This window comes from Cupressus sempervirens, chromosome 11, assembly GCF_028749045.1.
Source record: "Cupressus sempervirens isolate cs-2001-9-10 chromosome 11, ASM2874904v1, whole genome shotgun sequence".
Classification (NCBI taxonomy): domain Eukaryota; kingdom Viridiplantae; phylum Streptophyta; class Pinopsida; order Cupressales; family Cupressaceae; genus Cupressus; species Cupressus sempervirens.
In genome coordinates this window covers 13560706-13631317 of record NC_143128.1, presented here as the reverse complement: position 1 = coordinate 13631317, position 70612 = coordinate 13560706, and the positions used below count along the sequence as shown (strand labels likewise).

Below are 70612 nucleotides of genomic sequence, written 5' to 3'. Positions count from 1 at the left end.
CAAAAAACTCTCCAAAATCAAAATAGATGGAAAATAATTGTCGTGTTTTCTTTTCTATTTTTTCTTTATGCTCACGATGGCATCACAATTAGGACTCCAATGTTGATATTGTGACAATGTCAGTGACAACTGCAAGAAAAACATGAAAATGACCACAAATTACACCGCCGTCACAATTGTCATAGCAATTTTACCAAAAATATTGTAGTGATGTAATCTCAATTCATATGCATATGACATCAAGTGGAGCTAAATAAAACCTAACAAGTTTGCATTTTTGTTAGAGGTTTTCATAGACCTATTAAATAAATATAAATGTGTAGGGGTTTTTCAGCTCCTATTGTCCATGCATATAGAATGCAACTACACATGCATTCTCGATTTAGAAGGGTAAAATCTTATTTTGGATGTGACAAAAAAATGACATGCATGAGAAGATGGGAAAATGATGTCACTTTTGAAGGTCTGGAACCTTTTTTTAACTTTAAACATTGATTCTTTCTTAAATATTTCAGATGTTAATGAGGAATTCAGATGTTGTGTGAGGAGGGGGGAGTGGGGAATGAGCTTCCACCTTCACGTGGTTTCCCCTGATTAGTAGAGAATATTAAACTATTCTTGAAACCAAGTGAAGTTCAATATTAACCTATGATTGCATAATAGCTATTCAATGTTTGCCGCCAATTTCTCTATATTAATACAACACGTCATCAATCCTTCCACATACCCATGTCAATTGCAATAGATAATTCCAATGGCTTGTCGTGGGGCCCATAACATTTATGTCACAAAGATGTCACAATTGCGACGATGTCTTCAATAGATTTCCATCACAATTGTTATGGTGAAAATGAATGGTTTTCCAGAATGTTAGCTCAATTTATGACACATGTAGTTGTCACAATTACAACGGTTGACCTTGCTGTCACAACTTGCAACTACAAAATTCTAACGCCTATCTAAAGGGAGCCAATTATGACTAATGTTAGTTGGGCGACAAGTTATCATAGTAATTGTGATGCCTTGCCATCACAATTGGGCCCAAATGTAGTAGTGCAATATTCTAAATCCATCCCCATATCCAAAATGAGCATACTCAGGTAAGGGTTTCAGATGGGGTTAATTTATAAATGATTCAATAATGAAATTCAATTTTCTTCTCAAATAAGGGTTTCAACCCAGATTAAATTCTAAAAATTGATTCATCCAAACACAAAGAAGAGAGAGATATTTCAAAGAGGAACTACTATGCAAAACTCACAAGATCCTTTTGATGCTAACTGATCAAATGCTCAGAGGTCACAAGAAAATTATCTTCCTTTCAGAAACCCTCTTTCTTAGAAATCAGCTCCAACAAACCTGTATGTGAAGAAATTAGCTCTAATTTCTTAATAAAGAGCTTTCTCCCTTTAGGGTTTCAGTTTTACAATCACGCAAAACCTTTTTCCTTAATGTTTAATTTTATTTTAATTTCATGTGCAAACTTTGTATTTTAATTAAAATAAACTTCATTAAATTAATTCCTTCTCTCTCTTATTAAATCACAAGACATCTTTAATAAAATATTTATTAATTTAACTAATAATAATATTTAGATTTTATTATAAAAATGGAACTCCTAAATAAATTATTATTAAATAAAATAAATATAAGTACGCCAAAATTAGAACTATAATTAAACCTTAAAATTTAATTCTTTTATTTAATTAATTTCTCAATTAATTAAATATTGATTTTTCTTTATAATTTTTTCATTAAACTAAATCATTTAATAATATTTGATTTGATTTAATTATAATTGAAAATCACAACATACCCACAAAACTAAATAAGAAAACTCAATATATAAACAAAGTACTGAATCAACTCAAGGGTCAAAATCATGAACTCACGTCACTTGACGAATTCAGAAGGTTAAATAACTCAAATACTTGTCCTACTTTCTAGGATAATTGGCTTAGGGTAGGATTTGGACTCAAAAACTATCTCCCCTCTTTTTCCATTGAGATATTGTGATAGGGCATGCTCATCTTGGCAATTCTAGGAAGTTGATGCCCAATACCTACAAACTACACAAAATTCGAGCATGTACATATACATATACTCTAAACTAAATAGGCAATGATGAGAAGTGGTGCATCGTGTAGATTCCAACTAGTAGGTGACTATGACTCCCTCCCTCAACCATATTGGAAACATCAAACACAAAGTAAAACATACAAGTACACCATACACATGCAAGTATGGAGTAAGTAACCATGTAGAAAGTGCATATAAATCATCCATCTAATTGTCATCATGAAATAACTGAAATCGCTATATGAACATACATATATCATCATCAAAATAATCATGAACACATGACATAACCTAGTATCAAGTAGCTCATCACATATATAAACCAAATTTGAAATAACATCCAAATCAAATCAGGTAACCAAGTACCACAATCATTAAATACACAAAAAACGTTTCATAAGCATCATAAGAGACATAGAATTATTGATATGATAGATTTGTGTGATATACATTTGTGAACATTATGCAGTGAACAATGTTATGTGTATTGTATTAGACACATTAGAATCCTAGATAATAACTCTATAGTTAAATCAATTCAAAAGTAATGTATACGTATTCCAAAATTTATTGTCACTAATATTAAGACAACCCTATAAAATTAAATCTATAGGGCTTTGCTCCTTCAAAGAGCTCTTGGATTTATTTTTCCTTTAACATAGAGCAACTAGGTTGCTTTTTTTTTCCTCACAAAAGTGACTTGAATGAGTTTAGAAACAATAAATTGAGGTGGAAGTGATACATGCATGTACTTAAGCGTTAATAGAAATATTATGTATTTGTTGGGTTTTTATTTGGCGTGAAAAAACCTCAACTTCCCTAATAAAATTTTCCAACAATGAAATGTGGAAAAAGGATAAGCTTGTAAGGATTCTGTATTAAAGAAAATTAAGAAACAAAAAATGATAATGATAGCAATAGTTAAAATTCCTACCTAAGGTGAGATATTTGATAAGGATCCAAGAAAATTGTCACGTGGTTTAAAGTAGATGTCAATAAAACCGAATTTGACACTTGACAAATTGTTCCCCTTGAATAAATTTAACAAGCTTTCAATGTTTGAGGTCTTGCTTTGTCAATAGATATTCTTCCCACTCTAGCTCATCTCAATGGCTCTTCTAATGACCTCATTAACTTTGAAGCTAATGACACCCACCTAGATACATCTTTAGTACAACTGGATGGAAAAATTTTCATCATGTCCATTAACTCTAGATATGAGGCAATGCATCCCTCACCATAAATATAGAAACATAATGACATCCTTCTTGGAATCCTTACAAGAGTGTAGCTTAATGTGAACATGACTGTAAGAACATCTTCCAAAGCAAATATGGTGACTTTTTTTCATTTTTTTATTTTTTTTAATTTTATAAATTTGATATTATAATGTATATTGACCTAATATTATATATTTAAAGGAATTCAATTAATCACATATAATATACTTTGATCTTTTTAATCTAACCTTACCCATTCTCAATTGTACCAGTGAAGACAATTTATTATTATTATTATCTATACATCTATCTTTAAATCAAATTATAAATTAATAAATCATAATTTATCTATTAATGAACCAATAATAATAATTAATTAAGCTAAGAGGCTTCTACAATGGGAGCAGATTTTGTTGTAAATAATCTAACATTTAAAAAAAAATTTATAGGTAGCTGAACAGTTATACCATGTCCTTTATTGGAATTCCATTCTGACTTGACCGAAAATGCTTAACACTAATGGGATTCTCTCTTGACTCTTTACCTATTTAATACCGCTTCCCATTCCCTAATTAACCACACATTATTTTTTGTTTGTAGGCTTTGATATTTCCAAATGCTAAACACGTGTCCTGTGAGTCATTAATTACAAACGTCAGGTCAAGTCAGGTAATTCAATAACATTTTGTTGTTGATAGTGTCAAGAAACATTCAAATGTTTCTAAATATATTTCTTTGTCATTCACCCCAGCAACAAGAAAGCCAATAATTCATTATGGCACAGAAAGTGACACGTCTTGCCTTATGCTCCATTTTTAGGCATTACATGTTTTAGGTAAGATGTGTTTTCAATTCTTTGAAGCTAAACCATTAGGCATCGACATTATATATGGCAAGAGCCCATTTTGTTTTCTATTCAACATTGGATTGAGAAATAGGATCAATATTTTGAAAAAGATATATATTTATGTGTTTTGATTTCTTCTATTTTTAAAACTTTTATTGTGTGGTTTTTCCTTATTTTGAAATCTTTGTAGTTTCCTTAAATTTTCTTAGAAACTTTATTAGAATAGAAATTCTACTCAATTAAAAACATTGCAAATTTGTATTTTGATTTTTTCCATTTTGGAAACTTTTATTGTGTGATTTTTTCTTATTTTGAAATCTACATAATTTCCTTAAATTTTCTTAGAAACTTTGTTAGAATAGAAATTCTACTTGATTAGAAACATTGTAGATTTTTTTCTATTTCTTTCTCTTGACTCAAAACATTAGATTTTTATAATTTAAATATTATAATATTAATTAATGTAACTTTTTCATTAGATTATTTGAATCAATGATTAAATTCCTTTATCTATTATTAGAATAACATTACAAAGCTACTTGAAAATAGAAAACAAATGATAGATGATGAAATATATATTGAATGAAAAGATTATAAACTATGATCTAATTCAAAAATAACAATGATCAATAGTTCTCAAATGAAATAACCATAAATATATGCACCTGAAGCATGTTGGAACTGATTCGTATGATATGGTCTTGGAATTGGGAAATGTTATACTTGGATCTTGTGTATGGATTGACATAATAATTCTCAATAAAATCATTGCTGCCTGCGCTCACAATGAATATTGCTTTATTCAAAATTTTGTTGGCCTCCTCAAATCTTGCTATTTTCTCCAACTTTGTTTTGTACTCCTTGAAGAACTCAACTTCCTTCCACATGGGTATTACAGACTAGCAATTGCAAAGACAATAATAAAGAGAGTTAATTATAGATTCTCTGCATGCAAATAGTAATATTTATCTTTTCGAGAGACCTCCTTAATGTGAAAGTGCAAAAAGAGGAAAATATTATGAAATATATACTCCAAGTGGCTTTTCAGTAGGGAGGGACCTTAAATTTTATACTACAATAGCAGTAGATTTTATAGCCAACTATCTAATTGCATGCTAACTATTTTACATGATGATTTTGACATAGAGCTTTCAAAGTTTTAGGTTTTAACCATGGGATATATAATTAAGTTTCTAACATCCTTCTTTCAAAGCTAAAAATAGCAAGCACTAGTTTTATCTTTGTTAAAGCAAATTGGTGAACCGTCTTACTTTCATGGTGGCTTGGAAGTTGCTGGTGGGTGGCCAAATTAGGGTGTCTTTGATAGTTTAAGAATCTGGTAGGTGAATTAATAATGGTAATTGTTTGCAATTTTTTATAATTATATATTTTACAATTTTTTTTAATTTAAATAAATAATTTGTTGTAGAGAAATATATTAGTATAAAATTATGATTTAGTCAAATTATCTTTATAGAAAATTTTATATTCAAAATATTTTAACAAGAATAAAAAATGTAGTAGTAGATGGGTTCAATGTTGTTTTTAGATTTGACCTTGTAAGATTTTAAATCTTTATATAAGTGTTGCATTCTATGAACTATCATCATCATGTTGAAGAGTAGTAGATAGATTTTAGATCAACTAATTATATAGTATGGGTCATGTCAACTATTATCATGATGTTAAATAAAAGTAGAGGAGTTTTATATCAGTTATAGTTCCTACGAACTATTATTAAGATGTTCAACAAAAGTAGAAGAATTTTTAATCAACAAATTATATGCTATAGGTCCTACGAACTATGCTAATTATACTATTATAGGTCTTATCAACTATTATCATGATATTAGATAGTAGTAGAATAATTTAGATCAGCTCATTATAGATCATGAAGCAATTTAAATTAACTTCATCAAATTTAAATTTAGATAATCCATACAAAATTTAATAATAAATATGTGCTATAAATAAATATACTATTATAAAATTATATTTTAATTAAAATATTTTTGCATAAATCTAATACTTTAAAGAAACTCTTTAATAAAAACATGAGTTTTTTTCTTTTTAAATAGAAACTTGGTTTGAAACCAATCCATTATATAGTTGATCAAACATCCAAGTTTAGATAAATAAACATAGATACATATGTACAATTATAATTAATTTATATATTTATAATGCATGATACATTAATTTTTATTAACAATTAGTAATCTTTTTAATAGATAGATCATTTTTCATATATATAAAATTTAAGATTATACTATTTTTCATGTTAGATTGTTAAAATTCAGATATGCTCTCAAATAATTGATATTAGAAAACCTTTTAATTTGTTTTGATTTGTTTACTATATGGAGTAGGAAGAGTTGTGGTAATTTAGTTTTTAGGAAATTCTATTATTATTTGTCAGTTTGATACTGACCATTTTTAATTCTTACATTATAGATATCAGAAAAAAATTAACTATGGATGCTCAACAAAATAATTTTGAAAATACTATCACAAGTCGACTTCTTGCAGATGACTCGGTGCAATCAAATCAAATTGTTCAAACTTATTTGGATAGATTGGGAACAATCATTTTCGAGTCTTGTAAAAAAATTACATATGAAATTCATACTGTGAGCTTTCATGTTCGAGGTGTCCAAGATTCTCAAATCTTACAAATGTGACAATATACAAAGGAAATTCATGAGGCATGGAAGAAATCATTTGGGTTCTTTGAATTAATGAAAGACATCCGCTATGATGAAGAGCACATGGATGGCGACAACAACCTTTTCCTCACTAATGAATTCCACATGTTTTTGCATCACTATAATGAAATCTAGGAGTTGTATTATTTGACATTATCATTTTTTTATAAATTTGTATGTTTGACTTAACAGTTTTGACGAATGTATGTTATTTTTCCTTCCTCTTAAACAAATTTAGTATTATACATACATGACTATTTGGTATTTAGTATATTTGTAGATCTTCTTCTCTTATCCACACAAAAGGTTCCTTCTATATGTATGTGTGAATTGTTCAAATATTAATTAGAAATGAATAAATATCTATCTTATCTGAAACACAATGCCACTAAATTTATGTGATATTTTAAACCAATTTTATAAAAAAATAGTTTACTAGATCTACTATTTCTTTTAAATCAGAATTGAATATATCAAGTATGAATTTCTAATCGAATCAAGAAAGAAGACAATACCAAATGGAGCAATGAAGATCATACCAGAGAGAATACCATAGAGAGTATCATAGACAATGATGAGAAAAAATGACACAAGCTGAAAGAGAAGAAGAAAGAAGAAGGAACAATGAAGTCCAATGACTAAATTATGCTAGAAGAAGGGCATAATTGCCATTACAAGAATTGGAATTACAAAATAGGGATAGAATTACTTGTCACCAAACATCTGATGAAATATCTCATTTTCAAACACAAGGGACATGTATGAAGTTGATTTTGAATCAAGTGAGAGGTACAATCAAGCATTACTTGCATTTGTGGAAATGAGTCACTAGAATGAAAATTCAAGAACAATAGAGTGTGTTTCTAAAACACCTCATCCTACAAGCCAAAATAGGATAAATTTAGGTGGACAAGGCAATATAGAAAATATACAAAACCCAACCCAATTTCTTCAGGATAATTTCTATAGATTCCAAATGTAGTTTTAACAACAAATGGATAGCTTGGGAATGCCACATATGTGTTATATTTGTCAAGAATTCTATCTACGAATGAAAGTGTTATGTATGCCAAAAGGTCCATTATGCAATAGATGTTGACAAGAAAAGGAAAACAATAGTTTTTTGCTTTAAATAATATGGATCTAGGGCCACAACTTAAGGAGTTTGTGAACTTGACCCAAGTTGAGGAAATGCTAATTACACTTGTCAGCCCCATACTTCAAGTTACACATGCAACAAGTGGTCAATATAAATATAAAGGACATACAATAAGTTTCGCACAAAATATAGAACATGTTTCCAATATATTGCCACACACACTAGACAATTTGCCAATTATTATTGTTAGATGAAGACATCAATGTGGAACAAACTATTAACTTTATTGTGAATAGTAGTCATGTCTACAAAGCACTCAAATACAAAGTAGAGCATGATAAATTTTATTCAGATGTCCAAATTAATGAAAATGCTCTCAATGATCTACCTAGAAATGCAGATGAAAATATCTTTGCTAGATTAAAGATAGTCAATATGGAATTTGATTCAAATGCAAATGATATTATTTTTGTTGGCCCAGTCATGGAGTCAAATGGAGGAAATATAAGAGATCATACAACATCAATGGCTTCAAGACCACATAATGCCCAAAAAGAAATGGAACTTATTTGTGCATGGGTCAATAACCCTGATGTGAATCCAACATCATTGATAGATTGGCCAAGTATAGATGTATCTCCAATTAATGAATATGTCACATTGAGATTATTTGATATGGCATTTCCAACACTGTTTCTTGATGGAAATTGTGATTGGTTAGAGCCACGGTTGTGACAAGTTTATCTTCATGAATTTGTGAAACATCTGATGCATTATAAGGATCATCATTTTGGAAAACATCCCAGATTTAGATATTTTGTGTTGAACATGATAGTGAGACATCGTGCACAAAACTCATCATTATGAAAAGGAGCTTTAAAGACATGCCCATTACCATCCATGAGTTGCAACAACATATGGAAAACACACCCCACTCCAATCTAGCAAATAAATTGATGGGATTTGGGACATCATTAAGGGGAACATGGTCTTATTGGACTAAATCTTGTGTAGAATTGACAGATTTGCATCATCAAATTGGTACTCCTACAATATTTTTCACATTAAGTCCAATAGATATGTATTGGCCTAATTTGCATGAACTTATGCCAGGAATAATGCCAACTAATCCACAAGAAGCTCAGAATTAGAGAAGACAAAATATTATTGACTATCCTCACATAGTCATACACTATATGCACTTAAGACACTCAATGTTTAGAAAAGAGATTCTAGAAAAGGGAATGAATGTTAAGGACTTTTGGTGTAGATATGAATGGCAACATAGGGGGTCCCCACATGTACATGGATTCATATGGATCAAAGGAGCACTTGATGTGGATAAAATTGATTGGTCAAATGAGGAGGAAAGAAGAAGTGCTGAAAGATATTTTCACTCCATTGTTCATGCATGGAACCCTACAAATGATCCTCATCAATGAAATATATAAGCATTTTAATAAATATTTATATATATTCATGTAATGTGATATTAATTAGTGTACTTATTTTTTCTTACCTTGAATTGTGGGCACTTATCAATTTTCAACAACATCCATGTCTCAAAAAGACAAGACAACTTGCAGAGGTGGATTTGAATTGTGAATATGAAGAAATATTAAGCAGTGTGGATCGACACATAATATGTAAGGAGGGTGCATGCTTATGAAAAAGAGGGAAAGATGGTTTGCAGGTAATTATTTCATCCCAATGAATATTTATTAGATATATATAAATAATTACTACAAAATGGCAGGGCTTAATATAATATTTCTTACATGGATTGTAGGTATAATGCTCCCTGGCCATTAAACCTAGGGGGATCAAAATTATATGAAGACATGGAAACAGGGGGAAAAAAAATTGAACCAATGAGAAATGATGATAGAGTCAATTCACATAATCGCCACATACTACAATTATGAAGAGCAAATATAGATTGGCAACTTGTTCTTTCCAAACATGCTATGATAAAATATATCGCCAAGTATGTAGCAAAAGTAGAGAAAAGCTCAGAAATGTACCACCAAATGTTGATGCATCTATCCAATATGGAAAGTCCAGATGATTTAGCAACACAAGCATATAGGAGGCTTCTAACTGAGACAATTGTAGAAAGAGACATTGGTGCTCAAGAAACTTGTCATATGTTATTAGAGCTTCCATTGGTGGAGTGTAGTAGAATATTTGTCAATCTAAATGTCTCACTTGAGATGTTCAAATCTATAGCTCTAAATAATGAAAATGAAAATGATGAAGAGAACAATGAAGAACAAATAAAATCTTTCATTGATGGTTATAAAAAAAGGCCATTATGTATGCAAGGTGTTACATTAATTAATGCAGCTAGATCATGGATATGTAATCCTAAGAGAAAAAGAGACAACAAATGGGAGCCTAGGGAAAAATTTGCAATTGTTAGAGTATTTCCTAGGTTTGTATATATCCCTTCATATGAGTTAGGTAAATGGATTGAGTTTTTTTTATCAGAGTTACTTCTCTACAAGCCATTCTGTGATATTGAATAGGATATTGGTAACGATGGTGCCTCTATCATACAAAATTGGGAGACATTCAATTACAACCCTTGGCATGTTCAACGTACAATGTCTGCAGAAGATGTTGAAAACCCAAATGATTCTGAAATTGAAGACAATGAAGATGTTCATAGAAACACTATAGAACATGAATGGGAGATTATATCTAGGTTGCACTAGGGTCAAAATATACATTGCTTAGAAATAGACATGTTGGGAAGAAGAGACGTTGATAGACAAACAAATTGGTCTATTGATTATCAAGGAGAAGAGTACACTGCCAGAGCAATCAATTTCATAAGTAACATGAAGAATCATGGGTTCCTTATCTACGATGAAATTCCTCAATGCATAAACTACATGACCTTTGGTGAGAAACAAAAAAGGTAGGCAACATAATAATGACACACTACCACATAAATCAAAATGCAGAACCATTGTTTATGATAATTCAAGGAACAACAGGAACAGGAAAATCATATCTAATTGGTGCCATTAGTCAATCTCTTAAAAATGTGGCAATGCCCTCCCATTCTCCACTTCTATTACTTGCACCAATAGGAGTTGCAACATTCAATATAGGAGCTTCTACAATTCATTCAAAATTGAAGATACCAATAAGAGATTTTTCTTAACTAGAAGGAGCAAGACTCACAAGTTTTCAAGAAGAAATGTCACATATAAAATATATTTTGATTGATGAAATGAGCTTCATTGGTCAAAACATGTTGGAAAATATAGATTCATGATTGTGCCAAGCATTCCCACAATCTACACATATAAGCTTTGGAGGTAAAGATTCTATTTTTGCATCATGAATAGCTAACTCATGTGTGAAATGTACTATATTTGAATCAAACTTATTAATTAATACATAGTTTTAAAATAATTATTTTCCTCAATTGTATTTCAGGTGTATCTATAATATTGGTGTGAGATTTGGGCCAGTTGCCTCTTATCAATGATAGAGCAGCATATGACAGTAATAAGTGCTCAAAGTTGCTATGGCAAGAATTCAAGACTATTATCACATTAGATAAGATATTTAGACAAGATGGGGAAGATATTGAACAACAAAAATTTTGACAACTTTTGATGAATCTAAGAGATGCAAACCCACAAATTGATGATTGAAGGTTGATAATGTCAAGGACCCCTATCAATATAGATGTTGCAACAAATTTTGAATTTGATAATGATGTTCATTTGTTCTGAACAAATGAAAATGTTCATGCTCACAATAAAAAAAATGCTACATTCATTGAAGCATCCTGTTGCATGTTGTGTTGCATCAAAAGTAGGTACTATTACGATAATAGATGACTGTTCAAATGATGAGCTTGATCTGGAGTTGTTAATCTATAAGGATTCAAGGGTCCTGCTAACTTCAAATCTATGGATAGAGGCTGGTCTTGTAAATGGGGCTCTTGGATACATTCAAAAAATTGTCTACAAGCAAGACAGTGCTCCACCTGAGCCTCCAACATATGTGATGGTTGAGTTTGATGGTTATTCAGGACTACCATTCAAAGATCATAATCCAAAGATAATTCCAATACCACCAATATAGAAAGGTAGAACACTTCAACTGCCATTGAGGTTGGCATGGGCATTGACTATTCACAAATCTTAGAGATTGACACTTCCCAAAGAAACAATTGACATAGGACCAAGAGAAAGAGCAAGATTGACATTTGTGGTAGTTTCACATGTAAAAGCTCTCTAGTGTTTGAGAATAATGCCTCCTTTCACATATGATCATTATGAGAAAATGAAAAAGGGTAGACAAATTTTGAAGCGCAAGGATGAAGAAAATAGACTTAAGTGCCTTGACGATAGTTAATGTGATATGTTATTCTTAAATGTTATGATTGTAAAAGTCTTTTTGGACACATTAGTATTTTGTTTGTAACACTTCCTACTATATTCCGTGTTTTAAAAATGTCTCTATCATACAATGCTAAATGATGAAAAAACTTTCTTCATTTTAATTTATTCTATTTTGAGAAACCCTATCTTTTCTTATGATATTTTATTTTTATAGATCTTAATTAATTGTAGTGATGTATTAAATAATAATTATATCTTAACTAATTGTACTAATGTTTTTTAAGTAATAATTGTACTGATTCATTCAGTAATATTAGTTTATGTTTACAAATTATATTTACTTTTGCATCAATGTCTCTTAATCTTTTATGACAATATTATGGATAACTTTTCTTTATTTAAACTATTAAATAAAAGATTCATTATATAATTTCAAAGAAAAAATCAATCAATATAATTTACTTATTCTAATTATCCTCCAATATTAATTTAATTTTGTTTCATACTTTTAAAATTAGTGAGTTTAACTTTATTTCTATTGACTTTATTTGGTCTATATTTAAGTATCAGTGCTAGATTTAATTTGTGTGTTCTATATTTTTTGATTATATCTTATAATGGTTTTATATATTTTTGTATTGGTATTTGTTTAAAATTTTGTAGCATATCATTTCAGCTATGGATTCTTCTATTGGAGAGTCAAATATCATTTTTATGAGTCTTGCTACTTCCGTCACCTCAAATAATTTCTTTGAGACTGATTTAGATAAATGTAAACGAATAATCTAGGAATCATACTCACATATAATCAAAGCTTTGGAGAATGCTGCATTGTCAATTGATACTGTTGATGAACTAGAAATAATGGAAATGGCAGATGTTGCCAAAGTTATGCATGACACATCTGCAAAAACATATGTGTTTCCATAAATGATGAAAGAAGTCTATCGCGATCATTGCTCTAATAAAGGTCGCAACACCATCCTTATCACTAAGGAATATGTGATGCAGCAACATCATTATGGAGAAATGTTCTTTTTTTAGTTTCTTCTCATATTTCCTATATTTCATCTGAATACTTCTACTTCAACTTATATTTCCTATTTCATCTATGTAAGTGTTATGAACAACATGATGAATAATTTATTTTCACTATTCAACTCATGAACACATACTTTTTTCCATCTATGTGAGTTTTATGAACAACAAAATAAATAAATAAATTCAACTCTTCAAATGATGTTTAAAGGTACACTTACGATATTTGATGTTACATTTTCTATGCATAATCATCAACACTAATAATAATATTTATAAAATTGATGCTGACATTGATATGTATACTATGTATAAAAGTTATGCTCTCATTGATATGTTAGATGCCATATTATCTATGTAGAATCATCAAAACTAATAATAAAATGTATAAAATTATAAAATTGATACTGACACTTTAAAAAATTAACATATTTATTAAGTCATTCAAAATTAATTATTCAAATGCATTATGTCAAATTTTATTTTAATATTTATTAATAATTAAAATTATTAGTACTAATAATTAAATAAACTTAATAAATGAAAATAATATTTTTAAAAATAAAAAATAATAATAAAATAAATAAATAAAATATATTCAAACAAATAACATTATTAATTGTGCTTATTAATTGTGCACCACGTCTGCTAATAGCTTATATATATTTATATATATATAAAAGTCGAGAGTTATCCTTCTCGAAGTACCTATTTTCATAATCTAACTAACTGCAATAGGCGCCTCTTGAAAAGGATAACTCTCAGCTTTTATATATATAAAAATATATAACAGCTTTTATATATATATATATAAATATATAAGCTAGTATAATATCAAATAGAAATTCTTATCATGCCACGTTAACGACCAAATGTCATTTTGTTCTCATTATTTCTTTCTAGTGCAATGCTTGCATTGGACTGTAATTTGGGTTTTGGGAAGGGAGGGAAGGCGAATGGTTTTTGATTCGAACGGATTGTGGACTGGAATGGAAAGTGAAAAGGTTTTTCATAGCTTATACAGCGTGTCACGGATACAATGTTTCATAGTTTATTCACTGTGTCATGGATACGATTTCTTTATTTCATGCAATGGAAAAATCTACGAGAATGGCTGAAAGGAATCTGAACAAATCTCCCTCAGCTGCAGCTGATGTCGAAGAAAAATATGGCCCCATCAAAGAAGGGGAGTTTCCTCCAAATTACAAGCACTCCGAATTTGACAAATGGCTTTTTCTGGAATGTGCAGCTTTATTGGCTCTTATAGCAGGATTGCTTTCAAGTCTCATAGTCCGGCCTCTGAAGAAACGTTACATTTGGGGGTTAGAGTCATGGAAGTGGTTTTTGATGGCTCTGCTTGTTTTCTGCGGGAGACTCGTTTCTGACTGGATAATTCGTGGGGGGGTTTACGTAATCGAGAGAAATTTCATTTTGAGGAAGAGGGTCCTCTACTTTGTCTATGGAGTGAGGAGTAGTGCGAAGAATTGCCTCTGGTTCGGCTTAGTTTTGCTCGCATGGTATCTCATATTTGATAAAAAGGTAGTAACCGTTCCACACTCTCGTTTTTCATAATTGTTCTTCTATATGGAAATGCATTTTCATAATTGTTATTGTTGTTGAGGATAGGGTTATTCTTCTTATTCATATGCAAATTCCTCTTTATATTTGTGATCTCTTTTACATTCTAATATTTTGGTAAATTTTTGCTATCAGTTGGAGCGAGCTACCGAGAACAAAAACCTGTTGGATAACATAGGGAAATTTCTACTTTGTCTTCTGTGCGCTTCATTTCTATGGCTATTCAAGACACTATTGGTGAAGATTTTGGCTTTGAATTTTCATGTGAAAACATATTTTGACAGAATTCAGGAGTCCATATTCCATCAATATGTGCTTGAAACTATATCTCCGCCCCCAATGATGGAAATCCATCAATCCTCTGCTCTAGCAGATAAAAATAATACGAACAATGCAGGACAAATAGAAATTCAAATAGATACTCTTGATAATAGGAATAATGATAGGGCAGGGCACAAAGAGGAAGGGGGCACCAATGGGATAACTATTAAACAACTGCAGAAGCTGAATCAGAGGAATGTCTCTGCTTGGAAAATGAAGAGATGGATCCGAAATATCAGGCATTCGGGAATCGCTAACACAATTGACAAGTCTTTGAATTACCATAAACATGATCCGAAGATCGATAGTGAACGTCAAGCAGCAATTAAGGCAAAGAGGATATTTGAAAATGTTGCTAAGCGTGGAACAGAGTATGCATCCACTGACTTGTTCTTTGAAGTAATACCTTTACCTCACATAAGCTTTGTCATATAATGAGGTGCCGTACTAAGCTTTGTTTTTGTTATTCAAGAATTAGAAAGCTAATATTTAATAGTCCATAGATAATGCCAATTCTAGTCTCTGGTGGATTGTTCCAAAAAAAATTTGTAGCACGCAATACTATTGGCAGTTTATTTATGTCTTAACAGAACGCCGTTGCCATTTAAACTGGCATCCTCACACAATAAGATCCACAAGCACTCTTGATCACCACTATGGACTGGAAATTGGTATCCCAGTTCCTAACCATACTGCAGTCTGACCATGTACCCATTCATGTGTTTGGTAACTAAACCATGAACTAATACCAAAACAGCTCTGCTAAGCATCATGTGCAGCAGTTTGTATTGTATGATCATTTTGGTGCTAATGCCATTGTTCTCAAACATCTAACGTTTACAAAAGCACCAAGGAAAAAGCATGAACCTACTAGCATAAATAGGACCAGAGAATATCAGGAAAATCCACAGCTCATGGTTCATTTACTTCTGGGAAAATGAATATGTTTCAGAATTTTTTTTTCTTAGTTAAATTGGAGTCCCATCTTTTGCAGTTATATTGAGGAAGATGACCTGCTGAAGTTAATGAGGAAAACAGAGGTGAGCAGAGTCTTTCCCCAATTTACAGGAGCCTCAGATACAGGAAGGATCACTGAATCGTCTCTTGCAAACTGGGTGGTATGCTATTTCAAATCAGTTCCATACTGCTTTTAAATATCACTCCAACATATAGCTAGATGTAGTTTTGTTCGGAACGTTGTGCTTATTGCATGTTCTTTTGACCTAATTTTGCTGTTTTATTCTGACGAAAGCAGCACAAAATAAGTTAAACTAGGCAATACAAATTATCTAGTTCTATTAGCTCTTTCTTGGGACATACTGACTAATGTATCTTTTTTGTGGCTGATGAATGTTTTTGAAGAAAGGAAATTACTTTCTCGGTCTCTTAATGACTCCAAAACTGCAGTTATACAGCTACACAGGCTCATCAATGCAGTTGTGGTTATAATCATAGTAATGTTCTCTTTGGTACTTCTGGGCATTGCCAGCACCCATGCTATTGTTATAATATTAACTTCCCTTCTGCTTGTGGCTTTCATGTTCGGAAATACCTGCAAAACAATCTTTGAAGCCATTGTGTTTGTATTTATCATGCATCCATTTGACGTGGGTGATCGGTGTATTGTTGATGGAGTTCAGGTAAAAGTCGTCCTTCTCACCTTTCACAAGTGGCTGAAATGATTGAAGATTCACCTATGAACAAAAAAAGAAAAAGTAGAAAATGTTACAGATTGGTTCTTTAATACAACCGTACAACTAATTGATATTTGAATGGTACAGATGGTTGTGGAAGAAATTAACATCCTCACAACAGTGTTTCTGTTGAGTGATAATGAGAAAGTATACTACCCGAACTCAATATTATCTACGAAACCAACCATTAACTATCATAGGAGTCCAGATATGGGAGAGAGTGTTGACTTCTTTGTGGATGCTACTACTACTATGGAAAAAATTGCTGCACTTAAGGAGAGAATAAGCAGGTCCTTTTATATGTGATTTTTTTTTAGCAATGGTATAATATGAGGCACAGTTACACATAAATCTGCAAACACGCTTACATACGAAATACTTGATTGGGTTAATCACATAAAGTTTCTAGAAATTTATTCTTAAATCTCAGCAATAAGAGAATCATAAACAAACTCTTCTAGGTCCATTGATCCACTTTGGCCTAAAGGCTAGTAAGGTTAGGTTAGCTTATCTTATTTATGAAACAGGTATTTCCTTGATTTGTATGAATATTTAGCCACTGTGTTTGTTTATGCAGCTATATTTAAAGCAAGCATCATCATTGGCACCCAGATTATAATTTTTTTACTAGGGAGATTGAGAACACTAATAGGATGAGAATGGGCCTTTGCCTCAGACATACAATGAATTATCAAAACATAAGTGAGAGATCAAATAGAAGATCTGCATTGCTACTGAAAATGAAGGTTATGCTTGAGGAACTTCAAATTGAATATCATATTTTTCCTGAAGAAACGCCCGTTAAGTTTGTTGGGTCTACTGTAAGATGACATCCTCATTCATTTCTAATGAGTTGAGGTAAATAAAGAATAACAATTTTTATTGGAAGTGTTTATTTTTCTTTGTTTTGTTTTAATGATTGTTTCAATATTTATCTTGGAATCTGCATTGGTAATTATAATGACAAATTCTTTTGGATTGTGTTTTGCAGGGAACAAAGCTCCATTGCTTTGTGAACAAGGTACATGTTTCTAATATTACAGCTGTAGGATTGAGCATCCTTGCAGCATGGTCGGAATGATTAAGAAGCAGTAGCTCCTCACTGAGGGAGATTATTTTGATAAAAGATATGTTCCCTTCAACATAATTTCAGAGACATCTATGTCTTGTGTTTTTTGTGTTGCAGCTTTAATGAAGGAAGCAATATATCCTCATTGAAGTCCTCGACCCATAAGTCAGTAGTAATGACTGCGTACACATACAATTTTGTACAAAACAAAGAAATCATGTTCATCCTTTAATAAATATAATGCCAACAGAAAAGGCATGGAGAAGTTCATGAAAGTCATGCAAGTGCAAATTAGTTTTCTTGTCAACTTATTATTACCACTTTGCATCCAATTTTCAGATTGGACTACAGTAGGGAGATAATTAAGTACTTGAAAAAAATAGGAGGTTCATTTGACATTATTGCGGGTCATATTGATCCAAATATGGATCAAGTATTGAACCAATTTTTGATACATCAAAATAGAACTATAACTTATTCTTTTGTAGTTTGGGCTACAACCTACCCATCTATACATTTAAAAGGAAGAGCATTCTTTTATCCACACGACAGAATCAGTATACAACTTCAATGTCCTTCCATTTATGATCCCAAGCTGAAAGAACCTCTCTTTTAAAGAACTATAATTAATATATGACAGGTACCGACAACTTTTTGAAGAAAAACTGACTCGCTTTGAAGAGTTATGGTGGAACTGAAACCCAACAAGATTAGTTTCTAGGATTTGAGAAGAAATCAAAGAAATCATTTCATCTGTAAGTGAATCCAAAGAAGAACATAGAAATCCATGCATTCAATTTTTGGACATAAAAACTTATGTAATCAAAATTCTAAATAGCTCATCTAATTAAATTTTCAAACTTTTAAATTTCCAATATTTTAAGAACTACAATTTAATATGAAAGTTAAATTTAAATATGTTTTTATAGCTTCTTTTAACACTACACTTATTCGACGACAATGAGCCAGCATTTAAAAAAAAACCATGTGGCATGTTTGCACTCTTAGTATGTTATGCTTTTAACCTCATTGTTGAAAAAATAAAATAAAATGAATGAACTTAATTTGTCTGGGGGATTCTTCTTGGGTGCAACAGTTAGATTATGAATCCCTCCCTTTCCGTTGCCAGATTTGTCATGAATATGGTCATTTACAGCGTTAGTGCCCCCGTAACTCGAGTTTCAAAGGAGTGGATGGTTCTACAGCTGGCAATGCTAGTGGTTTGGTAGATACTACAAGGAAAGGACAATCTCAAATGGTTAATAGTACCAAGGGGATGAATCTGCAAGATGCTACAGGTAAGGGTAAGGCTCAAATGTAGGATAAGGATGGATTTACCCCTGTTCGCCCTCGAGCTAAGGGACGTGGTCAAAAGAGGCCTTTGAAAGAAAGATTATCTGATTCAGGTTTTAACCGCTTTGAGGTGCTGGATAGTATGGTTCTAGAGGAGGGTATTCCTCCTCCTATCTCTTCTGATCCAATTTGCCTAGATGAGAGATCTGTTCCTAATGATGCTTGTGGGGCATCTCAAGTTGTAGTATATCAGAACTATGAGGTTCCTGTAGCTCCTATGACAGAGGCTCTGGTGACTCTTGCAGTGTTGGAAGATAATGATGTTGTTTTGGCTGAATTGGTTAAGGATGTGCTACCATCAGGTAAGGGCAAGGGATCTCCTCTCCCCTTGGGGTTGCTTCCTTGACCCTTTAAGCGGGCTTCTTCTACTCCCCCTCTATGGAGTGGGTGCAAAATAGACCAAGAGAAGATTAAACTCATAGGAGATATATTGATTGAGTCTGGTTCAGTGAAACGTTTGGATTCTCATTTTTCCAATTCTACCCAATAATGATTATTCTCTCATGGAATGTAAGGGGGTTGAATAGCATCCCTAGACAAAAGGCTATTCATAACTTGGTGGTTGATCATAGTCCTAATATTTTTTGTATCCAAGAGACTAAGCTCTTTGTGGAGTCTATGGTCCAACATGCCTCTAGTATTTGGTCTCGTGGCCAATGCCAATGTGTTGGGGCAACAGGCAGTACTGGTGGTTTAGCTATATTTTGGGATCCTCAAAAAATTTCTCCTCTTGGCTGGATGTCTTCTTGCTCAGCTCTCTCTATGGTAGCTTCTACTCTAGACTCAGGAGAGGTAATCTTGGTTACTAATGTGTATGCACCTGTTGATCTTGTGGGAAAGGAGGAACTTTTGGAACATAATCAATATGTTAGAAATTGTTATCCTTATCATCCTTGGGTGTTAGCAGGGGACTTCAATTCAGTTTTAAGTCTAGAGGAGAAGCATGGTGGTTTGGCTAGATTGGGGCCTTCTTTTGCTCTTCTTCAGTAACACATATCTCTTTTGCATCTCTCTGATGTTAAGCCTTCTAATGGTCTCTATACCTAGAATAATTGCAGGACTGGTGTTGCTACTATCTCAGAACATCTAGATAGATTTCTTGTTTCTTTCTTCTGGGTCAGTGGCACCCTTATTATCTCTTCAGAAATCCTTGATTGGAGGGGTTCAGATCATTGGCCAATCAAATTTTCCACTATCGGGGCTTATGTTCCAAAGCATCCTCCTTTTAAGTTCCAGTTGATGTGGCTTCGTGACTCCTCTCTTCATGATTTTGTTTTTTGTTGGTGGAAAGATGGTACTCCTACATATGGTACTGCAATGTTCTCATTTTCTAAAAGGCTTCAATATGTTAAAAGGCAGCTCAAGATATGGAATATGGAATGTTTTGGGAACCTTCACTTTATGAAGAGGCTTGCTCAAGAAGATCTTGATGTCATCACAAGGGAGATTAGAGATCGAGGTTTCTCAGAGGATCTTGGCAAGGCTGAATCCCTTGCTTCTAGAGCTCTAGAAGAATGGGAACTTCGAGAGGAAGTTTTTTGGAAGCAAAAGGCTAGAGTTGATTGGCTCCAGGAAGGTGATCAAAACACTACCTTTTTCCATAAAACAGTGCAATCTTGCCGGAATCAGAGCACTATCTCTTCTTTGGTTAATTCTTAAGGTATCCAACTGAATTCCTTGCCAGATTTGTTCCAGGAGGCTATTTCGTACTTCTCTACCCTCTTCTCTGAGGACTCTCCTCCTGCTGATAATGAAGAAAATATTATTTTGTCCTGTATTCCTTCCCTTATCACTCAGGAAATGAATGATTATCTCATGCGTCCTATCTCTTTGGAAGAGCTAGAGGAGGTGGTCTTTGGCATGCCCAAGGGGAAGGCTCCTAGTCCTGATGGCTTTCTAGTTGAATTCTTTCAGGAATATTGGGACATCATTAATCATGATTTGTTGGAGGTGGTTAAAGAATCCTATGCTAGCAAGCAGATGCTTCGAGCTTTGAACTCTACATTCTTGACTCTTATTCCTAAGAGAGAGGGTGCTAATCAATTGGAGTTTTTTAGACCAATTGCCTTATGTAATGTGGTTTACAAAGTTATTACTAAGTTGATTGCTGAGAGACTGAAAAGGTGGCTTCCCATTATTATCTCAGAAGAACAAGGTGGTTTTGTTGCTGGCAGACAAATTTTTGATGGGGTGGTTATTGCTACTGAGGCTATTCACTCTATGGCTACTTCAAGGGAGAGAGCCATGTTTGTTAAGCTGGATATGGCTAAGGCCTATGATAGAGTTAAATGGAGCTTCCTAAGGAGTATTCTTCTTTCTTTTGGATTTAGCTCTGACTGGGTGAGTTGGATTATGAGTTGTGTTACTTCTGCCTCTTTTTCTGTTCTTATTAATGGTCAACCTTCTCAACTATTTGGTGCTTCTGGAGGCCTCCGCCAAGGTGACCCTCTCTCCCCATATCTATTCATCATCATGGTAGAAGGCTTGGGCAGATTCATTAAGCATCAGGTGTCCCAGAATTCTATTCAAGGCTGGCTATGGAGTAATGGCTTACCTTCTCTTTCTCATCTTCAATTTGTTGATGATTCTGCTCTTGCCGGTCTTGCTAGTATCAAGGATGCTGAAGCCTTTCGACATGGTTTGGATGTTTATTTGGCAGCTTCAGGCTAGAAAGTTAATGAGCACAAATCTTTCATTTACTTTTCTAACACTCCTAATTCTATTCAGCACAGGATTGTTGGTATCCTACGGTTTCAGATAGGTTCACTTCCTTTGACTTATCTTGGCATTCCTATTGCTGTTTCCAGGCAGCCATGTCTCTTCTAGCAAAATTTGATTACCAAGCTTCAGGATAAGGTAAATCATTGGACTCATAGATGGCTTTCTACTGCTGCCCGGGTTACTCTTCTTCCAGCTGTTATCCAAGCTCTTCCTACTTATAGAAGCATGGTTCATGCTGCACCTATTTACTTTCTCAAGGAGTTTGATGCTCTTTCTCGACAATTCCTTTGGAGTGGTAATTTGCATAGTACTAAATGGAGCTTGGTTAATTGGGCAACTGTTTGTAGGCCTAAAAAGGAGGGTGGTCTTGGTCTTCGATTTACTCTATTGAGTAGTCAAGATTTGGCTGCTAAACTTTATTGGCGATGGTGCTCTGGACAAAATCAACTTTGGGCTCATATTATCACTCATAAATATTTTCATGGTGCTGATCCTTGCTCTGTTTCTGCACTTCCTCTTGAAGGTCGTCGCTCAATGGTTTGGCATACTTTGAAGACAGGTGCGATGTTGGTGAACAGGGGTCTATTCTGGATATGTAAAGGAGGTTCTCAAGCTTTGTTTTGTTTGATGCTTGGGATGGATTCCCTTCCATTTTATCCATATACCCTCATCTTCAGCCTCTTTGTGACTCTTTTCTTGCCATTGGATGGGATAAAGTGGCTCATTACAAGACTCCTTATCAATTGGGACCTGTTGTTAGTTATAGATGGAAGCATTCTTCTGATTGGCCTCCTGGAGGTATAGACATGGATCGTCAGGAGCTTTCTCAAATTCTGGCCTCTAGAGAGTGTTCTTCTTTGCTTGGTCCAGATGTTTTGGCTTGGGGCGGTACCTTGTCTGGTAAATATCATGTCTCTACTGGGTATCAGGAGATAACTAGACAATTATTTGGGGATGTTGAGGTCCCTTGGTGGAAGCAAGTTTGGAATAAAGTTTCTTGGTCCAAGTGCAATTTTTTCATGTGGCTAGTGGCTCACAACCATTGTCTTACCTGGGATAATCTTTGTAAACGTGGATTTCAAGGCCCCTCTTATTGTGTTTTGTGTGGTAATGGAGAAGAGTCTGTCTCCCATCTATTCTTCCATTGCTCCTATTCTACTTAGATATGGCACCTTTGGTGGAGCACTTGGGGTTGCTTTTGTCGGAATGCTTCCTCTTTGCCTGAGTTTTCGGCCCCCTTGGGTAGTGCCCCCTCTAAGTCTTCTTCTCTCCATGATGCTTGGATTGCTGGCCCATCTTTCATGCTTTTGCATATCTGGTTGGAGAGGAATCATTGCATATTCCAAGATGTTCGGCTTGGTGTTTTGTATCTTTGGTGGAAAATATCACATTCTCTTCAGGAAACTATTCTTGTGAAGTGTGAACTTGATGGGGGTATGGATCCGATTGATCTTGCTATCTGTAATCGCCTCAATTTTCATCTGCAGGATGGGGTTGCAGCTCATAGGTTTCCTTCTATGTCCAAGTAGCTTCACCATCAGAGAAAGGGTCGGGTTAACTGGGATGGGCACTGGACTCCTCCTCCCTATGGAGTTCTGAAAATTAACACTGATGGTTCTTCCCGTGGGAATCCTGGTCCGGCTGGTATTGGCAGAGTGGCTTGTTGTAGTTCTGGGGATGTTAATTTTTTCTTCTCAGTTCATAAGGGTGATTATACTAACAATCTCATGGAAGCTCAGGCTATTTTATATGCTGTGGAATAGTGTTGTTTGCGAGGATGGAGTAAGATTATTTGTGAATCTGATTCCCAGGTGGTGGTGAACATGCTTTCTTTGCAAGAGCTTGAGGATGTTAGTTGGCAGCTAGCCACTGTTGTTAAGAAGATTCTTTTCTTCTCTTCCTATTTTCAGTTCATTAGGTTCACATATATTCCTCATGAATGGAATAGAACTGCTGATTGTTTAGCCAAATGGGTTTCTAGTCATGATCCAGGTTGGAATATTAGGGATAGGAGGCAACTGTCCTTTGAGATGGTGCAAGAATTTGATGATCTTGTTGCTCAGGATCAAGCTCCTTGTTGAGATCTCCTTGTTGTATTCCTTTCTATCTTAATAAAATTTTACCCCTCTTTTTGCATAACAATCTCTGTGAGTTCTAGAAGAGGTTCCACCATTAGGCTACACTACAGCAACGCAAATCTGATTACTTCACATCCATGGTAAATATAGTTTTTTCCTTGCTTTGATATTGGATTTCAAAAACACTTTCTCCTCCTTATTTGTATGGCTCATTTATTTTTATTTGCCAATGCATTTAGGCTATACAATATTTCAACAAAAGAGAAGAGTAAGAATATTTACACAACTATCCAGTACAATTGTCATATGCATTGAAATAACTAAAATTTTATTGAAGAGCAAATAAAAGAGTCTTAATTGCCTTAAGGAGACCACGGCCTAAGGGGCTATGGAACATAACATTTAACACGTTTTCAAATTTTTTTCTGATGCAAGTTTTCTATTGTGATTCTTTGATATCACCTCTCTAAAAAAGTAGGATAACAATAATAACACTAGTAGTCCACTCATTTGGGTTGTTGCTTTATGTGGCACCATTAAAAATTCTCTTGAGTTTGGAGCAAGAATTTAGCAAGTGGTCCATCAATGTCTTGAGTAAGTTTTCTTTAGCAGCCTTGCATCCTTCATCAAACCAAGGGGTAGGTTAGAAAAGTATTTGAACTTGTCTTCGTAGTATGAGATCTCCTATATGTCATCAAAGTCTTGTGCATTAAAGTGATCAGTATATTGCTGCAATATACTCACTTCTATAATCATTTTCCTTGAGGGTTGTAAGAAATAATAATGTTGAGCAAGGAACGAGAAACAATCCAAGTACGTTAAGTGTGAAACAATGTTACCATAAGATAAGCAACTCCAAGAGCATACACCAAGATGGTTCAACAAAGGAGACAAGGATTTATAAGGGGAAAACAAAGAAAACCCCTTGTGAGTATTATGAATGAAGACAAATTCCTAGAGAAGAGAGAGAGAGAGAGTGTGTTGGAGCAAAAGTAGCTCAATACAATAACATCAAGTGCTAAGAGTGTAGAAGAAAGAAGGAGGAGCATCTCTTATATAGAGATGAGAGAGGAGTTGCATTTGTAATTCCCATTTCTATGAATGCCACATTCATAATAGGTGTGTGCAAAGTGTCACAATCCTCTTAAGGAGGATAAACTAAATAAAGAAATAAACAAGAGTTGTCCTTACATGTGGAATAAAGGACAAACAATGACATGTCCTCCACATGTGTACAAGAGGAGAAACTACATTTAGGGACCCTTGGAATATCCCAATTAATATATCCAAGGAAAGATTAACCTTTCTAACATCCGCCCTTAATCTTTACTTGGGGAGTTTACATCAACAGGTTTTAAACCCAAATTTTTACAATGGAACTGAAATCTCTCTTTAGAAAGTGGTTTGGTTAAAATATCAGCGACTTGATCTTCTCCTTTACAATAAAGAAGAATAATTTGCTTGTCTTCAACTTGTTCTCAAATGAAGTGATGTTGAAGTGAAATATGTTTGGTTTGTGCATGATAAACTAGATTCTTTGCCAAGGCAATAGCACTTTGATTGTCACAATGTATAGGTGTAGGTGATTGTTAAGGTAGACCCAAATCGTCAAGAAGTCTTCTAATCCACAAAGCTTCCTTAGCTGCATTGGTACAACCTTTGTATTCAGCTTCAGTTGAGCAGAGGGAAATAGAGTGTTCTTTTTTGCTTTTCCAAGAAATTGGACCTGAACCAACAAAGAAAAAACAACCACAAGTGGATTTCCCATCATTGGGATCTCCACCTAGATCGGAATCAGTATAGCCATGTAAAATAAATTCAGAATTTGCATCATAAAATAATCCCATATTAATAGTTCCTTTAATGTACCTTAAGATGCGTTTAGCAACTTTAAAATGAGTTTGTTGAGGTTTAGACATAAATCAAGAAACTAAACCAACACTATAAGCAATATTAGGTCTAGTAAGAGTTAAATAATTTAAACTTCCTACCAATTGCCTATACAAAGTTTCATCAACAAAAGGAGTATTCATATCAGTCATTAATTTAGTACCTAATTCACATGGAATTGAAACATGGTTAGAGTCATTCATCTTAAATTTTTCTAAAAGATCATAAGCATACTTTCTTTGAGAAAGAAAGATACCTTTAGGAGTTTGGAAAATTTGCATACCTAAGAAGTAATGTAAGATACCTAAATTAGTCATCTGAAATTGCTGTTTAGGTTGAAATTTGATATCAGAAATCAAAGCGTCTGAACTAGAAGTGAGTATTAGATCATCTACATAAACAATAACAATGATAATATCATTGTTAGTATGTTTAATATACAAATTAGGATCATTCTTACTTCTAGCAAAACCTTGAGAAATAAAGAAAGAATTAATTTTAGAATACCATTCTCTAGGTGATTGTTTAAGACCATAAATAGATTTGTTCAATTTGCAAACCAGATTTTCACTACCTTTCTTAACAAATCTAGGAGGTTGAGCCATATAGATTTCTTCATGTAACTCACCATTTAAGAAGGCACTTTTAACATCCATTTGATGAATGGTCCAATTCATTTTAGATGCTAAAGCAAGAACCAATTTGATAGTAGGCATTTTAGTAATAGGAGCAAAAGTTTCATTATAGTCTAATCCTTCAATTTGTGAAAAACCTCTAGCAACTAGTCTAGCCTTGAATTTACTAATTTCATTATTAGTATTCAATTTTGTTTTGTATAACCATTTACATGAAACTATATTCTTTCCATGAGGTAACTTGACTAAGTCCCAAGTTTGATTAGCAATTAAAGAATCATATTCCTCTTGCATGGCTTTCTGCTAATGAGGTTGAGAGTTAGCTTGATCAAAAGACTTAGGATCGTTAGAATTCATAATAGTAGTCATCAAAGCATAATTACAATAGTTAATCCTTCTATGTTTAATTCCACCAAATCTAGAAATGTAATCATCACCTTCATTGATTAAGTTTCGAGCCAATTTAGGTTTACGTTTAGTTGTAATGGAATTTTCACTAGAGGAAGAATCAATAGCAATAAAAGTATCATTATTATCTACTTGAGTATCATGGGTTGTAGGAGCAGAAATAATAGGTGGTACTTGATTTGAAGGGTTAAGAGAAAGAGTAGGGTTAAGAGAAGGAGGTTGGTCCTCCATGAGCACAATTTTAGTGCTACTGAATTCTGCATCATGTGTAGTAGAGCAATCATGAACTCCATTTTCTGCAATACAAACATCTCTAGCAACTTGAACTTTGTTAGTAGTGGAATCATAAACACGATAACCCTTAGTGTTTTCATCATACCCAACAAACATATAAGGAGATGACTTAGCATCTAATTTATGCCTTTTCTATTTAGGAGTATGAACATAAGCAATAGAACCAAATATTCGTAAATGATGTAAATTAGGTTTCCTACCAGACCAAGCCTCTTCTGGAGTGATAGCCTTGAGAGATTTGGTAGGAGTCCTATTAAGAATATAAGTTGCACAAAACATGGCTTCAGCCCAAAATTTATAATGCAGATTCTTAGCATGCAACATGCTTCTAGCCATTTCAACAATGGTCCGATGCTTTCTTAACGCCACACCAATTTTTTGTGGTGTATAAGGAATAGTAAGCTCGTGTTTAATTCCACATGATTTCAAATAAGAATGAAAAGCATTATTCACATATTCCTTCCCATTATCAGTTCTAAGAATTTTAAGTTTAAAACCAGATTGCCTTTCAACATATAACTGAAATTCAATAAATATATCAAGAACTTGATCCTTGCTATGCAAAAAATAGATCCAAGTTCGTCTAGAAAAATCATTCACAAAGGTAAGTGCATACCGAGAACCTTGGATGGAGTTATTCTCCATGGGGCCCAAAAGGTCACTATGGACAAGATGAAACTTATGAGTTTCTCGCCATGATTTTCCACTTGGAAAGGGCTCCCTATGCATCTTACCACTCATACAACTTGTACAGGCAATCTTGGAAGGAATAATGTGAGGCAAGCCATCAACCATATTATACTTTTGCATGAAAGTAATATAATCAGAATTTAAATGGCCAAGTCTTTCATGCCATATATTGAAATCAATAGAAGTATGTAAAGAATATCGTGAACTAGAAAATTCATGGAATTTAAACAAATTGTCATTATCCATTTTAGCCTGAGAAATCACTTTTAGAGTTTGAGGATCTATGATATAACATTTATCTTTGTAGAATTCAACTTTATAATCCGGACACAACTGTGAAACATAAAGCAGATTAGTTTTTAAGTCAGGTACATATAATACATTATGCAATTTACCATTAGGAATAGTAACATCACCTAATCCTTGAACTTTACAAGTTTGATTATTAGCTAACTGAATAGGAATGTTAGCAATATCAGGTTGTAAAGAATACAAAATTTCTTTATGAGAAGTGACATGTTGTGATGCACCACTGTCAACAATCCATTCTAAAGGTCTACAAAGATTAAAGCTACAAGTAAAAGCATGACAAAAATTAAAACCAGTAGAGTTACCTTTTTTATGATTTGAGTTTTGATTATTTTTACTATTATTTATAGGTTTTTTATCATTTTGCTTTTTAAAACAGTTATTGACAATATGACCATCTTTGCAACAATAAGAACAATGAGGTTTGGAATTGGAATGATTCCTTTGATTATTAGTATTACGAGTATTATTAGGATGATTGGTATTATTATTATATTTGGCATGAAATTTATTGTTGGAATTATTTGAATTAGTATTATATTGTTTGTGATTATTATTATTATTGGAATGAAAGTTATTATTTGAATTTCCAGACACAAATGCATGTTCAGTTGATTTAAGGGTACCAAACTGAATTATCTTAGCTTCTTCCTATCTTAATAAAGTTTGAAAAATAACATAAGTTAATTGAGAAGTTAAAGTAGGAATAGCAAGTTGTGCATGAATATTAGTTATAAACTGTTGAAACTGTCTAGGAAGACATTTTTTAAGAATAAGATGAATTAAATGAATGTACTCTAATTGAACACCTAAGGCCATAATTTGGCTTTTAAGAGAATCAAATTTTAAGAGAAATTCATCCATACTTTTAAAATCTGCATACCTGAGATCTTCAAGTTGATCCTGCAACTATATTTTGTGGTATTCATCTCCACTGTCATACTTGGTTTGCAAGATGGACCATGCATCATGAGCTTTAGAACAGTGAGCAATTAACACATATAAATCTGGAATAATGGAAATACCAATTAACCCTAAAGCTTCTTCATTTTTAGCTTTCCAAGTATCTTTCTCGTCTTGGGTAGCCGTTGAACCGGGTTCAAGAGAAGGGTCAGTGGCTATTTCGAAGAGGTGTTTAAAATGAAAAATAAATGAGATATGAGTTTTCCAAGAATGATAATTAGAATAATTAAGTTTTATTTTTGGAATTAAGGTTGACATGATTAGAAGAAAAAAATTCCTTAATTTGAAAATCAATTGAGAAAAAAATTTTGTTGATTGAGAAAAAATTTTGTTTTTTTTTTTTTTTTTATATATATATAAAATTAAGAATATATTTTTTTAATTATGGATTTGAAAGAAAACAAATTTTTTTTATAAAATTAAAAGTTTTATTTTTTTAAAAAAAATAAATTAAAAAAATGTGATATATAAAAAACGTTATAAAATTTTTGTTTTAATAAATAAAACAAGATTTAAAAAAAAGTGAAAAGGTGGGCAAAGAAGGTGGAATTTTAAAAATGGAGGATAATAGGGGAGCGGAGCGCAGGCAGCGGCTGCTGCGTGGCCAAAGGGCGGAGGAATTTAGTTTTTTTTTAAAATAGATGAAAGCAGATTGGGATGAAGCCACTGGCATGGCTGCGCAGGCGGCGGTTGCCGCGTGGCCTGGACGCAGGCCACGCTGTAGGGTTTACTCGGGGTGTGAAGGGGGTGGCGGAAGCGGTGGTGCTGCGGTAGAAAGAAAAACTCAGACAGTGAAACTGCGAATGTTGTGCACGGTAGAGGACGCAGGTTTATTGCAAGTGGCAGAGCTACGCGGCGATGCTGTGTGCACGCGGTGACACGCGGGTGTCGCGCGGCGGTGCTAATGGCTCACGGCGGCGTGCGGGTGGCGCGACCGCCCAAACAAATTTAAATGCGAGATTTTAAAAAAAAAAACAATGCAATGTTAATAGATTTATAAGGATTAAATCCTATGAAAACATCTATGTTGTATGTTAGAAATTTTCAAGAGCATACAACAAATAGATATAGAACAATATATTAGAAGTTTTTAAAGAGTAGGAAAAAAAAAAAAAATTTAAAAGGAGTAAGAAAATTAGAGACTTATTGAAAACTTTACTCATGCAATACTTCTTGTTTTGGTGGCATGCCTTCCAAAACAAGAAAAAATTGAAATTTAACAAGAAAACCCTTTGGCGGCAAGCCTTCCAAAGAGGGTTAGTAAAAAAATATGAAACCTGCATACACAAGATATGTTAAAAATGAGCTAAAATCACAACACAAACTTCTTCTCTCAATAACGTCTCCAAATAAGGTGTGCTCCAATGAATGGCAACCTTCAACACAAAACTTAAAACAAGGATTAGATAGCCAAGCTCTGATACCATGTAAGAAATAATAATGTTGAGCAAGGAACGAGAAACAATCCAAGTAAGTTAAGTGTGAAACAATGTTACCATAAGATAAGCAACTGCAAGAGCATACACCAAGATGGTTCAACAAAGGAGACAAGGATTTATAAGGGGAAAGCAAAGAAAACCCCTTGTGAGTATTATGAATGAAGGCAAATGCCTAGAGAAGAGAGAGAGAGAGTGTTGGAGCAAAAGTAGCTCAATACAATAACATCAAGTGCTAAGAGTGTAGAAGAAAGAAGGAGGAGCATCTCTTATATAGAGATGAGAGAGGAGTTGCATTTGTAACTCCCATTTCTATGAATGTCACATTCATAATAGGTGTGTGTAAAGTGTCACAATCCTCTTAAGGAGGATAAACTAAATAAAGAAATAAACAAGAGTTGTCCTTACATGTGGAATAAAGGGCAAACAATGACATGTCCTCCACATGTGTACAAGAGGACAAACTACATTTAGGGACCCTTGGAATATCCCAATTAATATATCCAAGGAAAGATTAACCTTTCTAACAAGGGTGTTGCTCAAGTGCAACCACAAAAAGCTTTCAGTTTTCTTGCTTCACAAGGAATATACCTTTTGCCTATTTTTTTCTATTAATGTGTTTGGTTTCCCCTCATTAAAGTTCATTTGCGTGGATTAAAAACTTAACAAAGAGATGTAATGTTTAGGCTTCATTTTTTGTAAGCCAACCCCCAATATTGAAGTCCAACAACTTGGAAATATAACTTCAAGAGTAAATCACATAGTAAACGATACTTCTGCCCATTGTAGTTTTGTAGTGACAATGGAGTTATATGCTTCATATGTGGGTTTAAATGTGACAATATGCCAATTTTGTGACAACATAGAATTAGAATAGGTTTCTAGGCTTAGTATGTATGTTCCTTGAAAAATAAATATTTGGCTTTTAAGAGCCTTTTTTTCCTATTTTGTTATTAACTATTTATAATTAATATATTACTAGGCTTATAGCCTATTTGTTTAAAAATAAATTACTCTCTCTAAAGTAGCATACGAAACTTTGCTATCTAGATTTTTTTTCTTGTAGATCTTCAAGCTTTTAATAGAAAAGTAACATGAATCCATCCTAATTGTTGCCCCCTTTATATTATTTCCAGCCAATACTTATGTAGGTCTTCTTTATCTACTTTTATTATTCAAACCTATGATTCTCTCATTGGGATTGTGATCCCTCTATTCCCCTTCCTTCTTTCAGTACATTCATTCCTCATTGATACTTTATTGTATCCTTCAAAATTTAGAACATTAAGTATATCATGCTAATGTTCTTTCATAGGAAAAATAATGTGTTTTCTCTTTGTGAAGGGCGCTGACCTTAGTTTTTGCCTTTATAGGAAACCTCTACAATTCCTACTTGTGATGCAATGTTGGTAGATGTAAAAGAATGTGATTCATATAATCTCGTGGTTGTAGTATGATGTTAAGTAATGTAAAAGTATTTTAGATCTTAGGTTTTGTGTTCCCATTTGGTCTACAACAAAATTTGTGTTCTTATGAGTATCAACCTATATACAAAGATAGTGTATCAATTTATATAAATGTGTTGCATTCCTACACATTCAATGAATTTGGTGATATGACTCTTTGCTTATCACTTTGTCAATTTTAGGTGATGTTATGTTGGGAATTTGTAAGTATCCTGGAGGTTTGCATCATTTTTGGAGTATTAATTTTAATGTGCATTAACAGTTCTATTTTTGTGAGTTGAATCGAGTTGTTTAAATCTGTATGGTAAAATCCTAGGTAGCTCCTAAAATTGGCAACTACATGGAAACTTCAAATTCTTGTATATATATTTTCCTTCATTTTTTCATTTGGATAAAAACTAAAGACTATCTTAATTAATTCAAACACCTTGATCATGATAACGACCTCATAAATGCATTGTCATGGACTAATTTTGACATGAAATATAAATCCACATAAAGGAACCAAACATAATCTACCAAAAATAAATTCAAAATGTCTCAAAACATTATCTAAAGACACTTATCAATCTTTCATACCATGTACAATTTGGCTATGGAGGTAGCTACCCAAGATATAGAGGTATGATCAAAAGCGTTATAACAATAGATAACCAATATGAGAAGGATAAATTGTATTCTCATCAAAAATGCAACTAGATGGAACCAATAGAATTAAGTTCACATGAGACCCCCTGGTTAAATAGGCCAAGGTGAGATATAGGAAAGTATAAGATTATGTAAACATCTTAATATTATGCCTTTATACATAAAGTGATAACTTATTACCCACCTAATGTAGAAAAGTGCCAATATGATAAGTCCACCAAAGGTAAAAGTGACACTTAAGGTGGAAAAGTGAAAATGCAATAATACCACTGAAAGGGGAATATTCCTATGTAGACCTAAGTAAGCTTAAGTAAATGTGTATTTAGTGCCTAGAAGACGTACTAGGTACAACACTTAAAACAAACCAATGATATTTCTTGCTTTCTCATATAATCCTTAGTAAGATGAAGAATTCAAGGCTGATTAAAGACATTTCAAAGAATATAAGAAAACCAAAAAAAAATGAGGAAACATGAATGATTGAGACAAATTTAAAAAATAAGATATGTGATTTTAAAAGGAAAGAATTAATAAGTTTCAAAAATCACAACCCTAGAGTCTTTTTAAGGGAGCTACAAAATAATGAAACAAAGAGAAAATAATATCATTAATGCTCATTGGTTGGATTGTGTGAAGTTCCTCTTTTAATGGCCAAAGAGGAAAGTAGATAGAACTTTTTTTATGGTAGAGACACATTATACATGTATGGAGGCAGTTGAACCTAGAGTTCAATGGATAACTCTTATGGGTTATGAAGTAGATCCATTTTTTGTAACATAACATGTGGATGCCATACTTTCTTTTGAGAAGGATCTCAATGTAGAAAGATGGGGAACTTATCAAGAGAAATCTTAGAAGGTATGGGAGGAGCAGAGAAGAAATTCAAGGAAAAGGAAGGTGTAGAAAATAGTTGATAACATTGTAGAGAAAGAAGGAATTTCTAAAGAGTAGATGGAAGAACATACGAAAAAAAGTGAATCTATGCAATTGAAAGCAAAGGTTTCTACCCCTATGATGGTACAAGGTGAAGCTATTATTGAGCTTGAACGTTTAGACATACCAGACTCACTTACTCTAGTGGTCTCATCTAAAAATATTTCTCCTACATTGTAGAGAGTAACAAGAAGATTATCAAAGAGAACACCACCTCCAAAGGTTGTGAAGGGTGAAGTGTCAAAGGTAGATTTAATTGCTGAAAGAACTGTGAGGCCTACAAGAACACCTAGACCTAAGGCTATGTTGGCAATTTGGCTAAGGATAGTTGACAAGGCTGTCATTAATGGAAACATAACAAAAATTTTGAGGTAATTTGAAATGTCCCTTTTATGATTTTATATGATATTTCAAGCCTCTAATCAGATCTTTAAGATCAAACAACCAATCTTTCAAAGACCCACCAATTTTTCAATAAACCCCAAATCGGGTATGCCGAAAATAGTGCCAAAAACTTCACAACTTCACATATTATTAGTAAATCTGAAAGTGGATATTTTTATAGAAATTTCAGCATCATAACAGCCTACAAAATAAAATTTTTAGATCTATATAAAATTTACACAACAACTCCCAAACAGAGGATAAAAACAATGCTCATCGGGCTCCCGAAAAACAACATAGAATAGCCCGAAAATACCACAAAAACACTAATAATCTATCAAAAATTTATAATCATGACCAAATAAATATATTCAGCTCTATTTTAACATCTAAAATTCTGAAATACAGAAGCAACCCAAACTGATATGAAATACTCAACTGAAAACACCAAACTCTTACAAAAAACCCACCCGAAAAATCACAAATCTGCATTGTTTAGCACAAAGGAAAACTTTGCATGAGCATGCACATGGAATGGCTTCAAAATCCTGTCCTTATCCTTTTTGGAAACCTAAAAACTCCTGTTCTTGGGTCTCCTTCTCCACAAGTTTGGCAGCCTCTGAAGAACAACAAAGAAATGAGCAAAAATCAAGTTCTGGAATGAGCCCAAAATGCCTCCAAACCCCTTAAAAGAGGGAATAAACCTAACTCAAGTCCAAGAGGGGTTACTAAAACATATTTTAATAATAATTTTCATTTATTAGTCCATTCGCTTCCAAAAATTATCCCCTTTCGCTAAAACTTTGTCTTTTTTGGCCTGCCTGCCTTAGCAAAGATTATTATTTTTAATTATTTGAAAAAGGGAAATGACATAATTAAATCAAAAGAAAAATTTAGCTATAGGATACTTAGAAAGTTATATAAGTATAAAAGTGGTAAAAAATAAATAGTCATACAATTTTTTTTAGCGAACTTCACATAAGGCATATGAAATCAGACAATCTTAGAAGAAGGTAGTATGGACATCATAGATGATGTGTGTAAGGCTACTATAGTTTAAGATAAGTTTTGAATAAGTTTTTTAATCACAAGTTGGTTTTGACAAGACATTAACCTTAGTCATTATTCAAAAAAATTACAGTACAAGCCAAGTGATTAGAGCAAGCCAAGAAATCAATGCGAATTGAGTGATCAAGGCATGTCGAGCATCAGTTGCCAAAAAATACATGCTGAGTAATATACATAGTCAATGTCGAGAAGATAGTTAGTGCCAAGTCACTCATAAGATGAGTAAATATAGTATTAGTGACTTCAATTTCCGAGTGTATAGTTTTGGACATAATTTTTTATAATGGCACAAACTTTTATGTAAACCATTTTTGGGCTGACTTAAAAATTGTTTTACGAATCCCTATGTAGCACATGCAACCAATCAAATTGAGGGATGTTCTAAGTGAAAAAATGGATCAACTAAAGCTGTTTATTCTAACCTAACCATAGCCAAAGTTTGTGTTTACTTAAGGAGACAAACCCTAAATAGTTTGTATTGCATGAAGGAAGAGAAGGAGACACAAGAGAGATGAATGCTAAGTACAAAGAGCATTCATGATGGCTATGGAGGTTGTGACAATGTTATGAATTGAAAAATCAATTAGAGAGAATAGAGAAAAGTATAGAGAGGATTGAGGAAACATATTTGATCAGAAGGATCAAGTACACACTAGGAAAGAGAAGATTTGACATCTAGCAATAGAGTGTTAATCGAAGGATCATGGTGCTAAATCATTCCAACAAGCAGTGTAGAGAAAATATCCTAATAGAGTAGTCTTAACAAGCTTGTGTAAAACTCTTAACCGAGTAATTTTTTTATTGCAAGTTTAAGTCCTCTAACAAGGAACACTTTTAGCATGGTGTTTAAATCCTTTAACAGGGTGAGACCTAACAATCTTTGTAAGCCTTTAATAGGGAAGGCCTATCATAGGGTAGATCATAGTTTATATATTAAAACTTCTTGTAGCTTTAATTGGATACACTTTATAGTTGCAACCATGAAGATTTGTGTGTGTCATTCCCACCCTAGTTTTACCTTCTTATCGGAGGGTTTAACAAATTTATTGTGTTATGTGTTATTTTTTCATGCTATGGATGAACATGTGTAGTTAGCTATTTCAGTTAACATGCCAAATTATAAGATGTATGTATTGTGAATGTTTTATGGTTAAATTTTTGAAGTACTAATTCACCACCCCCTTGGTAGAGTTTACTTTCCCATTATTATTTCTAACAATTGGTATCAGAGTCTTGTTCTTTGGAAAGGAAAGCTTTATAACTATGAGGAAAGATCTTGAAGATGGGAGTCTACAATTTGGGAAAGACTATTGAGAACTAGAAGATTGAAATCCATATTTCCCTACACCAACTCATGGAAGCAAGAGATAAACTACAATGTTCGTTGAGGAGAAGGAAAGAAATATCTATTGAGTAAAATGACTCTCATTATTAAGATGGACACACTATTGAATTGTTTGCAAATGGAAAAAAAAGTGAGTTTGATGCAGCTATTGCAGATCTGATGGAAAAGAATGGTACCCTAACTGAAGAGGTCAAAAATCTTAAGATAGAACAAGAAGTCCAATTATTATTTCAATGTGAGGTGATCGATAAGAAGAAGAAATTCAAGGAGGACAAAGTCATTATTGAAAATGACAAAAGAACATTGACCAACAAACTGTAAGAGAAGACATCAAATGTGTAAAAGATTCCTAACATGCATTTGGATACAATGAATCAACTGATGATTTCCAATCATGAATTGAATGGAAAAGATATTGAGATCACAACCCTGAAGTTACAGAATAAAAAACTGAGGAATGATTTGAGAAAAGAAAAGGATTTTGCTAAAAGTTTCAACAAACCTAGTGAAGCCATCAATTACTTTGAGAAACTGATGAGATCTCCTAGATCTAATAATGATACTATTGGATTGGGATACACCAAAACCGAGGAAGGAGAATCATCTAAAAGTGGTGAACAATGAAACAAAAAAGGTAATAACTACAAATCCACTTGTCATAATTGTGGAAAGTTAGGTCATACAAAAAATGTTTGTAGGAGCAATAATGCAAATTAGAACCCTAAGTAGAAATTCAAGGTTTATTTCCATAAGTGTAACAATCAAGGATATCAGGCACATGAATGAAGAACTAAGACCTTAAGCATAGAAAGATTTGAAGGATATTGTAACAATTGTTAGAAGTATGGACATGAAACATATGAATGTAGATATAATGCCAAGTGGACATCTAACAAGAAAACAAAAGTACAACAAAATGGAAAATCCTACAATTGGGATTACAATACAAGGTACACTTGTCACTAATGTCAAGAATATGGACATGTTCCCAAGAATTTCATTAGAACACATTTCAGAGGCAACTACAACAGATGGTTGAGTGAGACTACATGCTTTAGCTTTTTGAAGACTAGTCATATCAGCAAAAATTGTCCAACTAGATCACCAACACCAAGTAATGGAAACAATAAAGGCAATGAAAAGGTCAATGTTGAGAAGTTTAAAGTGCAAATGAACAAGACATGGAAGAAGAAGGAATATTTCAGCACATTAAGTTTAGATGAGGTCACTTCATCCAATGGATTAGGTGATCACATTACCTCCAACTAGGCAATCAAAAGTATGTGTGGACTGATATTGCAATAATATATTTTACATCAGTTCTAAGAATCTAAGTTTTGAAAAGATTATATATGCATGAATTAAGATGCAATGTATTGGTTCAAACTTGGAAGAAATCTATAGCTTTGTTAGTTTTCATGTTGTTTCCGAGCATGAAAGGTTTCATAGTTACTACTAAGAGCGAATGTAATTTCAGTCATTTTTGTGTAATGAAGGTATGCTAGTATTGGCTGAGTTTGCTATGTAAACTGAGAAAAGTGGAAATAATGCATATGCTGAGTGAGTTGGAAACCCTATGTTGACCGAGATTATAGCTATGTAAGCATTAAGAATTTATTGCAGAATTGTAAGGGTTATATAATTGTTTCTTGACTCATTTGCATTCACCAACAATCAAAGAGAGCACGAAGAAAAATTGCAATAGGAGATTCTTGCATTTGTGAACTGAATTCAACTGAAACTCGACATATTCATAACATTGGAAAGGTATTTTACTGGTGTTGAGTTTCATTGTTTGAATTTTTGTAAACCCTAAGTATCAAATATGGAAGCTAGCTCTTCTACAAGTGTTAGGAAGGAAGGAAGGAAAGGAAGTGTTTAATGTGAAATCAATTAGTAATGATGTAAGACAACGATGTTTCCGAGCAATACCTGAAATTGCCTATAAAGGAGACCTGTCTAGTGCACTATCGATGATATCTAAGGTTCTTATGATTCAGGATGTCAGATGAGTATAGGAGTCATGGAGATAAGGGATTTGTATAGTCAACTTTGTGTTGATGGAATCTTAAGGGAAGAGAATAAAATTGTAGAAAAGAAAGGGTTGACCTATGCCCTAGATTTCCCTAACATATTCAAAACTAAATGGATAAATATTGTGCTTAGTAGAATATTTGATGACTTTGTATGGTTGGAAAATGGACCAATTAAAATCACTAAAAGGATCATCATCTAAGTGACATGGTATCCTACCTTAGACAGACCCAAGAGCATGTGAAATGATTCAAAGGAGATAATTGAGAAGAACACAGGTGTAGTATTGAGCAAGAGGTGTCTATAGTTTCTATCTTAGACCTACTAATTGACTTTATTGTGAGAGTGGTAACTAAAAAGTTCTTTCAATCTAGCAGATTGAATAGTGTATCTTACATGGCAATAGATTTGGGGTACAAAATAGTGAAGAGAGACCACACTTTTGACCTTGTTGAGTTGCAACTTCAACAATTATCTGAAAACTTGGAGGCAATAAGGAAAAAAAAGAGTGCATCTTACAAATTTGATTCTTTACTAGTTTGTATATTCTTTTATGTGCAGAACACATTTCCTACATTTGGAAAAGTTGCTTGGAAGAACAATAGGTCTATTATAGTACATATTGTAGAATTCATAGAGTAACTTGGAGATAACTTTGAGTCAGTGATGACTAGTTATTTTGAGGATTTTAAGAAATCCATGAAAAAGAGACTAAGGATTCCTGTGTCACTAGTGGAGAAACATTACAATGATGTTTTCTTCTTAGTGGATGCAGATTATACATATGTGCAAGCAACTATTCCTAGGGTCAAATGGCTTAATACCTTGCCATATGTGATCAATCTTGATGAGGCATCTACAACTATCACAACTCTACTAGCAAAAGAAATAGATAAAAGTGCCACCTCTTTTGGAAACTCTGAGGAAGCCAAGTCCAGAATTACAATTGCCTTGAAGACAAAATCTATGGTAAGGAAGAAGAATAAACTTGTGAAGAAGCTTAAAGAGAGACTTGGCAAAGGGGGAGAAGAAGATGAAGATGAAGAAGAGGATGAACAAGTCCAAGCCCCTTTGGAACTCACTCAAGGACAAGGAGAAGATGATGAAGTAAATGACGAAGGTGTCAAGGGAGAAGAAGTTGATGAAACACCCAAGCCTACTGAGAAGAAGAAGAGAAATGATAAGGAGCCTGAAGTGGATAAACCTAAGAAGAAGCTTGTGAAAATTACACAATAGAAGCCAAAAATACCTGCTACTAGGTCTAGCACAAGGGTAGCCATCAAGAAAGCTAAGGTTGTTGAGAAACCTAAAGGAAAGAGGACTATTGCCTTAGTAGAGCTAAGATAGCTAGCCAAGAAGACATATGTGAGGAGAAAATACACTCTAGTGGCTCAGTTAGATGAGGAGAAGATAGAATCTAATGACATGAGTCAACTCAAGGTGGTAAGCCACAATCCCTCCTCTGACTTAGATAATTTGTGTGACAATATTAAACTATTTTTGCACATATAGATTTTGATAAGTTAGGAAAGGTTGAAAAAAATACTGTTGAAGAAGCCATATATGCGATGATGGCTATATTCAAATCAACTCCTATTGAGATTGCCAACTCCCTACCTAAGAGTCTATATGACTGGGTTGAGCAGAAATGACAATATAGTTTACAAATTGAGAGATAGATCAGGGAATCCACTCTAGCAAAAGTAATGCCAGAATTGGATAAGAGGAAGATTACCAAGGCTATGGAAAAACACAAGTCAAAATTTTCCCTGATATATAGAGCTTTCCATATATTGAACAAGAATATTGAGGATGTGGTGACCAAGAGTACACAAATCTAGAAAACAATCTATGGGTCATCCACTCCTACAATAAAAGACTAAGGTGAGCAAGAAATGAAAGATCTTAAGAAAGATGAAAAAGTGACAATACAAACAACACAAGAGGAATTAGTAAAGGATGGTAGTATGGGAGGCACTAAGGAAGCAACAACAATAGAAGCAACCACTAAAGACACAGAAAAATTGGCAAAGACCTAAATCACACAATTTTCATCAATCAATGAAAATTAAAGAGATAATCAAAAGAAACACAACAAATTTTCAAATCAAAAATCACATCAGGTCAGTAACTATCTATCAAATTGACAAGACTTGAACCAACTTTAAAAGAGGAGAAAAATAATTCAAATTCATGAAATGAAATTCAAAAAAGGAGGAGGAAAAGATAAAGTGTTGAGAATAAATAAGACATTTATTAAAACAAAAAAAATCATTTATCCTCACAAAATTGAAAATCTCTCTTTTTCATTTTAAAAGAATTAGAAATGTCCTCAATTATTCTCAAAACCAAGTCTATTGGATTCTTCCTCCTAGTCTCTTATGAGATATTTTCAGTTTCACATTTTTCCACCAATCAAAGGTAAAAATATTGATTCTTACCCCAACCCCTTCTGAAATTCTATAAATAGGATAGAAATCCAAGAGCCAAAGGACCCAAGTTTTAGGCATCTGTACTATAGGCACATTTTGATTCATCATTTTAGCAATATCGTTCTAGCAAATTCATATCATTTTATCATTGTTTTTATGTCATTTAACATTATTTTTTAAATGTTGGCTCATTGTATGACCATTGTCATAGCATTTTAAGAGTTCTTATTTTCATATAATCTTCATTATAGTCATAGATCTTGCATGCATTCTTGTAGATCTTCATTTTAAACTTACTCCCATTCTATAACTATCACTAAGATGCTGGTTGTTAGTGAACAGAATGTCCTTTGAAGAAATATATGCAAATTTAACCCTATATGCCCAAGTGAAAGGACAAACTATCACTAAGAGTTGGATAGGTTATCGTGGGAATGACAACCTTCCTCTGAATTTTATTGCGTATAGCTCCCCGTATAAGATATTCAATGAATTAATTATGGTTGATTTTAACCAGAAAGCACAAAAGGATTACAAACATCTACCTGTAAATACAAAGTAGACGTGGAAAGCTAGATGACTATAAGAAAATGAGTAACAAATGACACAAAGTCCATTTGCATGCATCGTTAAAAGGAGAATGAAGCCTAAGAAAGCAAGACTCAAAGCTTTAAAGACACTTTGAAATCAAATATATTTAGAAAGCCATGACATAAATGCATTTAGAGAAAACTGAAAGCCATACAAAGATAACACTCAGTGGAAAGAAAATTGCCCAGCCTCAAAGTTCTGGTATGCAATTATCTTCTGAGTCTCCCTCCTCTAAAAATGCTGAAACAAAAAAGTTCTCATTACATCATACATATAAATCACTAACTGAAAAGGAAACCTGAATTCCCTCTCCATGTATACATTCAAAATCAAAATATCCCCTGTTTTTGAGCTCACAGTTTGAAAAATTAAACAAAACTCTGCTCTTTCTCTCCCAGTAAATGAAACTTTCAATCCAACTCCTCTGTTCTATAGTCCAAACTCTACAGACCAAGCAGAAAGTGGAACCCCTTGCATTGTTGCTGCTGGCCTTTTTATCTTTCCACTTCCCATGGCTTTTTCAATTTCCATAACTGAATCTTGAAACCGTTTCTCTTCAGCTTCCTTGATAGTTTTTCTTTGAATTTTATGACATTAAGCTTTAAACATTTTTCACTAAATCAAATGTCATCTTAGCATATTTGGGCAAGTGACAAATGAATAAATCAATCCAAACTAATAATAAAAATTTGTTGCTGGGCAGATTTGTTTTTGTAGTCAAATGGGTCTCGGTGTGGGGGCCATAACTAATTATTCCACTGTTGGATTTCCATAATTTTTGGATATGTTGGAGAGATCCTAATTTTTCACAACTTGACTAGAGTGATTGAGAAAATTATGTTCAAGTCAAAAGTTATTGAAGACTGAGTCTAGGTATATAAAACTATAAAACCATCACCCGTTGAACCACTTTGAACCCTGTCATGTTTCGAACCTGAACTCTGAACTGTTGAACCTTTTAAACTATTGAACTAAAAAAAACTGATCATGAATTGTGAACTCTTTTGAATTGACCATTCTATACTTTGAACCATGAGTCTGAATTCAAGAACCTAAAACTGCATTTCAGAATCTGATTTAGTTTTCCAGCTGAACTTCAAATTGTTGAACCATTACCCTTAAACTAATTTATATCTTCAAACTATTAATCTTCAAATTCTAGCTTGAACATTGTGGATGATGATTGGCTTGATAAAACTCAAAGCATGAATTCAAAACTATGACTTCAAAACTTCATACCTTTCAATTGGGAACTATTTTCATGGTGTTGAACTACTAAACCATTGAACCACTTTGAACTACTTCAAACCTCAGTTCAAAGTGGTTCAAAAACTTTGCACCTCACATCTTTTGAAATTGTTGGGCTAACTGAAATTGAATCACGAACAAGGACTAAATTTTGAACCTTTTTGAACTAATCGATATGCATTTTCAAAATCATTTGAACTATCAAACCGCTTTAAACTACTTCAAATTTTAGTTCAAAAAGGTTCAAAAACTCTAAACTTTAAATTTTAAAACTGTGATCATATTAGGTGCTAACATGGGCTCTAACTGTGGGACTAATTTTGATATAAAATCAGAGAACTCCAGCAATCTTTGGGAAAAGAATAGTGCCTTAACATTAGGCAGATAGAGTCAGCAAGAAAAAAAGACTAGGAGTTGCTTGCAAAGAGGGCAGAGGGGAGCAGGGCAAAACCAACAACACACACCTAAACAACCAGCAAGCATGAGGCTTGCACATTATTTAGACTACACTACGCACAACAAAAACTTATTTACAATATTTACAAAGGTAGGAAAAGAACCTACCATAGGAACCAGAAATAAGAAAAAGTCATGCAAATCCATTTATCGGCCGGGAGAAGTAGCATCCTTTTTGGAGTAGTAAGTCATTTCTCATTTGAGCAACACCAAACCAGTACATACAGGAAACATCTTCAATGCCAAATCGCATGCTGAAAGAACATATAAATATGCTGGCCAAACATTCCTTCCCAAACAGCCACAATTCATCATAGCATTCCTTTTCACTTGAAAATTGATCTTCCACACTCATCAGATAGGATTTCATTTCAAATTGAAAATGAAAGACTGTTGAAGTTTCTTCAAGAAAAGATGCATGATATCCAAAAATGTTGTCATTAATACTCACCTTTTACATGTGGCTCCTAATATCATGATCAATTTTTGGGCAAAAATATGCCTCCTCTAATGTGAGATCAAGTCCCGAATGTACAACATCTCCACTTCTTCCAAGAAACAAACTGTCATCAAGCATGCAGTGTATGTTGTCTTCTTTCTTTTCAAAAGTATCGTTACATTTTTTAGAATTACTTCAACAATCTAGATCAGAGAAACCATGCATAGAAGATTGGAAAATAGATTCATTTACCAATGTTTCATTTTCAACTTGATTTGGATGAATACCTGAATCAGCCTGAGAGGAAAAATTTGACTTGAGTGATGATAGAAATTTTTGCATAATATCTTCTTCCTCATTGAAAAAGGTGTTTTTCAGAATTTCGGTTGAGTCATCAGGTTTTTCTAAAAGAATTTCATCATGAGAAGCTCCAGCCTAGGGCATCTTTATCTCATCATAAACATCACTTCCATTTTTAGAGTGACAAGGTTCTTCAATGTGTTGACCATCATTTTCACAATCGAACATATCACTTTCAACCTTCTCATTAAAAAAAAAAGATCAAACTTTTGGTAACATGTCATTAGTAGTTTTTACACAAATAGGAACTTTCTCAACAAGCTGATCATCATTTTCTACATGAACCCTAATATTATGACATGTTCTAGTAGAGTAAAATGTTTCATTAAACACAAAATCTACCTTTACAGGAATACTTGCTTCACTTGGTGGAAGTAAAGAATCATTGTTGTGCACACCAAGCATCCCATCTACTTCTTGATTTATCAAATCATCATAGTGCTCAACCTCATTGCCACAATCTGAATTTTTTACAGCAAGGTCATATTTTTTGATAACTAATCTTTCTTGTTGCTGTAGTGCTGCATAGGCCTGGTTATGTTTCCATTCCATCTCAACATTCACATTGTATAACAAATCTTTAGAGTTAGACAAATCATTATCATTAGCATATGTCATCTTATTATCAGCACAAGATCTAGGTGGAGAATATGATATTGCTTCATTATCACAAATGATAGATTCTTTAATTGGTTGATTACAATTTTCAGAATGCAAAGAATCATCAATACTCATTCTTTTAGTGAGACTAAACTTTTGAATACCATTCTAAAAATCTTTATCATCTGGACCATTTGAAACTAGATAACATTCTATACCTGTGGATTTGAGAGATCTACTTCTGGGCTGAAGAAAGAATGTAGTAAAACCTTGTTACTTGAATTTAGGAGCTCTTTAGCATTGCTTTGCTCCTCCTCATTATTTTCAATATGTGCACAGTAGAATCTTGACATCTTTAAAGCACCATCTTCAGCCAGCAAGGGTTCTTTAAAGTCTCCATCATTAAAAATTGTCAAATTCTAAAAATGAGCAACCTTCGGAGTAGGTTTGGCTTCTTCTAAAACACGCTTCTTTTTTTGTAGCTTCTTCATCAATGTATTGTTGCTGTCCACAAAGGTACAACTAATATACTCAACAAGAGTATCAGATTCAGATACAAAAAATAAATATTTACTCAAGGGAAGTAAAGGAGTAATGGATGAATGAGGTATGATAATTCATCATCCATTTTGAAAAATTTTGAAGTTTTGAAATTTTGTATAACAACTGAGTCACATATATATTGTGTAAGTTGTGCTCATAATAAGGATTGTATATGCATGACAACATGTTTTTTCCACTCATGTCAAAGGGGGAGATTGTTAATCTCAAATTGGTTTTGATAAGGTAGTGATAAAACACTTAGTCATTATTAAACAAAATTATAGTCAAGCAATCTGTGCATGCCGAGTGATCAAGTCATGTGGAGCATCAGTTGCTAGACAATACATGTCGAGTAATATACATAGTTAGTGCCAACCACCAGTATGTACCAAGTAGATAGTTAATACTAAGTCACTCATAAGTCGAGTAAACAGAGTATGTCAAGTCATTCAAAAGATGAGCTACAACATTGAAGTCAAGTCATTTAGAAGATGAGCTACAACATTGAAGATATAGTGAATTTCAAGCATTAGAGACTTCAATTGTCGAGTGAAAAAATCTGGACCTAGTTGTTTGTAATGGCATAAAATTCCATGCAAACCATTTTTGGTCTAACTTAACAATTATTTTATGATTCTAGAAGATGTATACAAATGTATATCATGAATTCCTATGCAGTGCATGCAACCAATCAAATTGAGGGATGTTCTAAGTAGAAAAATGGATCAACCTAAGTTGTTGATTGTAACCTAACCCTAGCCAACTTGTGTTTACTTAAGGAGACAAACCCTAAACATTTTTATTGCATGAAGGAAGAGAAGGAGACACAAGAGAGATGAATGCTAAGTACAAAGAGAACTCATGATAGCTATGGAGGTTGTGAGTAGAGAGAGGATAGAGGAGACATATCTTATCAGAAGGATCAAGTACACACCAGTAAAGAGAAGATTTGACATCTCGAAAGAGAGTGCTAACTAAAGGATCATGGTGTTGAATCATTCTAACAAGTGATGTAGAGAAAATATCCTAACAGAGTAGTCTTAACAGGCTTGTGTAAATCTCTTAACCAAGTGCTTGTTTTATTGCAAGTTTAAGTCATCTAACAATGCACACTTTTAGCAAAGTTTTTAAATCCTTTAATAGAGTGAGATCTAATTATCTATGTAGAAGACCTTTCATAGGGTAGATCATAATTTATGGTCAAAATTCTTGTAACCTTAATCAGCTACACTTTACAGTTGCAACAGTAAAGATTTGTGGGTGGCATCTCCACCCCAATTTTACCTTCTCATTGGAGGGTTTCTGGGTAACAAATTTACTGTGTTATGTGCTATTTGTTTCATGCTATGGATGAACATGTGTAGTTAGCTATTTCAGTTTACATGCTAAATGATGAGATGGATGTGTGGTGAATGTTTTATGATTAAATTTTTGAAGTACTGATTTACACCCCCCTCTCAAAGTTTACTTTCCCATTGTTATTTCCAACAAAGTTTTGGGAAGTTTTCTAATAATAGGTATAACATCGCAAAATAGAGTACTAGAATACTAAGTTTTTGGTTAAGGAATTATTTTGACTTGTCAAAATAATTGCTTGGCAATGTTGGGCCAATATGCTAAAAATTAACTCTCAAATGGAAGAACTTAATATAAGATTTTGGTAGCATGTGAAGAAGGATAAGGATGATAGTTCAAAATTTTTGGTATAAAAGAATATCTTTTTGTTTATTGAACTCACAAATTGTATTCTAATGATATGATTGCTACAAGCGCACTTTGTATGTACTATATAGATACAAATTTGATGAGCAAAGAAGGGGAGATTTTTCTATGCAGTTTTGTACATGTGGGACTACACGGACACATTATACATTCAAGATATAAACACAGTTGAGGTTTTGTATCTATTCATATAACTTGTAAAGTTGTATATACAAATTTGGGAAGTGGGATTGACTTTCATTTTGTATTGTAATTACAAATCCTAATAGCGTTGAGGCGTCTGACAATGCCTAGTCCTCTCATAAGGACATATACACTATATAAATGTAATAGACTCATAATAGGGTCAATATCTTTCACAAGATTCTTTTGATTAGTTGATCATTTTTTGGGTACTATCCCCATCGAGAATTTTTACTCGGCCATGGGGTTTCCCTAGATAACAAAATATGGTGTTATGAGTTTCTTTATGTTACACGTGGTTTCTCTTTTTAGTTTACTATTGTACATGCAAGTTTAATATTTGTAAATGATATCTATAGTTGGGCAGAATTTTTTTTAAAATACATAACTAATTCACCAACCCCCCTAGTTATATTAGTATAGTTTAATTTGTAACAATTGGTATCAGAGCATAGTTACTCAAAAAAGTTTAGTAACTTGAGGGAGATCACTTTAAATTTAATACATTTGTTGAAGAATCTTGAAGCAACACTTGAGGAATTAGATTTGGTTAATGATGAAAGAAACATGTTAAAAATCAAGCTTAAGGATGCACAATACTTTATTCAAAAGATGAAAGATCAGATTGAGAGTACAATATCAAAGAAAAAGGACTCACAAGAACAAATCAAGGATTATAAGTCAGCTACAAAGCTTAATAAGGATAATGAAATTTTGAAGCATGAACTTGGAAACACATAATTGAAGATGAGTATGCTAGAAGATGAGAAAAAGAAGCAATCAGAGTTGAGATTTGAGATTACAACTTACTAATGTGACATTTGAACTTGAGAAAACAAAATTAAGTATGCAAAACTTGAGAAGTATAATTGTTGTGATTCCACTGTTGGAGTTGATGAAATCCAACTTTGAAGACACCCAAGATCACCTACATTTTAAAACTTGCCAAAGAGAATCCCAGGAAGGAAGAGTGTGGAGCAAGGAAAAAACCCTAAACAGACATGAGAGAGCACATATGCAAACACAAGAAAATATGTATTTACAATATGATGAAAAGTGATGTGAAATACAATGAGGGAGTTCGAATATAAAGAGCTATAGGAATCTTCTAGAACAAGCTAGAAGATGCTAGGAGATAAGTGTGAAAACTAAGCATACATCAACATAAGGTGGAAAGTCCTCAAACAATGTGAGAGGATAAGTATGACTTAGGACAGAACAAACTCCTGTATTTTCGACAACTTATAATAGACTCCTAGACTACAATAAATAAATAAATGCATTTAACTAAGTAAGCTTAAGTAAATAGAATACATCATAAATAATTAATTATTTACTCTAACACCCACCCCCCCCTTAAGTGTAACTTAGGGAAATTCCTTAAGCTCACAAAACTAAGGAAAAAATACAAAATGGGTCTTGGCAACGAGGCCATTTTAGGTACCCAAGTACAATGCAAAGAAATACAACCTTTGTAAATGGGGAAAGAGAGAAAACCACGTGGGAAAAATGCTCCCCCAAAAAGAGGTAAGAACCTAGTGAAGAACTGAAGAAGCCTCCAACTAGGGAAATGTCCCCTAAAATAGGAACAAGGAGTGATCAAGAAAGAACATCACTGAGCATCACTGAAGCATATTGATGACGGGCCACACCACCCGTACCAACTCACAACCAAAAATGCAATAATATGAAGACAAGAGAGATGACAAAATGCTTCATAAAACTTCCATTAATACTTGAAATTCATTAGAATATTCTCCAAATGGAAAAAACTCCAAATTCTTACAATATAAGAGAGATTGCTCGCTAAGAGCTTCTACAAGAAATTACATCCGAAGAGCTTCTACTTGAAGAGCTTGTCTTGAAGAGCTTCTATTTCTCCAACTTCCATTAGAAGAGCTTCCATTTCTTCAAACTTGATTACAAACGATTATAAGCCTTCCTTAAATAGGCACTTCTAACCCAAGACATGATTTATCCACAACATTCTAGAATCTCCACAACCTTCTACAATATCTACAACCTTCTAGAATTTCCACCTAAATACAACTAAGCACCACTATGTGGCCCAAATTAGAAAATTACATTTCTTTTGTGGATCACAACAAATATTAAATGCATGATGCCACCTACACACCTCAATTAATGGAATAACAGCTATTTTTATTATTTTTCTATGCATGATGCCACCTACACACCTCAATTAATGGAATAACAGCTATATTTATTATTTTTCTATGCATGATGCCACCTACACACCTCAATTAATGGAATAACAACTATTTTTATTATTTTTCTATGCATGATGCCACCTACACACCTCAATTAATGGAATAACAACTATTTTTATTATTTTTCTATTTACGCCACCTATGCATCTTGAAAATAGAAATTCCTCTTTTCTCCTTTTTCCCTTATTTTATTTTTAAATTATTTTTCCTTCCATTTTCGTCACTTTCTCTCTCCTCCACAAATTTTTTTTTTTTTTTTTTCTCTTTCTTTCTTTCTCTTTTTTTTTTTTTTTTTTTTTTTTTCTAATAATTTAATTTTCCCATGCAAGATGCTCCTGCATCAGACTCCCTTGGTAGATAGAAAAGTGTGTCCCACACTTTGATGTTAAAAGAGAGATATAGAACCATCTTCATTTTCACCACAAGCTTCCACCTCAATAGGGACAAGAAAACCAACATGCAAATCTTCCACATTTTTTTTTTCTGCTGATGCATGATGCTCCTGCATTCGACTCCCATTGTAGAAATTTTTTTTTGTGAATATGGATTCACAAAATGAAGTAGCCACTGTTGACATTTTTTTTTTTTTTTTCCTCTTCCTCCAACACATAGATGGATCAAGTATTCGGTGCCGATATATTTCCTTCTTTCTTCTTTTCCAACACCTGGCTGGAACAACTATTTGCTGCTGAAAATACTCCTTTGCAATGAACTCTATCCAAGTATAACTCTCATCCTCATCCAATCTTGTTGAATTAATCACACCTGTAATAAATCCAGCAACACCATACCAATCTTCCTTTGCATACCATACATCACAAACAAGATCCTCATGCAAACCATCATTAATATCTTTTAAACTCATATCAAAGACAACATCCCATGATTCATAAGAATTTACCTGTTTGACATCTTCATCTTCGCTTGCATCTTTTATGTCGTCAACAATGCACGTAACTACTTCACTTGCTTGATCTCCAACTAAGGCACTATATTCTTCCTCCATTGTTTTAGTCTTCCAATCACCTTCATCTACTTTTGGCATACAAATCTGGTTATCTTCATGCTCTTCCTCTTCTCTTTCATCTTCTTCAACTTCTGGTTCGCAAATAATTTTCTCTTCATCCGCTTGCTCTTCCACTGGATCATCTTCCTTTTCCACATCCAAAGAATTATCAACATCTCTATTCTGGTGACATGCTCTTCGTTTTCGCAACTCAGCTTCTAATTCATTCACTTGCTTCTGCAAATCAACTAGCAATGATTGTTGATTTCTTGCTCTAAATTTCTCAAGTCGAGGAATCCTTAGAATCCATCCAATCGCAAAAGTCATCTTCTTCTTTCTCTTCTCCATAATCAAGTCTTTAGAAGACAAATCTCATGCAACACAAGAACCTTGTGCAAACTGCCTCACAGTCGGCAATCTATCTACACAATCAAGAACTTCTTGACAAACTTCAACCAACTCAAGGTCCTGGTGCAAACTGCCTCACGTTCGGCGATCTGTCCGCACTCTCAGGAACTCTTGCTCTGATACCACTGATGACGGGCCACACCACCCGTACCAACTCACAACCAAAAATGCAATAATATGAAGACAAGAGAGATGACAAAATGCTTCATAAAACTTCCATTAATACTTGAAATTCATTAGAATATTCTCCAAATGGAAAAAACTCCAAATTCTTACAATATAAGAGAGATTGCTCGCTAAGAGCTTCTACAAGAAATTACATCCGAAGAGCTTCTACTTGAAGAGCTTGTCTTGAAGAGCTTCTATTTCTCCAACTTCCATTATAAGAGCTTCCATTTCTTCAAACTTGATTACAAACGATTATAAGCCTTCCTTAAATAGGCACTTCTAACCCAAGACATGATTTATCCACAACATTCTAGAATCTCCACAACCTTCTACAATATCTACAGCCTTCTAGAATTTCCACCTAAATACAACTAAGCACCACTATGTGGCCCAAATTAGAAAATTACATTTCTTTTGTGGATCACAACAAATATTAAATGCATGATGCCACCTACACACCTCAATTAATGGAATAACAGCTATTTTTATTATTTTTCTATGCATGATGCCACCTACACACCTCAATTAATGGAATAACAGCTATATTTATTATTTTTCTATGCATGATGCCACCTACACACCTCAATTAATGGAATAACAACTATTTTTATTATTTTTCTATGCATGATGCCACCTACACACCTCAATTAATGGAATAACAACTATTTTTATTATTTTTCTATTTACGCCACCTATGCATCTTGAAAATAGAAATTCCTCTTTTCTCCTTTTTCCCTTATTTTATTTTTAAATTATTTTTCCTTCCATTTTCGTCACTTTCTCTCTCCTCCACAAATTTTTTTTTTTTTTTTTCTCTTTCTTTCTTTCTCTCTTTTTTTTTTTTTTTTTTTTTTTCTAATAATTTAATTTTCCCATGCAAGATGCTCCTGCATCAGACTCCCTTGGTAGATAGAAAAGTGTGTCCCACACTTTGATGTTAAAAGAGAGATATAGAAGCATCTTCATTTTCACCACAAGCTTCCACCTCAATAGGGACAAGAAAACCAACATGCAAATCTTCCACATTTTTTTTTTCTGCTGATGCATGATGCTCCTGCATTCGACTCCCATTGTAGAAATTTTTTTTTGTGAATATGGATTCACAAAATGAAGTAGCCACTGTTGACATTTTTTTTTTTTTTTTCCTCTTCCTCCAACACATAGATGGATCAAGTATTCGGTGCCGATATATTTCCTTCTTTCTTCTTTTCCAACACCTGGCTGGAACAACTATTTGCTGCTGAAAATACTCCTTTGCAATGAACTCTATCCAAGTATAACTCTCATCCTCATCCAATCTTGTTGAATTAATCACACCTGTAATAAATCCAGCAACACCATACCAATCTTCCTTTGCATACCATACATCACAAACAAGATCCTCATGCAAACCATCATTAATATCTTTTAAACTCATATCAAAGACAACATCCCATGATTCATAAGAATTTACCTGTTTGACATCTTCATCTTCGCTTGCATCTTTTATGTCGTCAACAATGCACGTAACTACTTCACTTGCTTGATCTCCAACTAAGGCACTATATTCTTCCTCCATTGTTTTAGTCTTCCAATCACCTTCATCTACTTTTGGCATACAAATCTGGTTATCTTCATGCTCTTCCTCTTCTCTTTCATCTTCTTCAACTTCTGGTTCGCAAATAATTTTCTCTTCATCCGCTTGCTCTTCCACTGGATCATCTTCCTTTTCCACATCCAAAGAATTATCAACATCTCTATTCTGGTGACATGCTCTTCGTTTTCGCAACTCAGCTTCTAATTCATTCACTTGCTTCTGCAAATCAACTAGCAATGATTGTTGATTTCTTGCTCTAAATTTCTCAAGTCGAGGAATCCTTAGAATCCATCCAATCGCAAAAGTCATCTTCTTCTTTCTCTTCTCCATAATCAAGTCTTTAGAAGACAAATCTCATGCAACACAAGAACCTTGTGCAAACTGCCTCACAGTCGGCAATCTATCTACACAATCAAGAACTTCTTGACAAACTTCAACCAACTCAAGGTCCTGGTGCAAACTGCCTCACGTTCGGCGATCTGTCCGCACTCTCAGGAACTCTTGCTCTGATACCACTGATGACGGGCCACACCACCCGTACCAACTCACAACCAAAAATGCAATAATATGAAGACAAGAGAGATGACAAAATGCTTCATAAAACTTCCATTAATACTTGAAATTCATTAGAATATTCTCCAAATGGAAAAAACTCCAAATTCTTACAATATAAGAGAGATTGCTCGCTAAGAGCTTCTACAAGAAATTACATCCGAAGAGCTTCTACTTGAAGAGCTTGTCTTGAAGAGCTTCTATTTCTCCAACTTCCATTATAAGAGCTTCCATTTCTTCAAACTTGATTACAAACGATTATAAGCCTTCCTTAAATAGGCACTTCTAACCCAAGACATGATTTATCCACAACATTCTAGAATCTCCACAACCTTCTACAATATCTACAGCCTTCTAGAATTTCCACCTAAATACAACTAAGCACCACTATGTGGCCCAAATTAGAAAATTACATTTCTTTTGTGGATCACAACAAATATTAAATGCATGATGCCACCTACACACCTCAATTAATGGAATAACAGCTATTTTTATTATTTTTCTATGCATGATGCCACCTACACACCTCAATTAATGGAATAACAGCTATATTTATTATTTTTCTATGCATGATGCCACCTACACACCTCAATTAATGGAATAACAACTATTTTTATTATTTTTCTATGCATGATGCCACCTACACACCTCAATTAATGGAATAACAACTATTTTTATTATTTTTCTATTTACGCCACCTATGCATCTTGAAAATAGAAATTCCTCTTTTCTCCTTTTTCCCTTATTTTATTTTTAAATTATTTTTCCTTCCATTTTCGTCACTTTCTCTCTCCTCCACAAATTTTTTTTTTTTTTTTTTCTCTTTCTTTCTTTCTCTCTTTTTTTTTTTTTTTTTTTTTTTTTTCTAATAATTTAATTTTCCCATGCAAGATGCTCCTGCATCACATATGGAAGCCAAAAATCTATCACTGAGCATCACTGAAGCATATGGAAGCCAAAAATCTATCAAACTACTGATCTAAATAACGTCCATGGAAGAAGAAGGCACAAACTAAGCATGTCTATATGGTAGATTATCCATCTCACCGAAATGCATAGGTAGCCAACCACTGCAATCACCTTGTACATAGGATCAACCACTAAATACATAGTTCACGCTATCGAACCATCAAACCATGGATGCATTAGACCATCAAAATAACCCCCCCTTAATTCAAATGGGGTGAGATGATAGGAAACTAAAAAGGTCGGCCAGAGTCTCCTGTAGACAAACCAAGAACGACGAGAGAGGAAGAGGTACAGACACCTATAAAGACATAGTCACACTGATGCTACATGGGGCTAATGTCATGGAAGGGACACTAACTTGATAAAGGGAAAATTCCTAAAATAGAAAACAACTATCCCCCCATGGTGCTTTATGAAAATAGTGCATGTACAATTGACTCAAAACAACATTCATGATCTCGAGAATGCAAAAGTGGTACTTTATCTTAGTGCGATACATAAAAGCACTTCAAAATGATAGCTACAATGATCAAAACTAAAAACAAGCTGCAACAAAACATAGTATAGCCTAAAACAAAGGAAACCATGCTAGGAAAATGATCCTCGAGCCTAAAACACTCAAGATATCCACCATATAGAAAAAATTGCCAAAAATATGATAGAAAGAGCATGGGCCAAAAAATAAGGAAAATGACTACATTTCTAAAAAGGTGACAACCAACTTTCCAAAAATATAAAGTTTTCAAAAACTAACATGGGATGCAAAGATATGCATGTCGGAGTCAAAAATGTCTCTGTCTCAGAACTAGGTTTCTGGTGCTTCTTTTGGCTCGGAAAAATACCTCCATATGCTCAAGTTATGGCTAAAAAATTGCAAGTAGGTCAAAAAGGACCTAGGAGATGTGCAAGAAAGGATGATGCAATGCTGACATCATCATTTCATGGAATTAAAATTGATAGCTAAATGGCCATCACAACAAAAAAGAACGCCACATGGCACGCCAGGTGGCAAGTCCATGTGGTAGCCACATGCCAATGATGATGTGGCAAGGGTGACATGGCAGGTCTACGTGGCAAGGTACCATGTGGCACCCAGCCCATGTGTAACCCCCGTAGTGGCTGTTGGTGCTACAAACATGCAGAGGGTGGTGCTAAGGTGGAGTCCCTGCTGGTGAAGCAGCAAGGTAGCTACAGAACTAGGTTGAGCAGAGGAGAGGAGAGGTTGCGCCAGTGACAGAGGAAACACCACCAGAGGAGGAGACACTCAGGTGGAGTGCTAGTTGAGGAGGTGGCATGACCTATTTGGGAGGAGCACAGGTGGTGCATGGGTGGCCTTGTAGTGGCTACTAAGTGGTACCACAACAGCACAGCCTAAAATTATTTAAAAAAATTGTTTTTTGATGACATTGTCTGTATGACAATATGGTAGGGGCTTGTAAGCAAATTTTTTTTGCCTCCCGGAGCTGTGTCTCAAAAATTGACAATTTTTATATGAATCCTGACTATAAATGGCCTTCCGGATCTAATGGCAACATCCATTTGGGCTGAACGTACTGTAAAAAAATTTTGTTCCCCCGATTTGAAGAAAAATGCACAAACAAACTAGGGTTCGTGACTTCAAATCATGGCTTCAAAAATCCTTCAACCAAGCAGCAATCGAAAGACTCTGATACCATGTTGGAGTTGATGAAATCCAACTCTAAAGATGCCCAAGATCACCTGCATGCAAAAAATTTTCAAAGAGAAGCCAAGGAAGGAAGAGCATGGAGCAAGGGAAAAACCCTAAATAGACATGAGAGAGCACATATGCAAACACAAGAAAATATGTATTTACAATATGATGAAAAGTGATGTGAAATACAATGAGGGAACATGAATATAAAGAGCTCTAGGAATCTTCTAGAACAAGCTAGAAGATTCTAGGAGATAAGTGTGATAATTAAGCATACATCCACATAAGGTGGAAAGTCCTCGAACAATGTGAGAGGATAAGTATGACTTAGGAGAGGACAAACTCTTGTATTCTCAACAACTTATAACAAACTCCTAGCTACAATTAATAAATAAATGCATTTAACTAAGTAAGCTTAAGTAAATAGAATAAATAAAAAATAAAAAATTATTTACTCTAACATCCACAACACACACCCCATTTTTTAGTTTAAAAATGGGGAGCACCCATTTTTTCTTTTAGGTCATAGGAATCTTCTCTTTAGAATAGAGTGTCTCCTGAGATGCCCCAGAGAGAAGGAGTATAATGGTTTGGGTCTCATAGTCAGGAACAAGTAACATTATCCAAATCTGATGGCAAGAAAATTTAGTCTTTGACATAATCTGGGTAATGTACACCTTGCACACTTACATATTTGTACACATGCACAAGATCAATAGAACAATGCTAGCATCTTTGTAGTCTTTGCACATGCACATTTTGTGCACCATGTGCATCTATGCAAGTGTGCAATGTACACAGCTCCCCCTCTGACCATTTTTTCCATGTGCACTTGCGTACCCTGCACAGATGCACGATGTGCACAAGTGTGTAGAAACAAGCATCTTACATTTTTTTCTAGTTTGCCTACAGTCTTAGGGTTTTTTCCATCCTTTTGAGTCGTTAAGAGTCTTTTAACCTTCTAAACACATGGCTTGCTGACCTCTATTGGGGTAAGTGCAAGAAGTTGCATCTCACTTTTTGGCAAAAAGTGGAATTGTATTTTTCCTAATTTTAAAATTTCTTGTCAATTGATGTCAAAATTTAAGGCATTTAGAAATTGAATGTAAAAAATATTTAGAAAAAAAGCTTATAGTTCTGAGAATCTACTTTTTGAATATGCAATTTATTTGTGTACACATATGATAGATTTTGTTTTTGTTATGGATCTTTAAAAATCACTTCTTAAAAAATGTTTGTTTCAGGACCATACAACACTTATTTATGAATACCATAATTGGACACAAATAAATGGTTTCCTTTTAAAGGAAGTTACCTAACACACCAAAGATTGATAAAATTATTTTTTCTTATTTTTTTATTTTTAAATTTTAATTAGCTATAAAGGTAAATTTTAAAACCTCTCATGTACGGACACCATAATTTTATCAAAATTTCACCTTTTTCAAAAGAAAAATTTAACTTCAAAGAAATTGTATGTAGATTGACGACATATAAATTAATTTAAGAAAAATCGTAAAATAAAAAAGTTATTTCTGAAATAAGGACAATGAGAACTCTAATAGGTTTTTGTTTCTTAAAAAAAAATATCTGGGAGACCCTCTAAAAATTATCGCAAGGCCTGAATTTGTTAGTTCAATGCCTTAGCCAAATCTTGAGAGGTCAAGGCATAGGCTTGGTCTCACCAAGCTTATCTCGAACCAAAGTTCAAGGTGGGAGAAAAAAATCCCACACCATATTGTGAGAAACAACCACCCATTTTTTAAAATTCAAAAAATGAGCACCTGTTTTGAAAAAGTATTTTCAATGTTTAAAACACATTTGAAATCCTAAAAAAATTTAAAAATTGATTTTTTTAAAAATAGGCACTTGTTTAAAAAAAAGAAATGGGTACCCAATTTTTGAAAAATGGGTACCTGTTTAAAAAAAAAAGGTACCTATTTTTTATTTTTAAAAAATGGGTGCCCATTTTTAAACAATTCAAATTTTTTATTTTTTCAAAAATGGGCACCCATTTTTTAAAATAAAAAGTAGGTACCCAATTTTTTTTAAAATGGGTGCCCATTTTTTGAAATTCAGATTGAGCACCCAAGCCTAATATGGGTGCCTAATTGTAGAAGAACATGATCTCAATCTATGGACTTCCACAAAATTGAGACTCATCTTTGTGCACTTACCCATTGGTTTTGAGTAGATTACCATGGCATCCTCATCATCAACAAATGCAATAAAGATTTCACCTAAGTTAGTGACCTTCACTTTCAAAGGAGTCTCAAGAAGTTTGGGTTTGTGAACTTGCATTCATAGATAAAAGATATAGATCTTAGACATGTAAGTCTCAATGAATTCCTCATCTTATGCAACAAACCTCATAAGAGACCTGAGTTCATGTGTGACATGATCCAAAATAGTTTAGTGAACACAACATCCCACTTGACATCATTGCAATCTTCTGAGCTTGTTGTAGCTTTGGCTCAAAATTATGTCCCAGATTTGAGGGTGGTAAAGAACATCATGGGAGAGATTATTTTGGGACATATAACTAGATAACATTGAAAGGGTTCTCCACCTTCCCAATGTTGATCAATTCAACATCGCTCACTACACAATACTTAACTAGTATAGAAAACACAAATAAGAAGTTGATAAGATAGTGCAAGATAAATACTTGATACAAAAAAGCTCCTTAGGGGAAGAAGGTTGGAAAAATTGATATGACTTGAGGATTCAACGAAGACACCTTAGTAGTTTAGATTAAAGAGGCACATGGAGCTCAAGTCCATGCCAATGTTGGACAATAAGGAGGACATAAATCATCAAAAGATAAGAAATAAATGCCTGTAAGTGCTCTTATAAGACCCCATCCGAGCAAAACCCAAAAACCATTTTCAGATCTAGAAACATTTTATTTTGGTGATTTTCTCACCTTGGGAACCTTCCAAGGTCCCCCTTTTTCCCAAGGTGCATAAGATGCACAAATGGGCCTAAATCATCATAAAAATTAGATATATATATATATCTAATTTTTATGATGATTTAGGCCCATTTGTATATATATATATATATATATATATATATATATATATATATATATATATATATATATATATATATATATATATGTTTTCGAGGACCCCATCTGAGAAAAACCCAAAAACCATTTTCAAATCTAGGAACTTTGATTATTTGTTGATTTACTCATCTTGGGGACTTTGCAAGGTCCCCCTTTTTCTTAAGGTGCACAAATGGCCCTAAATAAACAGAAAAATAAGAAAAAAATAATAGAAGTGCTCCAAGACCTCATCTAAGAAAAATCCATAAATTGTTTTCAAATCTAGGAAGTCTAATTTTTTAGTGATTTTTTAAGCTTGGGATCTTGTAAGTCCCAAAGTGCACCATTTAATGAATAAAAATAAGAGCACATGCCTACTTAGCACCTAGTTAGGAGTCTGCTTGTACATAGTTTTTATAAAGTAAGTATTTTTAGCATGTTTATTGCAAGGAAAAATCCCTAGCTCCAAAAATTTCATGAAGGAAAGGGTTTCCTATAGATTTAAGAATGTAATATGTATTCAAGGTTGATGTTTTGATGCAATAGAGTATGATATTGGTGCTCTCATCCTATCTGCAATGTTTCTTACTAGAATGTGTGTTTCCTTTATGAATTTTATGTTCATGAATAGAAATGGAGCCAATAGTCATATTGTGTTTTAATGCTATTGTGATTATTTTATTCTAGTGTTTGTCATATTTAGTAGCATAATTGCTCTATTGTGTTGAGTTGGAGAAAGGATAATTTAGTTGGAACTACAATTGGAACAATTGTTATGTTGTCATTGATGTCAAACCTTATTGGTGAAATAGTCGCTACTTGAGTAGACTACCATATCGAGATGATTGATGAAGAGGATTTGAGAAGAATAGATAACAAGAGGACCTTGTGGAAAGGTTGAGTTATGTGAAATTGAAAAGGGAACTTGATCAGTTGGACTTTGGTAAGATAATGTGTTGTTTAATCATAACACTAAGTGGAGAAGATAGTTCTATTAAAGCCTAGAAGAGTGATGTAAATTGGATTCCTTCTTAAGCCATTTTCTTCTCTAAGGACTCACCTCAGCTTCCGTTCTAGCCTATTAGTGTTCCCCATTATCACCCTAACCTCAAGAGGATTTCTATTTTATCCTCCAATCTTCCCTATCTAGATACACAGATGTTTTTAAAAATTCCATCCATGATGCAAGAGAATCTTGGGTTGACATGTTATGTTGGTCATTTGTGTTCATTTTTCTTGTTGTTTTCGAGTTATAGTCATTGCCAAGTACCAATAATTTTGCAGCATAAACCAAATTAAAATTATCCCATGTTATGTTAACACTCAAGGTAGTGTGTTATCTCATATCACTTTGCAGTGTGTGCCGAGTTCCATAGTGTATGACAAGCTATCCTTCATGTGCTGAGTGATCGTTTATGTGTTGAGTATTCCTGTTGATGTCAAGTGTTAGCATTTTGGATGAGTTTTCTACATTTTTGATGGGAGCCAACTTGTGGGATTAATTTTGATCACAACATTTATTATTAGATCTTGTCTTGGGATGTGTGTATACCGTTGTTGGGTTGACCTTTCTATTTTTTAATGTTTGTAAGCCATTTTGGAAAGTATAAATAGGGTGTTTAGCCTCAGAGTTAGGGCAGAATGAGAAGGTTTGGAAAGTTTGTGGAATATGTGTCTGGTAGGTGCAAATTTGAAGCTAGATCTTGGATCTAAAATATATTTTGTAGCTAGTTGTAACCCATAAGGCCTTATAGTTGGGCATGTATGCTAATTGTTTGATGATTCAATAAAAGAATATTACTCTCTCTCTCTCTCTCTCTCTCTCTCTCTCTCTCTCTCTAGTGATGTTCTCTTTGTGTGTTTGCTTTCATTGTGTTAACTTTCCAAGGTTGCTTAGGATTGTTGGTGTGCCTTTGGCTCTAGTTATTCTTTCCCTCCTTGTGTCAGGTGGTATTAGAGCTTGAGGTTCATCCTTATTGATATCATCCTTATTGATATTAGATTGTGTAGAATTTTTTGGAAATCTGATTGAAAAGCTCATTGTTGAAGATCAAAGGGGGAGATTGTTGCAAAGAAAGAAGATTTTTGTTAAAAAGACCATTTTCAATCATTGTTTTTTCATTGATGTCAAAGCTACTATTTTTAGGAATGATATTTTCTTACAATATCCAAGTACTATCACTTAGTTGATTGATGAAAAGGATTTGATCAACATGATGTAACAAGAGCACCTAAGGGAAAGGTTGAGTTATGATGTTGTAATGAAGTGCAAGGATTAGTTAAGAGAATGGTTAAATGATGTATTGATAACTTACTTAAAGATACAGAGGTTGGTCACACTTAGAAACATTGGAGGAAGAATTTGTAACAAGGTTGACTACAAAGCTTAAACTAAGATCATTAATGGGTGTCGAGCAAGTTAGTTGAAGCTGAGAAAATTCTCAGTTGGAGCCAAGTAACAAGAAATTCTATTATGTGCTAATTGATCTTCAGGTATTGAGTGAAGACGAGGTGTCGAGCATCAAAAAATCTTAGGTGGTGCCAAGTGATCTTTAGGTGTCGAGCATCAGGAAAAATACAATTGATGCTGAGTAACACAGTATATGCTAGGCACCAGTATTTCAATAGTGTTAAGTTGCTACATTATTTCAAATGACGAAGATTTGCCAAATCTGAGCTGACAAAGTGGTCACCTTGAATTTTTAGAATGAGTTAGAAGATAAGGATGATGAGTTGGTGGCACAAAATTCTATGTAAACCATTTTGAGGTGAATTCAAGAGGATTATTCAAGAAGTTTCTAGAGGAAACAAAATATGGGTTAGGTGTAATGAATCCTACCTAATGCATACGAATTGAAATTAAAGAGTGGAAGAATCGAGCGGGAAAAGAACTCCAAGACTTCTATTTAAGGAGTCATAGACCAAGAAGGAAATGTTGATGATACTATTGCTACTAAAGAGCCAAATTTGCAAAGTGGTTAGAAGGGTGTCAAGGAGAAGACATCTAGGAGAAGGAAGAGCATAGAGGCTCTACTTCTACAAGTGGTCATGAAGAGATGATTGTACTAGTACATTGAGCATGGAGACTCAAGGAGACTAAGCTTGAAAGGAGGGTAAGCTATCAGAGTTGTAGTGATTGAAGGCTAGGCAATGGTATGAGTTGAGAAGTGATATGAGATCTGTAAGATAAGTTGTATGTTGTAGTTAGGTCAAAGATTTTCTAATACTCTCTAACAATTGTATTAGATCTAAAAATCCTATGGACTTAGGTTGGTTTAATAGCCTTTTGTAAATCCTTTAATAGGGTGGCATTCCAAGTGAATGTTCTAAAGTCCTCTAACTAGGCCCACTTCTAACAATGTGGTTAAATTCTCTAACAAGGTCACATTTGACAGTGTGTTGTAAGCCTTTAACAAGGCAAGCCTTTCATAGGGCATCACTTCAGAAGAGTGAGAATTGAGTAGTATGTTACTGGTGGTTTTTCCCAAATTGGATTTCCACATAAATCACTGTGTCATGTGTTGATTTCTTATGTGTTATGCTTACATGTTGATTTACATTAACTTGTTGGTTAGAAAAGTTAAAGCTTGGATGAATGAATGATCAAATGGGCTCACTATACTTAGTGAAAAGTTTGAGTAGGACATTTGGACCTTGAATAACCGATTCACCCCCCCTACTCTTAGTTATTCTAAAGGATTTCTAAAAATTGGTATCAAAGCCATCTGCTAATTTTGTTTTAAGGTACTAGAAGCAAGAAGATCAAGATGTCCAAGTGAGAAGTTCCCAAGTTCAACAAAGAAAACTTTATTGCATGGTAGAGTATGATGAAATTGAACCTTAGATCCATAGGTGACTATGTACAAACCTTGATTGGAACAGAACATGCAAATCCAGTAGGACCTCTTACTACAAATGATTTAAATAAAAAGAAGGAGCACAATCATGCAATGTTGGAGATTGCCTTTGCACTTAACTATGCAGAATATGATGACATCAAAGATTGTGACACTACATTCAAGATGTGGAAAGCCTTATCATATATCTATGGAGGAGATAAAAATATCCAGAGAGCAAAGAGAGAAATCCTAAGAGGAAATTTTGATGACATAAAAATGGAGGAAGGTGAAAATGCTACTCAATATGCTGCAAGAATGAAAGAAGTGGTAAGTGCAATAAGAAGTCTAGGTGGTGAATTGGAAGAAGAAATTGTCATTAGCAAATACTTGAGAACTCTACTCCCTATCTATGCTATTAGAGTTTCAGCCATTAAAGAGCTAAAAGGAGGAAAAGGTCAATGATTGACTATGCTAGAACTCGGATGCTGGAGTAAAATGTTGCACTAAAATACTGGAGAGAAGCTGTTAGTACTATAATCTACACACTAAATAGAGTCCAAGTCAAGAAAGGTACAAATGCAACACTTTTTGAGCTATGGTATGGTCACTCACCTAATGTTAAACATTTTAAAGTATTTGGTTGTAAATGCTATATTGTTAAAGATGCTAGAAATGGCAAGTTTGATGCAGAGTGATGAAGGCATATTCCTTGGATACTCCACTAGAAGCAAAGCATATAAGTGTTTAAACACTAACACTAACAAGATTGTGGAGGGTGGAAATGTAAATTTTGATGAGCATGCAGAAGTTCAAGTTGATGATTCTGAGAAATTAGAGGATTATAGAACCTTTGTATACTTCTTTGAAGGAATGACTGTTGAAGACAATGTTGTAAATCAAGTTGGGAATCATCAACAAATTGTAGTATTTGTAGCTTCATAGCCTGTGAATGCTGAGTTGCATTCACAAGCCGAGCTATAGAATGTAGAAAATGTACATTCTAATTCTAAAATAGTATACATGAGAGAAATGATGAAGTGCTAGATGAAGAAGAAAAAAATGACTTTGAAGCTGAAGTATCAAACATGGAAAGAAGGATAGAACTAGGATTAGCCAAGTATGTAAGAAGGCATCACCCTATAGATCAAATCATTGGTGACAAGGATGCCAAACCAATGAGAAGGAATAGACTGAGGAATGAATCATGTCTACTAAGCAAGGTTGAACCTAAAACAGTAAAGGATGCACTACACAATGATGATTGGTATAAAGCCATGGAAGAAGAGATAGATCAGATTGAGAAGAATAAAACATGGACCTTAGTTCCTAGGCTAGTTGATAAGAATGTGATTGGTACCAAATGAGTGTTTAGAAACAAACTTGATAATATTGGTGAGATAACAAGAAATAGGGCTAGACTAGTTTGTAAAATCTATGCACAAGAAGAAGAACTAGATTATGGGGAAACATTTTCCCCTATTGCAAGAATGGAAGGAGTAAGAACATTACTTGAATATGCTGCACACAAAGGTTTCAAAGTGTACCAAATGGATGTGAAGTCTTCTTTTCTAAATGATATACTAGAAGAGGAAGCCTACATAGAAGAACCAGAGGGATTTGTAGATGAGAAGAACAAGAACATGGTCTACAAATTGCAAAAGGCACTTTATGGATTGAAGCAAGCACCAAGAGCATGGTATGAGAGATTGCACAAATAACTTGTGAAGATAAGATTTGAGAGAACATATGAAAAAAATAGCTTGTACATTAAAGCTAAGAAAGATAATGACATTTTGATATCAAAAATATTTGTTGATGATATAATATTTGGAGGAAAAGATGTTCTATGCAAGGATTTTGCTGATCAAATGAAACATGAATTTGAGATGTCAATATTTGGAGAACTCAAATTCTTTGTTGGTTTTCAAGTACATCAATTGAAACATGGCATATTTGTGACCCAATTCAAATACATCAAGGAGATACTCAAGATATTTGGGTTAGAAGACTCAAGACTAGTCAGCACACTAATGGCAACATGCCATAAGCTATTTAAGAATGATGAATCAGCTAAAGTGAATCAAACATTGTATAGATCAATGATTGGAAAGCTACAATATGTTGTACATAGTAGACCAGACATTACATTAGTTTTTAGAATAGTGGCAAGATTTTTTGCAAATCCAAGAGAAAATCACTTAATGACAGTGAAGAGAATACTAAGGTACCTGAAAGGAACTGATGACTTTGGCTTGTACTACAAGAGGAGTGAAAAATTTGAACTAAGAGCTTACACTAATGCAGATTGGGGAGGTAACATTGGTGATAGAAAAAGCAACAATGGTGGAGCACTTTTCTTCGGAAAGAGGTTGATTACATGGACTAGCAAAAAATAAAGTTGTACCTCACAATCCACTACTGAAGCTGAATATGTTGCAACTGCTATACATTGCATTAGTATTGTATAGATCAAACATTTGTTGCAAGGTATGAAGGAAGAGGTAATTGAGCCTATGATACTTTACTGTGATAATATAAGTTCTATTAACATATCAAAGAACCACGTAATGCATGCTAAAACCAAGCACATTGTAATCAAGTATCACTATGTAAGAGAGTTGGTGGAAGATAAACAAGTGAAGATAGAATATGTTAGCTCAAAGGAACAAGTTGCTAACATCTTCACAAAAGCACTACCTAAAGATGATTTTGAGTATCTTAGAGGTAAGTTAGGGGTGATACCCCTAGCCAAGGCTGCTTGAAGAAAAAACAAGAATTCCCTGCATCAAATAAGATGATTGTTGAAGATTTTACACATTAATGTAGAGGATGTTTACTTTAGGATTCATGCCTAAAGTAGCAAAAGTGCTGAAGTTCCAAATTAGTCACAAGCAAGGTGATAGAGGGAGAAATGGAATGAACCTGCATAAGCAACACTTGCATATTAAGATGCAAATGTCTTTGGCATTGTTGTCAAAGAGGGAGAAGTTGGGAGAAACTGATCAACATGAAAAGTTGTGAGAAATTGATTACATGTTGATGATTTGGTAATCAAATGAAGCTAGATGGAGAAGTTGATAGAAATAATCAAGGTTGATCAGAATAGTAGAAGATGAACAATACAAAGGGAAGAGAAACAAAGAACAAGGGTACAATAGCTAAGAGGGAGAAGAAAAAATGAAGCAATCAGAATACTAAAAGGAGATGTGAGAACTAATGGTAATACAAGTACTTTTTGGCATTTGACTTACTATTCTAACCTAGTTAACATATCGTTGAATAGTTTAGTCTGATGTTTGATCAGTTTGGTTTGCCATCAATGCCAAAGAGGGAGATTGTTGGAATTCTGATTGAAAAGCTTATTGTTGAAGATCAAAGAGGGAGATTGTTGCAAAGAAAGAAGATTGTCGTTAAAAAGACTAATTTCAATCATTGTTTTGTCATTGATGTCAAACCTGCTATTTGTAGGAATTATATTTTCTTATAAGATCCAAGTACTATCACTTAGTTGATTGATGAAGAGGATTTGATCAACAAGATGTAACAAGAGAACCTAAGGGAAAGGTTGAGTTATGATGTTCTAATGAAGTGCAAGGATTAGTTAGGAGAATGGTTAAATGATGTATTGATAACTTACTAAAAGATACAGAGGTTGGTCACACTCAGAAACATTGGAGGAAGAAGTTGTAACAAGGCTGACTGCAAAGCTTAAACTAAGATCATTAGTGGATTCCAAGCAAGTTAGTTGAAGCTGAGAAAATTCTTAGTTGGAGTCAAGTAATAGGAAATTCTAGTGTGTGCCAAGTGAAGATCAAGTGCCAAGCATTAGAAAATCTTAGTTGGTGCCAAGTGAACTTTAGGTGTCAAGCATCAAGAAAAATATAGTTAGTGTTAAGAATTGAGTAGCATGTAACTGGTGGTTTTTTTCAAATTGAGTTTCCACATAAATCACTATGTCATGTGTTGATTTATAATGTGTTATGCTTGCATGTTGATTTACAATAACCTGGTAGTAAGAAAAGTTAAAGCTTGGATGAATACATGATTGAATGGGCTCACTATACTTAGTGAAAAGTTTGAGTAGGACATTTGGACCTTGAATAAATGATTCTCCCCCCTCTTAGTTATTCTAAAGGATTTCTAATAGAACCCTAATTTGGATTTGGTTGTAGGGTTATAGATATATGGATTTGACCTATAACTTGCAGAGGGTTATGATCTTGCATGAAACTAATTTGTAAAGATGGTTCGTGGTAGAGGAAATATTGATAATTCTGTATTGGATACATTGAGACAAATTGCAGCTAGAGTAGATGTTGTGCAGATATCCCAAAGGAGAGGAGCACTTCTTGAGAATGTGACTGATGATGAAGCAGTAGCACCAAACCCTAATTTAGAACCTGAAGAAGATCAAGATGAGGAAAGATTCTTGAGAGTATTATCTAGGGCATATTTGAAGCCTGATGTAGAAGTTATTCCTTATAATGGAAAATTAGACACCAATGCTATGTTGGATTGGATCTCTGATATGGAGAAATTATTTGAGTATGAAAACACTCTTGATAATGGGAAGGTGAAACTTGTAGTTACTAGGTTGAAAGGTCATGCTTCACTATTGTGGGATCATTTGGAAACTGATAGAAAAAGGAGAGGACATGAAAAGATTAGAACTTGGGTGAAGATGGTGAACAAGACAAATTCCTTCTTATTTATTACCAAGTTAGCTTATTGAGAAAGATGCAAAATTTAAGACAAAGATACATGAGTGTGAAAGAGTATATTGAGGAATTCTATAGATTGGACATCAGATATGGACATGTGAATGATGATGTTAAGAAAATTGTAAGATATCTAAATGGATTGAGATCTAGAACTCAAGATGAGATAAGTTTTGTGAAATTGGAAAGTGTGGAAGAAGCATATCAATATGCCTTGAAAGCTAAGGAGATCTTGACAAAGAAGCATGAACAAATACAAAGAGGTAGATGTGGTAGATTCCAGAGAGGCAGAGATAGATCTTATCATGAAGGTGGCAGATCTGATAGTTCTATGCAAGATAAAGGAAAATCTAAATGGAAGAATGATGACAAAGACAAGACTGAGTGGAAAGGTGGTAGTTCATACCAAGGAGGTACTGGTTCTTATCGAGGAAGAGGTAATTCTTATTCTAGAGGTGGTTTTTGTGGTAATTGTTTTACATGTGGTAAAGAATGGCATAGATCTTTTGAATGTAGATCCTCTAAAAGTGGTCAAGGTAATAGAAATGTTGTCATTCAAGAAGACATTGATAGTTCACCAAGTGGACCCGAGGCTAGAGAAAATCTAATAGTGAGAAGTGTATATAAGCAATGTTAGTATGCTAATAGAAACCAAGCTTCTATAAACTAAACAAAATTCATAAACTTCAAGATAGACTAAGATGAGCTCTCAATTGAGAATATGAGCCATTAATGGACTCTCTCAATAAGAAGCTCTCTTGTTGAGTAGCTTTATCTAAATGAATAGGATGTATGCTCAATATGCTTCCAAAGGCTTCAATGGATGATTGTGGATTTTTGGTGTGGATAGATGGCTTTAGTATGTATTTGGCTCTCAAAATAGCATTATAACTTTACTTCATGGATTGTGTTATTTTGAAAAGGGGAAGGATCCAATTTATAGGCAAGAGGCTTGAGGGATTGAGGGCTAAGATGCAAGGATGAGAAAAAGCTCATGGAGGGCTTAGATTGCATGAGAGGAGAGCACATGGATTGTGCTTCCTTATAGCCAATCAAGGAGTGAAACATGTCACATGGTGAGAGGATGGAGGAAAGGGGAAGTATGAGTCAACAAAGGAGGCTCAAGGGATAAAATCTTCATAAAGACCCTCATAATGACTTGTAAGAGCAATAAAAGGGCTTGTACGAGTCATTTATGACCTAGTGGACTTCATAAAGTTTTATGGTTGAGATATTTTGAGGGTGATGAGAGCAATTTTGACTTGGACTTGATTAGGAAGGTTTTAGGCTTGTTTAGGCTTGTGCAAATGATTAGAGGATGGATTAGGATGGTTTAGGATTAGCTTAGGGATAGGCAAGTGGATGGCATTTAATGAGGGTGGGTGAAGGAGGAGATATTTGTTAACTTTGGCTTGGGTTAGTAAGTCTTAACCCATGTTTAGAGAATGTGACATGGCTAGGAGGGGATTAGGATTAGGTTTAAAGACATCTTCTAGAAGAGTCTAGACTTTGGATGAGGATAAAGACTTTCTAGAATAGTCTAGAATTTCCTAGGATGAGGATGAAGACTTTCTAGAAGAGTCTAGAACTTCTTAGGATGAGGATAAATTAGATTTTTAAGAAATAAATAAAGTTTTATTTATTTCAAGGGTTTGGGTTGAGGAGATATTTATTAAAACTTTTTTAATAAACATGAGGATTAATATTTAATTTTAATTAAATATTTTGAGTTGGGGTTAGGGGTAGGAAATGATGAGATTAGCCTTTAATCAAAATTAAAGAAGGATTAGAAGATTTTGGAAGAGGTTATTGGTCATAAGGAAATTGGCCAAGTTTTGGGCAAAAAATTTTTTTTTATTTATTTTAGGATTTTTGGTCAATTTATTAATTAAATAATTAATAAATAAGGAAATAATGTTTAAATAAGATTTAAACATTTTTGGGAGGGATTCCTTAATTAAATATTTTTAATTAAGATAAATGGATTTAATGGCATAAAAATAAATAAATTAATTAATAAATGATGATGTCATCAGGACTTTTTCAAAAAATAAAAATACTTTATTTTCTAAAGGTTTTTAGGTGTCTACATTTTGCCCCTCTTTGATGTGATGCCGCAAGTGGCATGGCATCAAAGATAAGAAAATAAGATGCCCAAGGCTAGAGCAGAAGAGGAGAGAATGGACTGTGAGATGCCCCCTCAAGAAGGTAGCGAGGAGAGAAAGTGAGGCTCGATGGCTTCTTGAAAAGTACAAGAATCCGAGATGAGCAAGGAGACTCAGATTGGCAAAGAGAAGGGGCTGAATTAGCTCAAACTCTCACTATGGGAGAATGATAAAGGAGAATCAGATGCACAAGAGGAAGCAAGCTTAAGACCTTAGGGATTGCAGAGGATGAAGGAGTGGAGTGCTATAAAAAAGAATCTAGGATAGGGAGATGGGTGATGGGATGATAAAGCTGATGCAATAGGATTTCAAAGAGTCAGATTGGTGGAAGATGGGTTTCGGAGATCCCTAGGACTAGGATTGTGGATCTCGAAAGATGAGGCTTGGTGGATTGATTTGATTGGTGGATCCCTAAGACTAGGATTGTGGATCCCTAAAGCTAAGTGTGAGGAGTGATTCAAAGAGATACTGATGCATAAGCTGGGGTAGGAGCGACAAATGTAGGATATGGATGGGGGATAATGGAGATGAAGGGAATCCATTGAATCTTTTTGAGCGGGGGGATACTTCAAAGAGAAGTACCACCATGTAGTTGAGCACTAGATTTGCTATAGGACTGTTGGTTAATTGCCAGGGTTACCAAGAACATCAAGGCTTTTTTACCAACCGTCCAGAGGACTGACAAACTGACTCAAAAAAAACACACAAGGATTGCCCCAATATTACACATGAATCCCAGAGGAAGCAGCGTGGAAACGACACTAGGTAACCCACAAGCAGAAAAAGAAAACAAGCAAAAGACCTGATCAAGACCTTACGCTCTAATTGCCCCATTCACAGCATACCATGATATGGAAGATCGTGGCAACCTTGAGGAGGGAACAAGGAGATTGCTTAGAAAAGATATTTCAAGACCCAAAAGGGAAGATCCCAAATCAAAATAAAGCAAAAATCCAAAAGAGAACTGTTTGCCAACATGGGTAGGACAAGGTACTAACGGACCAAGATCA

The 70612-nt window shown here is 33.9% G+C and overlaps 1 protein-coding gene across 1 annotated transcript; it reads left to right on the top strand.

Annotated features, from left to right (window-relative positions):
• The first annotated feature begins 14465 nt into the window (after positions 1-14465).
• Positions 14466-30236, top strand: LOC149527994 (mechanosensitive ion channel protein 6-like). Its single transcript, XM_089807976.1, has 9 exons — positions 14466-14894; positions 15069-15625; positions 16249-16372; positions 16670-16894; positions 17036-17095; positions 17940-18019; positions 18135-18200; positions 18357-18450; positions 30000-30236. The coding sequence occupies exons 1-9, from the start codon at positions 14466-14468 to the stop codon at positions 30234-30236; spliced, it is 1872 nt and encodes a 623-aa protein (XP_089664102.1).
• The last annotated feature ends 40376 nt before the right edge of the window (positions 30237-70612 follow it).

What these genes read in the sequence shown, in the direction of transcription:
- LOC149527994 (XM_089807976.1), top strand. Translation starts at nt 14,466, where the DNA reads ATGGCTGAAAGGAATCTGAACAAATCTCCCTCAGCTGCAGCTGATGTC. An exon ending in GTATTGTTGATGGAGTTCAG is followed by an intron (nt 16,895 to 17,035) that starts GTAAAAGTCGTC and finishes TGAATGGTACAG; the next exon opens with ATGGTTGTGGAAGAAATTAA. An exon ending in TTGATCCAAATATGGATCAA is followed by an intron (nt 18,451 to 29,999) that starts GTATTGAACCAA and finishes TTTTTAAAATAG; the next exon opens with ATGAAAGCAGATTGGGATGA.